This window comes from Gopherus evgoodei, chromosome 11 (assembly GCF_007399415.2).
Source record: "Gopherus evgoodei ecotype Sinaloan lineage chromosome 11, rGopEvg1_v1.p, whole genome shotgun sequence".
NCBI classification, from domain to species: Eukaryota; Metazoa; Chordata; order Testudines; family Testudinidae; genus Gopherus; species Gopherus evgoodei.
Window position 1 is genome coordinate 54,097,116 of NC_044332.1, and position 70,777 is coordinate 54,167,892.

Genomic DNA, 70,777 nt, shown 5'->3' on the forward strand with positions numbered 1-70,777 from the left:
CTCACCTCTTCCCTTCCTGCACCTTCCTGCCCCATTCCTCTCCCACCCCCACCTCTTCCCGTCCCTGATCCTTCCCCTCCCCGCCCAATGCCTCCTGCACCCCACTGAACAGCTGATCACTGGCAAGTGGGAGGCACAGAAAGGGAAGAGGAGGAGCTTGTCAGCAAAGCCTGTAGTGTGTGTGTGGGGGAGCTGACTGCCAGTGGGCGCTGAGCATCTATTTTTTATCTGTTGATTCTGCAGCCCCATAGCTCCCATGGAGTCGCTGACTTGGCTTCCTTCGTACTCTAGAGAGACGAGCAGAACCAGGGCTATGGCTGATCTATGGGGCACTAGGTGAGTGGCAGAGGCTTCAGGTGCTGAGAGTTTGCCTGACACCTCAGGGACACAGCATGAGGTGGTGTCCCAGGGATCTGTTTGAAAGGAGCAGAACAGGATTTACTTGGGGTGGGGAGAGAATTGAGAGTGTCTCAGGGAGTTGCCCAGAGGTGTTGCCCAGGTGAGAGACTGGCCAAAACACAAACCTCACTGTGAGCAGGATTCAAACCCTTACAGGGAAACTCTATTAGATTTTAGCGCCCACATATTAACCACTCAGCCATCACAACTGAGAGTGACAAACTGCCCCAATGCCAGAGAAACTGGTAAAGAATCCCAATGCCCAGGCTTGAAGTCGTCTGAACTACAGAATTCCCACGACAAACCTGGCTCCCAAAGCACAGGGGGGATTTGAGGTTTGTTCTCTTTGCTTAGCCATGTGCAGTCCCACAGAGAGCGCGTTTAAAAGTCTCCCCTCCCACAGAGCGGGAATGGGAAATGATTCTAAACTTGAAGCCTGATGTAGGGTGACCAGACGTCCCGATTTTATCGGGACTGTCCTGATATTTGCTTGTTTGTCCCATGTCCCGACCGATGTTTGGTCCGGCCCTGGACAAACAAATAACTTTGACCTCTTCTCTGGCACACAGGCATAGTCTGGAGGGATACTTGCCCCACCCAAACTCCGCCCCCTCATTCCCCCATTGGATCCCTCCCCAAATCCTCGCCCTGGCCCTGCCTCTTCCCCAAGCATGTGGCATTCTTCCTCCCTCCCAGGTTTGCACACGGGCCATGGCCATGGCCGGGAGCGCAGCACGGAAGCTGCTCCAACCCTGCAGCCTGCGGGGCAGTGCAGTGGGGCTGGGGGCAGCATGAAGCAGGCAGGGCCCAGGTGGGCAGGGGGCGGAGACACACGTGGGGTGGACATGCTCCTGCCGGGAGCTGCCTGGTTCACCCCTTGCGCAGGAGCTGCAGGAGGGCCCCGGGTCATGGCTCAGCTGCAGAGCTCGGAGCCCAGGCTGGGTCCAGGAGTGAGGGAATGGGGGAGCTGGGGGTGCAGCGGGGGTTGGAGCCGAGAGTTGGTTGGAGATGGGGCTGTGCCACTGCCGCTTGGTGGCGGAGGGGCCCTCCGGCTTATTTTTTTGCTCCGCCCCCCGCATCCCGATATTTCATTTTTGACATCTGGTCACCCTAGCCTGATATGAAGGAGGATGTCTGGACCAAGGGGCCAGGGACTGGCCTTTGCTAGAGAAACCACTATCAAGTTTTAGCCAATTAGGACAAGTCAGCAAATAAGAACAACCTCAGATATCAGTAACTGCTACAGGTTGCAAATTCCTACATGCAGCAGTTTCTGGCACTACACCTGCACAGCTCTGCTCCCCGGCTCTTCTCGGGCTCCTGCTCTCTCCTTAGCTCTGCCCCACTCTCGCCCAGGCAGTTCCAGCTCACATGGAGGATTGGACCCCCGGCCTGGTGACTCTCTCATTACACTGCCTGGCCTGTCAGTGCAGCTAACTTGGAGCTTTGGCCTCTCCCCATTGTCCCTGGGGACTGTCAGTTTCAGGGTCCCGATTTCCCATTCATCCTTCCCCCTTTTATTGGTGCTGGGAACTAGCCAACCAACCCCCCCACCACACACACACACTAAGTTTTAGTAAAGGGCGAAGAGCCCCCTTACACAAGCCAGCCCCATGAGGTTCACCGATGTGCAGAGAAGGCAGCACAAGCTGGTCCCATGGTGTAATGGGCAGCACTCAGGACTCTGAATCCTGTAATCTGAGTTCAAATCTCAGTGGGATCTTGTGTTGGCTTGAGGTCATAGGCGGCAGGTTATATACATTTGTGGTGCTCGGGCTCCAGGAATATTCAGTGTTGGGGGCCCTGCTCCAGCAATATTTGGAGCTGGGTCTCTTCCCCTGGCCTTGGCCCTGGCCCCTGCCTGCCACCCCTCCCCCTGCTGTGCTGTGTTCCTGCCTGACAAAAAGCAGCGTGTGCCTGTCCCCTGCCTGCTCCTGCTGCTGGAGTAAAGGGATTTGGCAGAACTGCTGTCTGCTGCCCCAGGGTCCTAGTGCCCGCCATCTACTAATGGCAAGGCAGGCTGCCCTGAGCCTCTCGAATGCCCCCATCCCTCTGCCCCAGTCTTGAGCCCCCTCCTGCATCATGAACCCCTCAGCCCCACAGCTCTCATCCCTGCACTCCCTCCTATCCCCAAACTCCCTCCCAGAGGGTGCACCTCTCACCCCTTTGTACAACCCCGCCCCCTGCCCCAGCCTGGAGCCAGCACCCAAATTCCATCCCAAAGCCTGCACCCCTCCTTCACCCTAATCCCCAGCCCAGGATCAGCACCCCAGACCTCCCCCCAAACCCCTTTGCAGAGCCTTAGGCAGGTGGGGGTGGATTTTGGGGGGCAGAGTTGGGGGGCGGGTTCTGGGCTCCAACAAAATTTCTACAAACTTGCCACCCATGCTTGTGGTAAAGCCCCAGAGCTCAACTTCCCTGTCTCCAGCTGTGTAAGAATGAATCTTTCCCCTCCTGCTGGGTGACACATCTCCTAGAGCCAGGTCTTTGGCTGGGTTGACCACAATGGGTTAGGGCTCTAGGACTTGCTACCCTGATAGTTGGGATTCTTCCTGCTGCACCTGATGTTCACAAGCTTGGCCTTTCTGCTTCCTACCACACTTTTCCTCTAGCTCACATGGCACTTGAAGAAAAGAGTGCCAGGATAGCGATTAATAGTCAGGGCTTGGCAGGAGGGAGGAAGAGTCTCAGGCTGGAGCCCCACACACCTTCCCTCCGCCGGGCACCTAGAGCAGAGGCAGCCCAGCTCTGTCCACTGGATACTTCGGCAGAGTAGGTGAGTTCACGTAAATACAGTCTGGTCCCAAAAGCCTCCTCCCAACCCTGGTCATCAGTAGCTGTCAGGGGAGAGCTCATTCACACCTCGCTTACAAATCATCATTTGAAATTCTAAGGTTGGCCAACACTGCCGAAGCCAATGCACCGACATTGTCAGCAAACACAACAGCTGGGTGAGGAAACCCGTCTTTGTCCAGACTTTCCAAACCTATTTTACTTTCTCAGGTACAAGTAGTTTTCATACGTTGTATCTGCTTTTAAAGTGTGTGTTAACGTTTCAATTTCCATTCAAATTTGCAACCAATGACCACATTGGCAGCGCTGCATGTTACTACCTGACCACTGAGGGAGTGGGTGTTGGGGAAATTCGGGGAACGGGGTGCACAGCCCCCTGACTGGGGGGCATATAGGGAATGCCCAGTTTCATTGAATTGAGTCTCCTACTGCAGCGCCTGAGTAGGTTATATCAGAGAGGAGCTGCAGTGTCTAGGCAGTGGGATGCCTGTGCCTTTAAGAGCCCAGCCCTGGGAAGCCCATGCTGAGAGGTGCTGCCTGTGAGAGGGGAAATAAAAAAGCCCTCTGCTCCCCCCACCCATGTTTGCAAACACTGGAGTCTCAGCCCACCGGGATAACTGTTACCCCTCTGCCCCTGCCTGTGCCAGGATTTAACCCTCTGGCAGCGCCTACCTCTGGGCTTAACTCCGGCTCCTCCCCCCCTCCCTGACTTTGCCCTTCAGTCCCTCTCCTAACTCTGCCTCCAGCTGCTTGACCCCCTGACCAGTCAATTTTCACCCCCTGCTCAGACCCTGGCCACTCCTTCCTTTGATTTGCCCCCCTTTGCCACTTTTTAATCCCTGTAAAAAGTAGGGGGTGCTGAGTCCCATTCTCTGGAGGGAGGGCTGGGAGCCTGACCCCTGCCTGCCCAGTGCTCAAAGTGCCCCATGATCTTGTGGATGTTTGCTGAGTGCTGCAGGGTCACCCGAAGGTGGAGAGAGACGCAGTTAGGAGGTGATGCAGCCAAAGGTGCCTCACCCAACACTGAGATGCAGCCACCTCTGGGGTGAGTTACACAAGTCAGCAAATGAATTTGGAACAAGAAACGCACTGAAAGGACCGAGGCAGCTGCAGGAGGTGGAGAAAACCAGAAAAAGCAGTATCCCTGGATCCCAGCCCTGCCCCTCCCCCACTCTACCCCCTAATCTCCACTCCCCTCCCACATTTGAGGGGAGAACCCAGGAGTCCTGGTCCCCAGCCTTGCCCACTCCCATATTTTGATATGGCTTCATCCAACAGCTGCCCCCACAATTGCAGAGCAGTGCCATGGGGCACACCAGGGCCTGCCTGTTTGCACAGGATGAGCAATGCCAGTGCCCCAGGATGGGGAGAGACGATGCTAAGGGAGAAGCAGGCATCAGACAGCTCCCATGACAGAGAAAGAAACGCTAGGGGGTGCTATGCTGCAAGGAGTGAAGGGGTTTGGCAGGGAATGGGAGGATCTTCCCTCACACCAGGTGTGTCTGTCTCCCTCCCAATTCCTCCCCAGCCCTACCTCAGCCCAGGCTAATCCCATCCCAGCTACCAGGGTTAAATTTGGCCTGGATTCCCCAGCTGCTGTGGGTGGGGCGTGGGGCTGGGAAGAATGAGCCTCTACTCCCCCTTCCCCAGACACAGTTGCATGGGCACAGACCAAAGGAGCCTGCAGCACTGCTGCCTAGAGGAAACTGAGGAACCAGACACATCATGGCTCTCCTCATCCTCATCCTCTTTTCCATATACAACCTGGCCAGGGGAAGGTGGGGGTAAACTCAGGGAAGTTGCATAGTTAACCTGTGGAACTCCTTGCAAGAGCATGTTGTGAAGGCCAAGACTATAACAGGGTTCAAAAAAGAACTAGATAAGTTTATGGTGGATAGATCCATCAAGGGCTATTAGCCAGAGTGGGCAGGGATGATGCATGTAGCCTCTGTTTGCCAGAAGCTGGGAATGGGCAACAGGGGATGGATCACTTGATGAGTCCCTGCTCTGTTCATTCCCTCTGGGGCACCTGGCACTGGCCACTGTCAGAAGACAGGAGGATACTGGACTAGATTGACTTTGCATCTGAAGCAATCTGGCAGTTCTTATGTCTCCCTTGGAGCCGCAGTGACACCCAGTGACCAGCAGGGGTGGCATAAGACTCTTCTCCTTTAGTGCGGGACTGAGATGGACTAGACAAAAAAATTGGGGGGCTGTGCCCCCCATCACCTGGCCCCAACCTTCATGGAGGCCATGACTCTGCTCCTTCTCAGTTAAAGGCCAGGCTCATCTCCTCTCCCCCGGGCTAGGGTTTACAGCAATACAAACTTTATTAAAATACAATAGTAAACAGGGCTTACTTTAAATATTATAAATCTGTCCAAATTTCAGTACTGAATCCAAAGTTCTCTTAAAGATTCCGTCAGTAACCAAAACCTAAATGGAAACCAAAAACAAGGCTTAATTTAAAACCCAAACATTAAGAAAAACTTTGTTTGTAAAAATAAAAACTAACATATGCTGTAAATTAATAATTTCAACATTTTATCAAAAAAGTGTGCTGCAGCAGAATGATAAAATAACATCAAATAAATAAGCATGACCACTAAAACCTCCTATAAAGGAATTGAATCCTTGAATACTGGTCAAATCTGTATAAAATATGCAGAACTATGTCAAAACTGGTGTTGCAGGACAGCCATTCGATCCAGAAAATGTCAATTAAAAGCTCCAGTCCAACTAAAAAAACCAAAACAACCCAATAAACCAAAATGGTCACAGCCTGAAACAAACCTACACAGAAGCAAAATTAAACCTGTACCAACACAGGAACAAACGATGTAAATTTCTAATTCTAACTTCTTGTTTCTCCCAGGAGGAAGGTGTTTTGCACCCCAGTAACCAGGCTGTCACTGCAGCTTTCCTTTCACTAAATAAGATTTTACCAAATATAAATTGCCCTCCAATTTCTCTAAGAGAAATTGAAATTGTATCTTTGCACTAATAGCCCAAGTGTGCAAGTCCATCCCCTCAGAGCAGCCCCACACCCTGAGGCCAGGGGAGAATCCCAACTGGTTTGTGCATTTGTAACCCTGGGGCCTGAAGCTGATGAGAGAAAGGGAAGTGAGCCATCTTGGAGCTTTCCGATACCACCTGCGGGGAGCACAGGGATTTGACTGAGTGACATCCTGGCTAATTTTCACCTTGTTCTCCACCAGCAGGATCCGCTGGAGAGCTCGGGAGTGACTTGACCATGGCAGCACCCTATTTACATATTAAAAGCTGGCATTTTGGGGCCAATGGGGTGAAATGTGAGTACTTTTGGGGTTGGGACCCACATGAGAAGGGATGTGGATAAACTGGAGAGAGTCCAGCAGAGGGCAATAAAAATGATTAGGGGACTGAGACACATGACTTACGAGAACCTACAGGCCATATCCTGTATGTTAAGCTAAGGCAAAGTTAGCATATCTATATTGTGACCTTTTACTCAGAGAGGAAAATCGACCTTTATCATGTTACTTAAATAGATAAGTACCCATGCCTGTCCAAGACCTTTACCTAGACCAATCGACAATGGAGAATGGCATAGGGTTTTTTTCAGTGTTGTACCCACAGATTTAACAGGTACACTACAAGGTAACTTATGTGCATATGTACATGTCATCAACAAGCACAAACATACTAGCCTATGAAGTAAACTTATCCTAATGTTTTGTGGGTGAGGAATGAAATTTGGGCATAGGAGGAAGGATTTCCTGCCCTTGTGCCCTATAAAAGAGGTAACCCACCTCGCTAGAGCACTTTGCTCTATCATTCTGACTTACTTCCTCCACTCTCTCTCTATGTACTATCAGCAGGCTGTACTTGTTCTTAAACTTTAAGTTTCAAGGGAACTAGGCTAAGTTCGGTTTCCCTACGTTTTTAGTCTTTGTTTATTAGGTTTTGATTTTAAGTTTAACATATTCAAGTAAACCCTAAGTAACACTAGCTTTTTCTAAGCACTTCATCTTTCACTTAAGAATTGAGAAACCTGAACTGCAAGGCTGGTCCTGTGTCTCTTACCACCAGGTTATCAAGGAAGGCTGTGAGTATATTAACCAAAACTTTGTTGCATATAATGCCATATGTATCTTTTGAATAGCAGTAATGCAACTGTAACTTTGTAACTCAATTAAATTAAATAAAATGTAAGCTAATCAATTAAATTTTCATCAAATTATCCAAATTAATATTATTAGTACACCCTAAATCAGGGTACATGGGACAGAGAGTTGGAGTGCAGAGGGATGAAGGCACTGGCTCTAGGGGTGCAGACTCTGGGGTGGGGTTAGAATGAGACATTCAGGGTGCAGTAGAGGACTCAGAGTTAGGATAGAGAATTGGGCTGTATGCTCAGGAATGAGGCCAGGAAAGAGAAAATTGAGATGCAAGAGAGAAATCAAGCTAGAGCAAAAAGCAGAAAAGTGTGTGATTTGAGCTGCAGAGAAAAAAAAAAACCCTCTCCCTGTCCCTTCTCACCCAAGCATCTAAGAACCACATAAGAGACATCTCACCCACACTGCAACAACAATTCAAGTTGACCTAGATTGAGAAAGAAAATCTTCTCTTTTGCAGCACTAGCAGACCTGGACTGAGTCATGAACATCTTCATCTCTTCCCCTGATCTCCTCCAATCTGGTGTTCCTGGCCTGGGACACAGGAGGGGCTCCTCTCTTCTCCATTTGGGACATGGCGGGATGAGAGAAGTGACAGGGCTTTATGGGAAATAATTATTTGCCTGAATCATGTGCAAGCCCTAGTCCTTGTTAACCCAAACAAACCGTTTATCCTGCATGCTGATGCCAGTTTGGAGAGTCTGGGAGCAGTCCCGTACCAGGAAGTGGAAGGAAATGTAAATCTGTAGGCTTTGCCAGCTGAGGACTGTCTGATAGCGAAACTCACTATCCCATCCACCAGCAGCAGTTCTTGGTCTTGAAATGGGCCATCACTGAGAAATTTCGAGACTACTTGTGTTGTGCTCAGTTTCAGGTGTGGACAGAGAACAATCCACTGACTTATGTGTTAACAAGGGCTAAGCTGGATGCTACAAGGCAGAGATGGGTGGCTACTTTTGCTAGCCATAACTTTGCATTCAATACCAATGAGTTGGTATAATAGGGAATGTGATTTATCAGGACCACCAATTCTTGGCTGGGGGGAGAATGTAAGCAGGGTCGCTATGAACCCTACCCTGCCATCTGTTGGTGATCTGTTGTAAAGGCCTTTTGAGGCTGATGTCATTTGCATGGTTCCACCCACCCCAGATTGCATGATGGGAGTGCCTGTCCAAAGGGTCATTTTGGCTGCTGTGGGATCCCCAGTCTCTTTCTTATTAGGGCAGGGGTAATAAAGTGCAGTTATTCCAGTGATATAAATCAAGGTCAGTAGAACAGTACTTAGCAGTTCATGATTTCGGAACTCACCCGAACCTACATAAATCTTGTTAGGCAAGGGACCTAGGTTCCAAAGCATAGTGAAATGTGAGAGATTGAAAAAGGATGTTTGTATTTACTAGTACAGATTTTTTGTGAAATCTGTGAATGTAAGTTTTAGATCTTATGCATCTGTCTAGTTTAAAAATAAAGGTTTTATAGTTCTAATACATATTTGCATCTATACCACAGATAAAAAGTCATCAATGACTAAATGTTCTTTTTAGACGTGCATAAACTGTTGGGCTGGTATCTCATTTCTACACTAAAAGTTGTAAACAACTCCATAGATGGATTAAATGCGCCTTAGGGCTCAAACGGCAAGGAAATTTTGCAGATTGCACACTGAAAGATCAGCTGAGGGACACAAATTTTGTGACACACGAACTACTTCTACCACCAAATTCTTAGTCACAGGTCAGCAGGAGAGTTTATGCAAATTCTGGACTCTGGGACCAGAGCTGGGGTTGACAGAGGAGGGGGAATTTTTGTGGCACATGCACCTTCTCTGCAACACCAGCCTTTGCTACCTCACTCCATAACACCACACACACAGCAGACTTTTACCTCTCAGGAACCAAAACATACTCTGAAAGAGATTGAGTGGCATAAGCTTAAGGCAAACGACTGCAGCACTAACAACGACTCAAAGAGATTCAAAAACGTCTCTGTCTTTACACACCAGGGACAGCAGGAAAAAAACCTGCAAGCAAGCACGAACCAGCAAGAACCAAACAAACATCCATCCCCACCTCCCACAAACTTTGGGTCTTTGGAACCCAGACCCCTTAATGGGTGAGTACTTTTCAGGCGAGGGAGAAGCTCTCAGGCCTCAAATGCCAGGTACAGTTACTCTCTCCTTGATCCAGAACGAACAGGAAAATACACTGCATTACTCCTGCCCCAATTACAAAGAGACTGGGGATCCCACAGTAGCTGAAATGACCGTTTGGACAAGCACTCCCATCATGCAATCTGGAGTGGGTGGAACCATGCAAATGACAGCAGCCTCAAAAGGCCTTTACAACAGATCACCAAAAGATGGCAGGCTAGAGTTCATAGCGACCCTGCTTAACCTACGGTGGGAAGGAGCAGAAAAGAGCATCGGGGCTGCAGAATAGCGCTTGCATAGGCTTTCTTTGCCCTGGTTTGCTGTAAGAGTTAACAGTGAGAGATTGGTAGTCACAGGTCAGCATAATCTCCGCAAATGGAAGGGCACTGTTCCCGGAGAAGGGTCCTGGAGAGGGTTTTCCTCGTTGGTGCAGGCCATCCACCTCCCCGAAAGGCGGGAGCTAGGTCGACGGAAGAATTCTTCCCACCAAGGCGTGAACTGACGTAGCTGTGCCAATTTACGTTCCCCGTGCAGACCAGGCCCGAGGGTTGGAGCGTCCCAAAGAGTTAAGTCAAAAGAGCTCCGTCCATCAGGGGTGCGCAAAAGGGAACCCCGCTCCTGGGCGACACGGCCATGCCACCCTAACCCCCAGTGTAGCTAAGGGCATTCGTGGAGGCGGTGGGCCTAAAGCGATGGAAAGACCTCCTCCAGCACAGGGTTGTGACAGCCTGGTCATCGTAGCACAGACAGGGAGGCCACCAAGAGACAGGAACAGACAGCAAAAGCCAAAGCGGCCCCAGGGCAGGGGGTGAGGCTGCCTGGTGGACGAGGGGACCGGGCAGGACAGGTCTTTTGGACAGGCCATCCTCCCGTCAAAGGAGGAAGAGCCCAAGAAGGAGGGCTGGGCAAGAAGCTACAAGCAGGGAAAGAAGCGGAGCAGGCGGGGGGGCAGCTCCCCTTAGAGCAAAAGAAAGGATTGGTCCAAGCCCCCCGCCCCCACAAAAGCAGACTAGAGAGCAGATCAGCTGCAAAAGACCAGGGAAGGTCAAGAAAGCACAGAGCCTTGGGAGCCACAAGTAAAGTTTCAGAACTGAGCTTAGCTTTCTCTCTCTTGGCCCCATTATCAGCAGCAATAACAAAGGTGCTAAGAGCTACAGAACCTGCAGAAGAGAGCAGTCACAAAGACAGGACAACAAAACTGCTTTGTCAAAACCAACGAAGCACCTAACTACCGGCTGGACCAAACATCCTCAGCCAACTGAACAGCACTCCCTAAACCATCTCATTTTCCTGTCTTTTCAACCAATCACCAGGAGAGAGCACAGACGCAGTCCCCCACTACCACAAATTATGCAGTGGAGTTCCCCACATTTAGGGAAATCGCAGGAGTTAACACACCCACAGTGCAATAGATGAGCCTCCCCCCGGGAAAACCACCCCCATGATCATGGTATCTCCCCTGCCAGATAAGTATGAGATCCTACTGCCCAGCTGCCACCTGCCCTTGCTCTCCCCAGACTTATAGGACACGGGGCGGACCGCCGCGCCCCGAGCCCCCGGCCTCGCCCACACCGGCCCCCACTGCCGACAGCTGCCCCGCCGCGTCCCCGAGGCCCCTCCCTTCTCCATGCCGAGCTCGCGGGGCCAAAGGCGGGCCCTGCCGGGCAGCCTGTCTCTGCTCCCACAATGCTCTGCTCGCACACAGATCTGCATCCACGCTCACGTGGCTCTGCCCCTCCGCTCGGGCCCCTCCCCCTGCCTGCCCGGGCCAGGGCTCTTGCGTGCCCTGGAGTTGAAGCCGGGTCCCGTCCCAGGCCTCCAGGCTATCAGAGAGACGACATGGACCAGCTGCTGCTGGGGAAAGAGTGCAGCTTGCATTTTGCTGCTCTCTCTCCCCACCGGAAGTTGGTCCAATACAAGAACGACCTCCCCTGCCTTGTCTCACCTCAGTTTTTCCTCAGTGCAGAAGGTCGGGTGTTGTCAGCCACTCTCCAGAAACTGGAAGGCCACTCCATCCCTTTTGTTACCTGCCAAGTGAGGCTGAGTGCACTGGCAGGCAGCGCCGTCGGAAGAAGTGGAAGATTGGACAAATGACCAGGGAGGAGTATAAAACTATTGCTCGGGCAGGCAGGAGCGAAATCAGGAAGGGCAACTCAGGCTTGGAGTTGCAGCTAGCAAGAGATGTTAAGAGTAACAAGAAGAAGGGTTTCTTCAGGTATGTTAGCAAGAAGAAGAAAGTCAAGGAAACTGTGGGCCCCTTACTGAATGAGAGAGGCAACCTAGTGACAGAGGATGTGGAAAAAGCTAAGGTACTCAATGCTTTCCCCCACCCCGCCCCCGTCTTCATGAACAAAATCAGCTCCCAGACTGCTGCACTGGGCAGCACAGCATGGAGAGGAGGTGACCAGCCCCCTGTGGAGAAAGAAGTGGTTTGAGACTATTTAGAAAAGCTGGAGGAGCACGAATCCATGGGGCTGGATGCGCTGCATCCGAGGGTGCTAAAGGAGTTGGCGGGTGTAATTGCAGGGCCATTGGCTATTATCTTTGAAAACTCATGGTGATCGGGGGAGGTCCCGGATGACTGGAAAAAGGCTAATGTAGTGCCCATTGTTAAAAAAGGGAAGAAAGAAGGAGGATGCGGGGAACTACAGGCCAGTCAGCCTCACCTCAGTCCCTGGAAAAATCATGGAGCAGGTCCTCGAGGAATCAATTCTGAAGCACTCAGAGGAGAGGCAAGTGATCAGCAGCAGTCAGCATGGATTCAGCAAGGGCAAGTCACGCCTGACTAACCGAATTGCCTTCTGTGAGGAGATAACTGGGTCTGGGGATGAGGGGAAAGCAATGGACGTGTTATTCCTTGATTTTATCAAAGCTTTTGACACAATCATCTCCCACAGTATTCTTGTCGGCAAGTTCAAGAAGTATGGGCTGGATGAATGGACTATAAGGTGGAGAGAAAGCTGGCTAGGTCGTCGGGTAGTGATCGATGGCTCCACGTCTAATTGGCAGCCGATATCAAGCGGCGTGCCCCAGGGGTCGGTCCTGGGGCCGGTTGTGTTCAATATGTTCATTAATGTTCTGGAGGATGGCGTGGACTGCCCTCTCAGCAAGTTTGCAGATGACACTAAACTGGGAGGAGCGGTCGATACGCTGGAGGGTAGGGATAGGATACAGAGGGACCTAGACAAATTAGAGGATTGGGCCAAAAGACACCTGATGAGGTTCAACAAGGACAAGTGCCCAGTCCTACACTTAGGACGGAAGAATCCCACGCACTGCTCCAGACTAGGAACCAAATGGCTAGGCAGCAGTTCTGCAGAAAAGGACCCAGGGGTTACAGTGGACGAGAAGCTGCCTATGAGTCGACAGTGTGCCCTTGTTGCCAAGAAGGCTAACGGCATTTTGGACTGCATACGTAGGGGCATTGCCAGCAGATGGAGGGACGTGATCGTTCCCTTCTATTCGACATTGGTGAGGCCTCATCTGGAGTACCGTGTCCAGTTTTGGCCCTCACACTACAAGAAGGATGTGGAAAAACTGAAAAGAGTCCAGCCTAGGGCAAGAAAAATGATTGCGGGTGTGTGTGTGCGGGGGCTGGAAGACATGACTTATGAGGAGAGGCTGAGGGAACTGGGATTGTTTAGTCTGCAGAAGAGAAGAATGAGGGGGGATTGATCGCTGCTTCCAACTACCTGAAAGGGGGTTCCAAAGAGGATGGATCTAAACTGTTCTCAGTGGTACCAGATGACAGAACAAGGAGCAATGGTCCCAAGTTGTGGTTGGGAAGGTGGCGGTTGGATATTAGGAAAACCCTTTTTCACGAGGAGGGTGGTGAAGCATTGGAAGGGGTTCCCTATTCCAATGGAGGTGGTGGAATCTCCTTCCTTAGAGGTTTTCAAGGTCAGGCTTGACAAAGCCCTGGCCGGGATGATTTAGTTGGAGATTGGGTTGGACTAGATGACCTCCTGAGGTCCCTTCCAACCCTGAGGCCTGGTCCACACTACAGCGTTAAATCGATTTAAACCGCGTTAAATCGATTTAACGTTGTCCCCGTCCACACTACAAGGCACTTTAAATTGATTTTAAGGGCTCTTAAAATCGATTTCTGTACTCCTCCCCAATGAGAGGAGTAACCCTAAAATCGATATTACTATATCAATTTAGGGTTAGTGTGGACGGAAAGCAAAGTTATTGGTCTCATTCTTTTACTGTAGCTACCCAGAGTGCACCGCTCTGGAAATCGATGGTAGCCTAGGACCATGGACGCACACCACCGAATTAATGTGCCCTAGTGTGGACGCGTAAAACCGGTTTTATAAAACTGGTTTTAATAATTTCGATTGTATGCTGTACTGTAGACATAGCCTAGGGCCACGTCCACACTACAGAGTAAAATTGAAATTAATAAAATCTATTTTATAAAACAGATTTTATAAAATCGATTTTACGAGTCCACACTAGGGCACATTACTTTGATGGTGTGCGTCAATGGTCCCAGGCTACCATCGATTTCTGGAGCGGTGCACTCTAGGTAGCTCAGTAAATGAATGGGACCAATAACTTCGATTTCCGTCCACACTAACCCTAAATCGATATAGTAATATCGATCTTAGGGTTACTCCTCTCGTTGAGCAGGAGTACAGAAATCGATTTTAAGACCCCTTAAAATCGATTTTAAGTTCCTTTTAGTGTGGACAGGTACAGCGTTTTTAATCTTTTCCACAATCTAGTTTAAGCAGGGTCGCTATGAACTCTACCCTGCCATCTGTTGGTGATCTGTTGTAAAGGCGTTTTGAGGCTGTTGTCATTTGCATGGTTCCACCCACCCCGGATTGCATGATGGGAGTGCTTGTCCAAAGGGTCATTTCAGCTGCTGTGGGATCCCCAGTCTCTTTGTTATTGGGGCAGGAGTAATGCAGCAGGCTTGTGGGAGGCTGGCATGGATGTTTGTTTGGGTCTTGCTGGCCCATGCTTGTGTCTGCTGGTTTGGTTCCTGCCATCCCTGGTGTGTAAAGACAAAGGTGTTTTTGAATCTCTTTGAGCTGTTGTTAGTGGTGCAGTCATTTGCCTTAAGCTTATGCCATTCGATCTCTTTCAGGGTGCGTTTTGGTTCTGAGAGGTAAAAGGCTGCTCTGTGTGTGGTGTTATGGAATGAGGTAGCAAAGGTTGATTGCAGAGGTGGTGCATGTGCCACAAAAGTTGTGGGGGCCTGCCCTGCCCCCCCAGCTCTGGTCCTAGAGGCCAGAATTTGCGTAAACCCACCCGCTGACCTGTGACTAAGAATTTCGCCCTGCTAACTCTTCCAGCAAAACAGGCCAAAGAAAGTGTATGCAAGCGCTGTACCGCAGCCCCCGTGCTCTTTTCGGTTCCTTCCCACAGAACTTTCACTGCATACCAGTCCAGTTCCTTGCTGTTGCTTGTCTAAGAGCTGCATGCATATGCTAGACCGTACCCTGTGCTGATTCCCGACTTTTGTGCTCCATACAGCCTTGCCCATGCGTGTCTCTGTGGCGCAATAGGTTAGCATGTTTGGCTGTTAACCAAAAGGATGGTGGTTTGAGCCCACCCGTGGATGGTGATGAGCCTGTGCTACTTCCTTGCTTCCCTGAGGCCTGCAGGGAGCCTCTAAAGTCCCATTTTGCTGCCTCTTGGCCTCAGTGCTTTCAGCTGGTGGCCCAAAGAGCGTGCTGGATGCCATTCAGAAACCCGTCTCCCAGCAGCCGTGCCGGAGGCTCAGGCTTAATCCTCGAGGCCGAGCACAAAAACTTTCAGCCGGGAACATTTTGCTCCCTTCCCGCCTCCGCCAAAGCAGCAAGGGAGAAGGGGACGAGACACGCCTGCTCAAAGACGCCTCGCTCCCACTTCCCTGTAGGCTGTGCAAAGCTCTTGGCCTGCCTCATGCCTCGTCAGGAAAGAGCAGCCATGCTGCCCAAGCCTGAGTCACGTGCGCAGCCTGGCCTGCCCCGGCTGACGGCGCGCAGAGCCACGCGAGTCAATGGCAGGTCGAGTCGGTAGCCTCGGCTCTTTCCCCTGACAGCCACACAGCACTGCCTAGCGCCCCGAGAGCCTCCCTCGTGTTCTGCCGCAGCCCGCCGGGGTGGGTGGGAAAAGGGGACCAGGAAGCACTGCAGCCTTATTCTGGGACAGGAGGCCCTTCCACAACCAGACCCCCCTCTTGCCTTCAGCCCAGGCAGCCAGACTGTGCCAGGGAGCTCTCTGGCAGGCCACCACCTCAGCCACCTCTTGCCGCTCTGCTGGTCACCGCCTCGCTGGAAGGCCCAGAGGGAAAAGAAATGAAGGCACACATAGCAGAGGATGGTTTTGATCCTCTGGGTTATGAGCCCAGCATGCTTCCGCTACACCACTCTGCTGGCTCTTTGCAGTCTTGCCACCCAGCCGGCACTATCCAGATCAGTGCCTTACGTGCTCTCGTGCTGGTAGGTGGATGCACAGGCTGCTAGGCAGCTGCCCTGGTCACAGGATTTTACAGCATCTACAGGGTAAAAGGGATCTCTTTGGGGTTTGGACCCCACTGGGAGCTGGGTAGCTGAGTGCCGGAGACGGGAGCACTTCTTAAACTGTTTTCAGTTAAGCCTTCAGCTGGTGGGGGACGAGGTTCAGCCTTGGATCCGTGTCTGCAGCAGGCAAGCGCCTCTGGCTCAATCGGCCCCCCTCGCTGTCTTAGCAGACTAAAACCCGGAGCAAACGCACACGCCTTGCAAAGGAAGAGGAGCCGGGATCTCGAACAAATGTCAACATTTTATTAAGATGACGTTCAAAGAAAAAAAAAGGGTACGGTACAGCGTTTAGGCGCAGAAGTTTCTGGTGATCAGGGAACAACGTACAGATTACCCAGGGGGTGCGAAGTTCGGTTTAAGATCGGGTGGCATAAGGAATACATAATCTGCAATAGCCCCGACTGGGGGTAAAAGGTTAACGTACAGACACTGAGTTAGGAGGGTGTGTTGTCCATGTGAGGGCTAAGTTCAGGTGTGGAGTATAACGAGTGGATACGACGATGAGGATGGATTGACCCGCATTTGGTGAGTTTGAACGTTCAGTGTTTTTTAATCTTTGCCACAATCTAGTTTAAGCAGGGTCGCTATGAACTCTACCCTGCCATCTGTTGGTGATCTGTTGTAAAGGCCTTTTGAGGCTGCTGTCATTTGCATGGTTCCACCCACCCCGGATTGCATGATGGGAGTGCTTGTCCAAAGGGTCATTTCAGCTGCTGTGGGATCCCCAGTCTCTTTGTTATTGGGGCAGGAGTAATGCAGTGTATTTTGCTGTTCGTTTTGGATCAAGGAGAGAGTAACTGTACCTGGCATTTGAGGCCTGAGAGCTTCACCCTCGCCTGAAAAGTACTCATCATTAAGGGGTCTGGGTTCCAAATGCCCAAAGCTTGTAGGAGGCTGGAATGGATGTTTGTTTGTTTGGGTCTTGCTGGTTTCTGCTTCTGTCTGCTGGTTTGGTTCCTGGTGTATAAAGACAGAGATGTTTTTGAATGTCTTTGAGCTGTTGTTAGTGGTGCAATCAATTGTCTTAAGCTGATGCTATTGGATCTTTTTCAGGGTGCGTTTTGGTTCTGAGAGCTAAAAGGCTGCTGTGTGTGTGGTGTTATGGGGTGAGGGAGCAAAGGTTGATTGCAGAGGTGGTGCATGTGCCACAAAAGTTGTGGGGGCCTGCCCTGCCCCCCCCAGCTCTGGTCCTAGAGGCCAGAGTTTGCGTAAACCCACCTGCTGACTTGTCACTAAGAATCTGGTTTCAGAGTGTGTCACAAAAGCTGTGTCCCACAGCTTAACTCCCAGAATCCAATCTGCAAAAATTTCTTGCTGTCTGAGTGGGGGGAGTCTTTTCCCCAACTATGGAGTTGTTTTCAACTTTCCATGTAGAAATGAAACCACAGCCTAGCTGTTTAGGAATACCTAACAACTGCATTTAGTCACTAACCCTTTTATCTATGCCTAGCTCTAAACATGGATTAGAAGTATAAAAAAACCTCTATTTTTAAACTGGAGAGACACAAAGAAGAAAAAAAATGCATTTAGAGGTTTCACAAGAAATCTGTAGCACTAAATAAAAACTTTCCTTTTCAATCTTTCTCATTTCCCTATGCTTTGGAACCCATGTCCCTTGCCTAACGAGTTTTATGTAGGGTCGAGTGAGTCCCGAAATCATGAACTGCTAAGTTCCTTTCTACTGTCTTTGATTCATATCACCAGAATAACTGCACTTTATTATCCCTGCCCTAATAAGAAAGAGACTGGGGATCCCACAGCAGCCAAAATGACCCTTTAGACAAGCACCTCCATCATGCAATGTGGGGTGGGTGTGACCATGCACATCAGCAACAAAAGGCCTTTACAACAGATCACCAACAGATGTCAGGGTAGAGTTCATTCTCACCCTGCTTACATCCTCCCCCCAGCCAAGAATTGGTGGTCCTGATAAATCACATTCCCTATTATACCAACTCATTGGTATTGAATGCCAAGTTATGGCTAGCAAAAGTAGCCACCCACCTCTGCCTTGTAGCATCCAGCTTAGCCCTTGTTAACACATAAGTCAATGGATTGTTCTCTGTCCACACCTGAAACTGAGCACCACACAAGTAGTCTCGAAATTTCTCAGTGATGACCCATTTCAAGACCAAGAACTGCAGCTGGTGGATGGGATAGCGAGTTTCGCTATCAATCAGACAGTCCTCAGCTGGCAAAGCCTACAGATTTACATTTCCTTCTACTTCCTGATACGGGACTGCTCCCAGACCTTCCACACTGGCATCAGCATGCAGGATAAGTGGTTTGTTTGGGTGAATAAGGACTAGGACTTGCACATGAATCAGGCAAATAATGATTTCCTGTAAAGCCCTGTCACTTCTCTCATCCCGCCATGTCCCAAATGGAGAAGAGAGGAGTCCCTCCCATGTCCCAGGCCAGGAACACAGGGGGTGGGGAGAATGAGGTGTTCATGACTCAGTCCAAGTTTGCTAGTGCTGCAGAGAAGAAGAGTTTCTTTCTCAGTCTAGATCAACTGGAATTGTTGTTGCAGTGAGGGAAAGATGTTTGGTAATTGGCTGAACCTTAACCAGTGGGTGGGGTATTCACTCAGGCCAGGGCTTTATAAAGCTGCGCACAAGCAACCAGGGAGCTTAGCGAACAGGAGCTGCTAATAGGGAGTTTGGAAGGGGAGTTTGGAAGGGGGGGTCCCTTGTCAGTCTCATCTGTGACCCATTGGTCCCCTGAACCCATAACCTGAGCCACATCGAAAACCGTTCTGTTTACAGCAGAGAGGAGCGGATAGGGAGTTGTAGACAGGAATTTGAGAGCGTTTGACAGAGGGAGGCTTACAATGGTGAGGAGGACCTGCAACACCTGTGCCAGCACTGCTTCTGTCTCCTCCACCTGCGCCTGTAGCCAGACAGATCACCAAAGCATGGATGCTTTTACCCAGATTCTGATGTGGGCTTGCAAAGACTGTAATTTGCAATTTCCACTTACTGATATCCAGGCTGGGGGTGGCATCCAATGTGAAAGGTGCCTACTGGTGGAATCTCTCAGGCAGCAGGTGGGAGAGCTACAGGAGGAGGTGGCCAGGCTGAGGAACATCTATGTCCATGAGCAATTCCTGGACAGTATCCATGTGGAGACAGCTGATGGTGCTGTCCCAGGTGACAGGACTACTGACACTCCAGTGAAGGAGGAAATGCCTCAGGGTGTATCTGACACACCAGTGGAGGAGGAGGCTCAGGGTGGACACAGCCAGCTGGTTACTTCTAGCAGCAGGCAGTGCTCCACCGCTGCTGCGAACCCTCCTGTTGTGGTAAAAGATAACCATTATGCTCTTCTTGATACAGGAGAGAAGAAATCACCCCCAACAGTTAAGGGGGTGAAGCCTCGTACCCCTAAGGCTGGGAGGTCTGCTGCCACCACTGATAAGAAACATAGGGTAGTGGTGGTTGGAGACTCTCTGCTGAGGGGGACGGAGACACCCATCTGTCGCCCTGACCGTTCATCCCGGGAGGTATGCTGCCTGCCAGGGGCCCGTATCCGAGATGTTACAGAGGCTTTGTCGAGAATTATCCGGCCTTCTGAATACTATCCCATGCTACTCATCCATGTGGGCACAAATGATACTGCGAGGTGTGACGCTGAGCAGATCAAGAGTGACTACAGGGCTCTGGGAGTACGGGTTAAGGAGTTTGGAGCGCAGGTGGTATTCTCTTCGATTCTTCCTGTTGAAGGTAGGGGTCCGGGCAGAAACAGATGCATCGTGGAGGTGAATGCCTGGCTGCGAAGATGGTGTCGCCAGGAGGGCTTTGGCTTCCTCGACCACGGGATGCTATTTGAGGAAGGACTGCTAGGAACAGATGGCGTTCACCTTTCGAAGCGGGGAAAGGCCTTATTTGCGCACAGACTGGCTAACCTAGTAAGGAGGGCTTTAAACTAGGTTCGACGGGGACAGGTGAGCAAAGCCCACAGGTAAGTGGGGAACAAGACCTGGGAGATGGGTTGGAAACAGGAGGGAGCACGGGCTATAATGGCAGAGAGGAAGGAGAGTCAGGGCAAAGCTGGGAGGCAAGATCAAACCAGTATCTTAGATGCCTTTATACAAATGCAAGAAGTATGGGTAATAAGCAGGAAGAACTGGAAGTGCTAATAAATAAATACAACTATGACATTATTGGCATTACTGAAACTTGGTGGGATAATACACACGACTGGAATGTTGGTGTGGATGGGTATAGTTTGCTCAGGAAGGATAGACAGGGGAAAAAGGGAGGAGGTGTTGCCTTATATATTAAAAATGTACACACTTGGACTGAGGTGGAGATGGACATAGGAGACGGAAGGGTGGAGAGTCTCTGGGTTAGGCTAAAAGGGGTAAAAAACACAGGTGATGTCGTGCTGGGAGTCTACTACAGGCCACCTAATCAGGCGGAAGAGGTGGATGAGGCTTTTTTCAAACAACTAACAAAATCATCCAAAGCCCAAGATTTGGTGGTGATGGGGGACTTCAACTATCCAGATATATGTTGGGAAAATAACAACGCGGGGCACAGACTATCCAATAAGTTCCTGGACTGCATTGCAGACAACTTTTTATTTCAGAAAGTTGAAAAAGCTACTGGGGGGAAGCTGTTCTAGACTTGATTTTAACCAATAGGGAGGAACTTGTTGAGAATTTAAAAGTAGAAGGAAGCTTGGGTGAAAGTGATCATGAAATCATAGAATTTGCAATTCTAAGGAAGGGTAGAAGGAGTACAGCAGAATAGAGACAATGGATTTCAGGAAGGCGGATTTTGGTAAGCTCAGAGAGCTGATAGGCAAGGTCCCATGGGAATTAAGACTGAGGGGAAAAACAACTGAGGAAAGTTGGCAGTTTTTCAAAGGGACGCTATTAAGGGCCCAAAAGCAAGTTATTCTGATGGTTAGGAAAGATAGAAAATGTGGCAAAAGACCACCTTGGCTTACCCTTGAGATCTTGCGTGACCTACAAAATAAAAAGGCGGCATATAAAAAATGGAAACTAGGTCAGATCACGAAGGATGAATATAGGCAAATAACACAGGAATGCAGAGGCAAGATTAGAAAAGCAAAGGCACAAAATGAACTCAAACTAGCTATGGGAATAAAGGGAAACAAGAAGACTTTTTATCAATACATTAGAAGCAAGAGGAAGACTAAGGACAGGGTAGGCCCACTGCTCAATGAGGAGGGGGTAACAGTAACGGGAGACTTGGAAATGGCAGAGATGCTTAATGACTTCTTTGTTTCAGTCTTCACTGAGAAGTCTGAAGGAATGTCTAGTATAGTGAATGCTTACGGGAAGAGGGTAGGTTTAGAAGAGAAAATAAGGAAAGAGCAAGTAAAAAATCACTTAAAAAAGTTAGATGCCTGCAAGTCACCAGGGCCTGATGAAATGCATCCTAGAATACTCAAGGAGTTAATAGAGGAGGTATCTGAGCCTCTAGCTATTATCTTTGGGAAATCATGGGAGACGGGGGAGATTCCAGAAGACTGGAAGGGGGCAAATATAGTGCCCATCTATAAAAAGGGAAATAAAAACAACTCAGGAAACTACAGACCAGTTAGTTTAACTTCTGTGCCAGGGAAGATAATGGAGCAGGTAATCAAAGAAATCATCTGCAAACACTTGGAAGGTGGTAAGGTGATAGGGAATAGCCAGCATGGATTTGTAAAGAACAAATCATGTCAAACTAATCTGATAGCGTTCTTTGATAGGATAACGAGCCTTGTGGATAAGGGAGAAGCGGTGGATGTGATATACCTAGACTTTAGTAAGGCATTTGATACAGTTTCGCATGATATTCTTATAGATAAGCTAGGAAAGTACAATTTAGATGGGGCTACTATAAGGTGGGTGCATAACTGGCTGGATAACCGTACTCAGAGAGTAGTTGTTAATGGCTCCCAATCCTGCTGGAAAGGTATAACAAGTGGGGTTCCGCAGGGGTCTGTTTTGGGACCGGTTCTGTTCAATATCTTCATCAACGATTTAGATGTTGGCATAGAAAGTACGCTTATTATGTTTGCGGACGATACCAAACTGGGAGGGATTGCAACTGCTCTGGAGGACAGGGTCAAAATTCAAAATGATCTGGACAAATTGGAGAAATGGTCTGAGGTAAACAGGATGAAGTTCAATAAAGATAAATGCAAAGTGCTCCACTTAGGAAGGAACAATCAGTTTCACACATACAGAATGGGAAGAGACTGTCTAGGAAGGAGTATGGCAGAAAGAGATCTAGGGGTCATAGTGGACCACAAGCTTAATATGAGTGAACAGTGTGATACTGTTGCAAAAAAAGCAAACATGATTCTGGGATGCATTAACAGGTGTATTGTAAACAAGACACGAGAAGTCATTCTTCCGCTTTACTCTGCGCTGGTTAGGCCTCAACTGGAGTATTGTGTCCAGTTCTGGGCACCGCATTTCAAGAAAGATGTGGAGAAATTGGAGAGGGTCCAGAGAAGAGCAACAAGAATGATTAAAGGTCTTGAGAACATGACCTATGAAGGAAGGCTGAAGGAATTGGATTTGTTTAGTTTGGAAAAGAGAAGACTGAGAGGGGACCTGATAGCAGTTTTCAGGTATCTAAAAGGGTGTCATCAGGAGGAGGGAGAAAACTTGTTCACCTTAGCCTCCAATGATAGAACAAGAAACAATGGGCTTAAACTGCAGCAAGGGAGATTTAGGTTGGACATTAGGAAAAAGTTCCTAACTGTCAGGGTAGTTAAACACTGGAATAGATTGCCTAGGGAAGTTGTGGAATCTCCATCGCTGGAGATATTTAAGAGTAGGTTAGATAAATGTCTATCAGGGATGGTCTAGACAGTATTTGGTCCTGCCATGAGGGCAGGGGACTGGACTCGATGACCTCTCGAGGTCCATTCCAGTCCTAGAGTCTATGAGGGCGAGTGGGCCTGGCTGGGGGCTGCCTGGCAGTGCTTGGAGCCAGGATTCTGGCACAAGCTGATCAGGGAGCATGGTTAGTAGCAGCCCCCAGACACCCCCCAGTACCTGGAGCCCAAAGCCCACAGCCAGGGGCCCCAGACACCCCCACAGTCTGGGTCCCGCCAGATCTTCCCTGGCACCAAGTCCCCAGAGCCCCTGGCCAGGGACCCAGATACCCCCCCGAGCCCCCACCAGCCGCAGTGAGAGCTGGATACTGGTGAAATGGAGAGACAATGGGGCACCACCGGGGACGGGAACAGGGAACTTCTCAGGGATCTGGGGGCGGTTGGGAACCCTGGGTGTTGCTCGTTGCTCCCTAGAGAGAAAGGGGGCAGGACGGGAGGGGCCTCCACGGGGGGGAGGGGGCAGCGGTAAATCCGAGGGGATCGACCCGCCCCTTTCTCTCCCCGCTCTTCGGGGGTCACCGGCTCTTCCCCCCCCGGCCACGTCCAGGCTGCACCCACACTTGCCACCCGCCCCTTTCCCAGGTCCCCCCAAGGAAACTCCGGACCGCTTTCACCCACCCCGCCCCACGCAGAGACGCGCTCCAGCTCCGCCTCCCTCGCTGACATCACTTCCGGTCCAGGGAGAGCCCGGAACTACATCTCCCAGACTGCTCCGGGAGCGCGTCCGCCCTCTCCAGCCCAGCTAAGGGAGGGGGGTCAGCAACTGAAACTGCGCATGCTCCATGCGAGCCCCGCTGGGGGACGGACAATAAAGCTGCTGCTGCCACTTCAGTGTTAGCTGGTGAGTGAGAGACCCGGGGGGGGGGGAGCGGGAAAGTGACTCTAGGCCCCGGGGAACCTGGGAGAAGCCTCGGAGCTGCCTCGGCCCCAGGAGCTACAGCAGGATCCGCCCCGGCCCCGCTGCGATGGGGGGGGCCCTGTGGCGGGGTGTCGGGTGGGGAGGGGAGAAGCCAGAGTTGGGGGGAGGGGGAAGGTCGATGGGACCCGGGGCGGGGGGAGTTGAACTGTCTCTGGGCAGCCAGGAAATTCCCGGGGGCGGGGGAAGTGGCGGGCGGAGGAAATTAATTGGCTCCTGTCCCTGTTTGCGCCTCTCGCCCCTGGTACAAATTCTCTTTGGTTCTGCCCCATTTCTCTCTCCGCATCTCACAGGGGTGTAAAATCCGGGGAGATTCCCCCCTCCCCCCCCCAATGTTCCGCTCTCTCACTCCCTCTGTTTCCTCCTGGTCTCTCCATGATTCTCAAATGTCCGTTTAAAATCTCTCCGAGGTGGAGGATTTTCCCTCCCATTTTATCTGCAGCGATTTGTCCTTGTGTAGGTGGGAAATTGTTGTGCTGGGTCATTCCCCAGAACGTGGCTGCCCCTGGCGTGGGGATGCGATGAGATGCCCGTTCCCTGCCAGGGCGGGGATGCGAAGAGCAGGTGTCCCCCATGGGACTGCCCGGACCCTGGTTTCCCGATCCCAGTTACTGCCCCCTAACTACCAGCACAGATGTCCCCAGCCACCAGTTTCCATTCACCCGCCCATCCCCCACTGCTGCCCCCTTTCCTCATCCAGGGATCTTCCAGCTCCCCCACCCACCTTTGCCCTCTTAAAGCAGCTCCTCAAAGGGCTCCCTGCTGCCCCTGTGAATGGTGGGGGTGGCAGGAACCATCACTTTCTGTATATGTATTGGATTAGTCATATACAATCCAGTCCAACAGTTCCCCTTTTCCCTCTAGTTATTTAACAGCAATATAAAATCCCCTCAGATCTTGGTAAAAGCAGCAAAGAATCCTGTGGCACCTTATAGGCTAACAGACGTTTTGGAGCATGAGCTTTCGTGGGTGAATACCCACTTCCTCAGATGCATGTCAGACTAACACGGCTACCCTCTGATACTTCAGATCTTGGTGGTGGTCATAGAATCATAGGGTTCAAAGGGACCTCAGGAGGTATCTAGTCCAACCCCCTGCTCGAAGCAGGACCAATCCTCAACTAAATCCTCCAACAGATTTTTACCGCAGATCTCTAAATGGCCCCTTCAAGGATTGAGCTCACAACCCCAGGTTTAGCAGGCCAGTGCTCAAACCACTAAGCTATCCCTCCTCCCTCTCTCATGTTATCAATTGCATAGTTTCTGACACGTATTCTCTGCAAATCTCAAAGATTGATAAAAAATATCCTAAGCCCCACATTTTCTCTAATTGTCTATTTCTAATTGACTGTGGCCTGAGATTTTTCCCTGTCTCTCTAATTATAAAATACTAAGAAAATCTCAAAGTTATACCTTTTCGCAGATTCCTGAACACGGATATAAAATGTTGGTAAATGTTGCCCATTTTCTCTCTATTCAGTTATTAAATATTGATATGAAACATTCAGATTTTACTTCATCTCAACAACTGATATAAAATCCCTCTGATGTTTCACTTTCTTCTCTAAGCATATTTAATACCCATCAAATCCAGAGGCCTCCCCCTGTTTGGGGGATCAGTGGTTCCCAGCTGGTAACAGGAGAGTTGGCTGGACCCTTTTCTCCAGCTGGCACTGGGTGAGGAGGTCACTGTGAGTGCAGCATGGGTCCAGAAGTACCCCATGACAAATGGTCTCTGTGAGGGGTTGCTTCCCGCAGTGCTAAGATGTAGCTAGTAACAGGGCATGGACCTTTCTTGCCCTGCAGGCCTTCCATTCTCCTGTTAAAGAAGCACCCCCCCCAGGGCTCCCTCTGCTTGTGTGACTGTCCAGCAGGGGGCAGTGATAACTTTCTATCCACTTAGCAGACACAGTGAGGTAACACTGTTGCTGGGGTAGGGGATGGGGTGTTTGTGTGGGGAAATTGCAGCTGAAGGGGCATTGTGGGTGGGGGAGGCCTCTGGGTGACTGGGCAGGGGGTACCCTAATCAAATTGGTGGGTTCTGGAGGTTTGGGGAGGGAAGTTCTGATGTGCCCACCCTGAGGCTATGGGTCCTGGAGGTGGGTATCGCTGGGGACTTGTTGGTGCAGAACAGTGAGGGTGGGCATCTCCTGGGGAGGCAGGGCAGGAGGTTAGAGGGAGCCTGGTGCTGTGCCAGGGGCTATGTCATGCCCAATGCACAGGACTGGGTGGCGGAGTCCCAGGCGCTAGGTCGGGATGCCAGGCAAGCAGAGTGAGGGGTCCCATTGTAAAGCATCAGGGGGTCCCAGGCAAACGGCATGGCAGGTCCTGCTGGAGGACAGGTGGGGGTCCTAGGCAGGCAGTAGGGGAATCCTGGGCAGGCAGTGAGGGACTGAATTCCCAGTGAGGGGTCCCCTGAGGGGGGGTGGTCCCTGGCTGTTGGGGGCTCTTGGTGGAGGGAACCCTTTAGGATTCCCAGCCTGCCAGTGATGTCTGGTGGGGGTTCTTTGGCCAGTGGGGTGCTGAGAGGTATCTGGAGTCCCTGTTGAGGGATTTTAGGGGTTGAGTCGCAGAGAATATCTGGTGGGACCCTGACTGCGGGGTCTGTGTACAGGGGGTGTCTGGGGGCCCCTGGATGGAGGCTCTGGGGTCTGCTGCTAACCATACTCCTTCTCTCTGATCAGCTTGTGCCAGAATCCTGGCTCCAAGCACTGCCCAGCCTTCCCCAGCCACGCCCAGTCGTCATGATAACTTTCTATCCACTTATCAAACATCTTGAGAACTCCAGGACCTTCCAGTTTCATTAGGAAAATTTGTGCCCTGAGTCTTTATACTAGATCTGATGGGTGAGGCAGGTGGGAAGGGGGCTAGAAATGCCACACAGTGGTCTCTTCCAGAGCATTCTGGACTCATTCTTTCTGAAATCTGCTTTCATTGAGACCATTGTTAATCCAGAGTCAGTGCATGGAAAGACAAGGAGTGACTCCAAATGCACAGTGGGGCAAACAAGATTAGCAATTCTCCCTGTGAGGAGGCTCTCTCATTAGCTGCTCTCCCCAGAGAGCTAAAGGAGGGAAGCTGCTCAAACGCTCTGTCCTTCTCTGCTCAGGATATTGGGGTTCAGCTTCCTAGGTCAGACGCTGCAGCCTCCATTGTGATCTGAGAGACCAGGCTTAGCAGCTGCTGCTCCCCCAGCGGGGTTCTGTACTGGGATGTGACCTTAATTAAAGCTGCTTCTCTGCCCAGCCCAGGTGATGGCTTTTTCCAGTTTGTACTAGCCCCTTGGGGCAGCCCTGGGCCCTGTTAATACAAATTCTACCATAGACTCCAGGTAACTGAAAGACCTCAGGGAACGTGCTGGGGACTAGCAAGAAAGTGACTCTATACAAACAGCCTCTCCTCCCATTATCAATTGCCAAGAGAAAATCCAGGCATGAGAGAGCAAAGCCCCCATGAATGGGACTTTCCCAGCCAGAGGGTCATGGAGAGAGGACAGGGGAAAGAGAGACTGAAAGGGGCAGTGGGAGAAATGAGTAGGGGGAGAAATTTCCAGCTCTTTAGTCCACCCAGACACAGGTATTGCAGCATCGCTGGGCAGAACCACTTTCCAGTGAACAAGAAAAGGCTCAGACAGAGGAAAAGCCGATTCCTGACTCCATATTCTCCCTGCTTGGGTGTGACTGCCTGGGGTCAATGTCCGAGGGAATCCCTCACAGTGACTCCTTTGGTTCTGCTCTTTTCTAGCCTTGTGTTCAGAGACTTTGTTATGGGATGAGGGGAGGGAAAAGGGAGGTTAAAAATGTGTCTGTGGACTTAGCCTGGCAGGAGGGGCCAGGTTTACACTCCAGTAAAGAGATCAAGCATGTTCCCAGCACGGCAGAGTCTAGAATGTCTGTCTGGAGGGAAAGGGCTTGGGGGAATTCGTGATGTGAAATTAACTAAAGCCGATTCTGAAACCTCCACAACTGCCCTTCTCACCCTGCCAGGGCTGCAGAATGATGTCCATGTTTTTCTCCAGCTCATCCCATCTTCCCATGACACAGGGAAGAAAAATGGCTGCAGTGGAGCCAGCCCAGGTAGGGATTATTTTTTTGAGGAGGGGTTGGTGGGTTCGTACAGGAGGGAGAGGGACAGCAAATACACCGGAGATAGGAAGGTTTGCACAGTCTGGTTTGGAAGTTGGATCGGGGCACGAAATGCACAGGGTGGAGAAAGGGAGGGCAGGGGGTGACAAACCTGGTGGGAGTTGTTTAATAAGTGGCCTAGATTCTAGGAACAGACCCATAAGGTTCGGAGGTGGAAATGCTCTAGTTTGTGAAGCAGAAAATAACCCAGCTGCATGGGGCTGGGAAAACTGACCAGACTCATAGTGCTGGAGCCTGACCCGACTAACCAGTGGCTGCTGTGAGATATGAAGGAGATACCCACCAGTGAGGGTGAGGGGAGATTCCCCTCCCTTCATATCCAGCTCCTCACAATGAGGAGGCTGTTGGGTTTCCTACCAGGGATCTCTCCCTGGTCCCTGCTAGGGCCTCCCTCTCCTCTATCAATCTGTGGCTAGTAGGTATGTGATGGATCTGCTGGGAGAGATAAGGGACTCTCTCTTTGTTCCCTCACTCTGATGTTTCCTGGATGCTCTGAGCAGGGTAGGGGTGGGACTTTGTTCATTGCAATCCACCTAGGGCTTCCCTTTGATGGTCTCCTCTCCCCACAAATAGTGGGGCTGTGAATGGGGCAGCAGGTATTGAGTGTTGGACTCTTGCTCTTTCAGGGGCCGGTAACCTTCGAGGAGGTGGCTGTGTATTTCACCAGGGAAGAGTGGGCTGTGCTGGCCCCCACTCAGAGAGCCCTCTACTGGGATGTCATGCAGGAGAACTATGAGAATGTGACCTCACTGGGTAAGGGTTACTGTCCTCTCGGTTCTTGGAAGTGGAAATGGAGAGTTAAGGTTTACACCAGCCCCACAATGCCACTTCTACTCTGCCCAGTTTCAGCATCACCTCAATATGCCAGTGAAACGCACGCTACCAGAGACCCTCCCCTGCTGCAGAATGCTTTGGGAACAGAGCACAGGAGCCGTATTGCACAGTGTCAAATATCTCCTGTTTGCTCAAGTAAAACTGAGGGTTAAGTGCAGCATAATTAGCAGAAGCTTCCTAGGGGTCACCAGATGAAATGAATAGGCAGCAGGTTTAAAGAAAATAAAAAGAATTTCTTCTTCAGGCAGCGCACAGTCAACTTGTGGAACTCCTTATCTGAGGAGGTTGTGAAGGCTAGGACTATAACAGCGTTTAAAAGAGAACTGGATAAATTCTTGGTGGTTAAGTTCATCAATGGCTATTAGCCAGGATGGGTAAGGAATGGTGTCCCTAGCTTCTGTTTGTCAGAGGATGGAGGTGGATGGCAGGAGAGAGATCACTTGATCATTGCCTGTTAGGTTCACTCCCTCTGGGGCACCTTGCACTGGCCACTGTCGATAGACAGGATACTGGGCTAGATGGACCTTTGGATCTGACCTAGTACGGCTGTTCTTATTTTATGTATGTATGTGTGCATTTGGTGCAAGGAGCTCCTGGCCCTCAGAGACCGTGTGGAGGCTTTGGAGGCCAGGGTGTTGGAACTGGGGGAGCTAAGGAAGGCAGAGAAGTATGTTGATGAGGCTTTTTGGGACACATTAGAATTGTCCAAACTCCGGTCAGACTGAGGAGGATGATAGGCCCAGGGAATGAGAGCAGTCAACAGGAGCAGAGGGAAAGCTTCTCATAGTTGAAACCCTCCTTCCAGATAGTATTGGGGTAACCTCTTGCACTGAGGTTACTTCACCAGGGGAGGGAACTCCAGTCATTAAGAAAAGGCAGCTGTTATTGGGAGATTTGATCATTAGAAACAAGGATATCTGGGTTTGTGATGACCGGGAGAACTGTATGGTGACTTGCCTGCCTGGTGCGAAGGTTGCGAATTTCTCAAGGCATCTAGATAGATTTATGTGTAGTGCTGGGGAGGAGCAAGTGGTCATGGTACATGTAGATACCAATGACATAGGGAAGGGTAGGTGAGACATCCTGGAGACCAAATTTGGTCTGCTAGGAAAGAGACTGAAATCCAGGACGTTTATGGTGGCATTCTCAGAAATGCTCCCAGTTCCACACACAAGGCCAGGTAGGCAGGCAGAACTTCAGAGTCTCAATGCGTGGATGAGATGATGGTGTAGAGAGATGGGGTTTAGATTTATTAGGAACTGGGGAAACTTTGGGGATGGGGGAGCCTATACAGGACGGATGGGCTCCACCTAAACCAAAGTGGATCCAGACTGCTGGCACTTAACATTAAAAAGGTTGCAGAGGAGTGTTTAAACTAAGAGATGGGGGAAAGCCAGTGGCTGCAGAAGAGCACGTGGATCAGACAGAGACTTCTCTTAGAATCTAACACATCAGAAAAGGGCAGACAAATAAGCAGTGACAAGTTTTTAAAGTGCTTGTACACAAATGCTAGAAGGGTAAATAATAAGAAGGGGGGAATTAGAGTGCCTCGTGTTAAAAGAGGATATTGACATAATAGGCATCACAGAAACCTGGTGGAGTGAGGACAATCAATGGCACACAATCATTTTAGGGTACAAAATATATCGGAAGGACAGAGTAGGTCATACTAGGCAGGTGGGGAGGGGAGTGTCACTGTATGTCAAAGAAAATGTAGACTCAGATGAAGTAAAAATCTTAAATGAAATCGCATGTTCCATAGAATCTCTCTGGATAGTAATTCGATGCTCTAATAAGAATATAACAATAGGGATCTATTATCGACCACCTGTCAAAGACAGTGATAGTGAGGATGAAATGCGAAGGGAGATTAGAGAGGCTCTCAAAATAAAGAACTCCATTATAGTGGGGGATTTCAATTATCCCCATATTGACTGGGTCCATGTCGGCTCAGGACAAAATGCAGAGAGAAAATTTCTCGATACTTGAAATGACTGTTTCTTGGAGCAGCTGGTACAAGAACCCGCAAGGGGAGAAGCAACTCTCCGTTTAGTTCTGAGTGGAGTGCAGGATCTTGTCCAAGAGGTAACTATAACACCGCTTGGAAATAGTGATCATAATCTAACAAAATTTAACATTCCTGTGGTGGGAAGAACAGCTCAACACTGTGGCATTTAATTTCAGAAAGGAGAACTATGCAAAAATGAGAGGGTTAGTTAAACAGAAATTAAAAGGTACAGTGACTAGAGTGAAATCCCTGCAAGCTGCATGGATGCTTTTCAAAGACACAATATGAGAGGCCCAACTTACATATATACCCCAAATTAAAAAACACAGCAAAAGAACTAAAAAGAGCCACTGTGGCTTGGCTTAACAATATAAAAGAAGCAGTGAGAGATAAAAAGGCATCTTTTAAAAAGTGGAAGTCAACTCCTAGTGAGGTGTATATAGAAGGAAGCGTAAGTACTGCCAAATTAAGTGTAAAAATGTAATAAGAAAAACCAAAAAGGAGTTTGAGGAACAGCTAGCCAAAACCTCAGAAGGTAATAACAAAATGTGTTTTAAGTACATCAAAAACAGGAAGCTTGTTAAACAACCAGTGGGGCCCTTGCATGATTGAGATACAAAAGGAGCCCTTAAAGACTATAAAGTCATTACGGAGAAGCTAAATGCATTCTTTGCTTCAGTCTTCATGGCTGAGGATGTTAGGGAGATTCCCAAACCATTTGTGGGTGACAAATCTGAGGAATTGCCACAGATTGAAGTGTCGCTAGGGGAGGTTTTGGAACGAATTGATAAACTGAACTGTAAGAAGTCACCGGAACCAGATGGTATTTACCCAAAAGTTCTGAAGGAACTCAAATGTGAAATTGAGGAACTATTAGCTATGGTTTGTAACCTGTCCTTTAAATCAGCTTCTGTACCCAATGACTAGAAGATTGCTAATGTAACGCCAATATTTCAAAAGGGCTCTAGAGGTGATCCTGGCAATTACAGACCGGTAAGTCTAACATCTGTGCCAGGCAAATTAGTTGAAACAATAGTAAAGAATAAAATTGTCACGCACATAGAAGAATACAAATTGTTAGGCAAAAGTCAACATGGTTTCTGTGAAGGGAAATCATGTCTTACTAGTCTATTAGACTTCTTTGAAGGTGTCAACAAACATGTGGACAAGGGGGATCCAGTGGACGTAGTGTACTTGTTTCCAGAAAGCCTTTGACAAGGTCTCTCACAAAAGGCTCTTAGATAAATTAAGATATCATGGGATAAGAGGGAAGATCTTTTCATGGATTGAGAATTAGTTAAAAGACAGGGAACAAAGAGTAGGAATAAATGGTAAATTTTCAGAATGAAGAGGAGTAACTAGTGGTGTTCCCCAAAGGTCAGTCCTCGGACCAATCCTATTCAACTTATTCATAAATGATCTGGAGAAAGGGGTAAACAGTGAGTTGGCAAAGTTTGCAGATGATACTAAACTGCTCAAGATAGTTAAGACCAAAGCAGACTGTGAAGAACTTCAAAAAGATCTCACAAAACTAAGTGATTGGGCAACAAAATGGCAAATGAAATTTAATGTGGATAAATGTCAAGTAATGCACGTTGGAAAAAATAACCCCAAATATATATGCAATATGAGGGGGGCTAATTTAGCAACAGCTAATCAGGAAAAAGATCTTTTTGTCATTGTGGATAGTTCTCTAAAGACATCCAGCAGTATGCAGCGGAAGTCAAAAAAGCAAACAGGATATTAGGAATTATTTAAAAAGGGATAGACAATAATACAGAGACTATATTATTGCCCTTATATAAATCAATGGATATGACTAATTTAGACCCCATCATTTTATATGTATATTTGGAATTATGTTTTCCAATAGGCTGCACTATGTGCTACCCTGACATCTAGTACTGCTGACATCCTGCATTCAGTAATATCCCTGCCCTTCCTGTTCCCTTTCTCCACTGAGCCCCACGCTTATATTTCCAGCTTCCCTGGGACTCTCTCTCTTTGTCTCTGGACCTGTCTGTCAGCAAGAAGCAGAGCCAGAGAGACTTGCCCTCTGTCTGGAGACTTTGATTTCTGGGACATGGATTTAGTTTCTCTGTGTTTTAGGAGACTTTGAAATTGAGTGTATGTGACAATAAGCACAGTACAATCTGGAGTGTTGAACAGCTGTGTCCCCTCAGTTCCCCAAGCTGGGGTGCTTTTTACACTGCTTTACTGTGAGAACAGCCACTCCTGGGCAGTTAACACACAGTCTCCAACATGTAACTCGCTCCCAGCTACATAGTATTGAGTGCTGCTAGTCAGCAAGTCCCGAATGACAGTACCCCACAGAAGAACCCCAGAAAATTCTCTGCTCACAGACATCCCCCAGAAATGTGCATCTTGTCCTGTCCAGCACACTACTGAACAATGGGAGCTCATATGAAATCTGTTATTTCATCAATGGAAAATGACATGCACCAGTGTTGTTATTCCAAATGGAGTTTCCAACACACTTTAATTCAACCATACTGGTTAGATAAAAAAAATAAACCAAGATTGTTAACTACTGAAAAAAAAAGATTTTCAGTGACTGCAAGTAATGAGGCATGAAAGTCAGAATTGTTTACAAAAGAAATGCAAGATAAAACACAAACTAATGTTTAACTTATCAAGCTAAATTGGATTTAAAACAAATGTTTCTCTCCCCATCTGCTGAGACAGGCTGGCTTTCCTTTCAGCCAGGAATCCCTCTAACCTGCCCCTGCTGCCAGCATTCAGTTCTTCAGGAGTTATGAGCAGAGGGAAAGGGGAGAGAGAGTCTCATGCATTTTCCTCACCTTTTTTTATAATTTAGTCCTTTGTACTAGAAACAAATTCCGTTCTCAGCTGAGTCATGGTGACAGGCTGTCGTAGATATGAGCTTCAAGTGGTCCCTGTGATGGAATGTAAATGTCTTCTTCACACCTTCCCCCTCCTGGAGAATGGCTATTTGACCAGCTGTTTGCCTTGCTGTCTCTGAGGAACTTAGGGTTAGGGTTGCAACTTCTTCAGTAATATCATACCGTAAAATCTCATAACTTGACATACAATGTTGCTACACATTTGAAAAGATATAATCTACGGAATATCCTCCTTAAAATGTTACCTCACAAGCCATACAGTGATAAATGAAGGGGAGGGGAGGAATCTCCTTTTTATAAATACCCAGCCAGCCAGATTGCTGTAAAATCCTTGTTGGTGTGACTTCTCTGCTTGTTTTACCTGTAAAGGGTTAACAAGCGCACAGGTAAAAGAAAAGGAGTGGGCACCTGACCAAAAGAGCCAATGGAAAGACTAGAACTTTTTTAAATGGGACAGTAACTTTCCCTTTGTCTGTTGTTCTCTGGAGAAGGGAGGCAACATGGAGGCAACACGGCAATGCTGTGTATGGCTTGAAGCAGATTTGAAAATTCGTCTTCTATACCTAGAAGAAATGATTTGGACAGGGAATGTTTAGACAGACACAATCAGGTTTATATTTTTTATTTTGACTTTTGGAGCTCCTCTGTGCTATCCCAGATGCTTTTGTTTGCTTCTAAGCTTTAAGCTGAACCCCCAAGAAAGCTATTTTGGGTGCTTACAAAAATTATTTCTTTTAAAATCTAGCAAAAGCTCAAGTTCCAGATGTATTGTTTTCCTTTTCAATTTTAATAACATTTACCTTTTTTAAGAACAGGATTGGATTTTTGGTGTCCTAAGAGGTGTGTGCATGTTGCTTGATTATCTGATAGCCACAGCTAATTTCCTTTGTTTTCTTTCTCAGCTCTTTCCTGGAGGGGAGGTGAAAGGGCTTGAGGGTACCCCAGATTGAAGAATTCTCAAGTGCTCCTTCCTGAGTCCAAGGGTTTGGGGTTTTTTTGCATTTGGGTGGTGGCAGCATTTACCAAGCCAAGGTCAGAAAAAAGCTGTAACTTTGGGGGTTTAATACAAGCCTAGAGTTGCACACATTAATTTTTAGAATCCTGGCGGGCCCCCACTTTCTGCACTCAGAGTGACAGAGTGGAGATTCAGCCCTGACACATACTATGAACAAAATTGATACTAATTTTCTAGAAGAGTGAACATAGGGCCACAGACATGCACAGTGTTTGTCTGTGTGTTCCCAACATATCTGTGGTTATTTCAGTCCCTCACTAGCAAGGTGTTTAGCATCTTCAAATACTTGGGGAACTGGTCCTGGGAATTCACTGGTTTATTAAATGACACTGTATGGAATTGAGAGACACTTTATATTATTATTATTTTATTATAAGTACCAATATGATGAAATTGCAATGAATCGTGCTACATATGCCATGTAAGGTGTCAAAGAAAATGTTATGATTTTCCAAGTTTGATAATCTTGTTTCTATCTTTATATTATGAGTTATAGATATGTAGGGTATATCTGTATTCCAGACTTGTGTAGTGTTTCTGAGTGACACCACCAGACATACTGGCATCAGTGCTGCCCAACCTGTTCGATGGCCCATCCGGGGTCATCAGCTGTACAATGAACCCAAGGGGATACACCTATTGAGTCAGCAAGACATGCAGGGGTATGCCTGTGTACTGAGACCTCCAAGGCTTTTCCATGCCAGGGTGCTGTGAAGCTTGTGTTTGGGACACAGGAAGCAGAAGCCACATGGCAAAAGGAATATAAAGGGCAGCTGCATCATCTCCATTTTGTCTTCAATCCCTCTTCATACCTGTGGAGCAACTTCTCTTCAAACTGAACCCTGGAACAAAGGACTGAATGACGTGGATGTGTACCAGAGAGCCTTTCAAGCCAGAAACTCACCAATACTGCTAAGAACCAGATATATAGATTTCTGAATGTATCTGACTGTTTTCCCATTTTAACAACTTCCTTTTTCTTTCCTTCTTTTATAATAAACCTTTTAGATGCTTTCTTGCTTATAAACCTTTAGTTTAGATGTTAAGGATTAGCTGGCATCAAAGTATTCTGGGTAAGATCCGAATCTATACAGAGCTGGTAATGTGGCTGACTCTGGGGTCAGAAGAACACTTTGTTTATGTGAGTAGAGTTTTTAAATAACCTCTCACTGTGCCGGATCTAGGTGCTGATTGGAAGTCAGAGAACTGGAATGCAGTAAAGGGGGCCGTGTGATGTCTTTTTTTCAGTTTCTCGATAACCAGTGTGGGGGTCAGAAGCACAGTTGGTGACTGATCGGTGAATTTAAGTTCTGTGTTAACCACCAGTTTTGGGAGCATCTGCTCTCCCTTTTTCAGCCTGCCCTGATCTTGGAATTTTCAGTGTGGACTGCCCCAGGCACACTGGGTCACACTAAGCACTGAAGTTAAATTAATAGTGTTTTTTATGACACAATCATATGACATCAACTGAACTCCTTTGTTTTCTTTCATCTGAGCAGGGTTTCCAGTTTCCAAACCTCATATAATCTCCCAGGTGGAACAAGGGGAAGAGCCATGGGTCCCAGACCTCCAGGGTTCAGAGGAAAGAGAGATCCTGAGAGTTCCCTGCACAGGTGAGGAAAGATTAAACCAACTCAGAATCTGTAAGTGCCTGAAGGAAACATCTCAGTTCCTCTACAATGCCCTTGGAAGGTTTCTCAGTACATTATTGTCCCTAGCAGAGGTCATATCCTCAGGGTAAATATAGCTCATGGCTTCCTGTAGACCCTAGCAGACACCAGGCAGTAGGTTCCTCCCTTCTCCCTGTGAATTTGGATGGGACATGAGGGCCGAATTGATCCCCTCTTCTCTCCTGTTTAGGGGAAGCGTTTGGAGGAGTTCAGTTCTTGTTTTTATTTGACCTCTCTCAAGTATTTGTTTTGGTTTGGCCTTCCCCTCTCTATCCCTGTTTTGAGGTTTCTGCTTCTTATTACAGCGGGTCATGCAATGGTATGTGAGAAAGAGGAGCAGAATTCTCAGCAGGAAAATGTTGAGCAAGTGGATAAACACAAAGAATTATCGCAAAGATTGAAAAGGAATGTGTCCAGGAGTCATGAGCAGGGAAAATCCTGTGAGATTCAGCACAGACCAGAAAGAGAGCAAGGAAACCAGCCAGGGGAGAAAATGGGTAAATTTATTTCCAGTCGGGGAACTCAGAAGATTGTCAAGGAAACCGCAACACAGCAGGAAATCCTCCTAGGAAAGAGAAAAAATACATGCGCTGAGTGTGGGAAAACCTTCACTTGCAGCTCAGACCTTTCTGTTCATCAGAGAATCCACACAGGGGAGAGGCCGTATGAATGCCGTGAGTGTGGAAAAAGCTTCTCTCAGAGCTCAGCCCTTTCTCAACATCTGATAATCCACACAGGGGAGAGGCCTTATGAATGCTGTGAGTGTGGAAAAAGCTTCTCTAGCAACTCAGCCCTTTCTCACCATCAGATAATCCACACAGGGGAGAGGCCCTTTGAATGCAATGAGTGTGGGAAAACATTCACTTTCAGATCAAATCTTGTTCATCATAAGAGAATCCACACAGGGAAGAGGCCCTATATGTGCAGTGAGTGTGGGAAAAGCTTTATTACCAGCTCAGCCCTTTCTAAACATCAGAGAATCCACACAGGGGAGAGGCCCTATGAATGTCGTGAGTGTGGGAAAAGCTTCACTCACAGGTCTCACCTTACTGGGCATAAGAGAATCCACACTGGGGAGAGGCCCTATGAATGCCATGAGTGTGGGAAAAGTTTCTCTAGCAGCTCAGCCCTTTCTCACCATCAGAGAATCCACACAGGGGAGAGGCCCTATGAATGCCGTGAGTGTGGGAAAAGTTTTATTACCAGCTCAGACCTTTCCCAACATCAGAGAATCCACACAGGGGAGAGGCCCTATAAATGCCATGAGTGTGGGAAAAGCTTCACTCGCATCTCTCACCTTACTGGGCATCAGAGGATCCACACGGGGAGAGGCCCTATAAATGCTGTGAGTGTGGGAAAACCTTCATTCACCGCCAGCAGCTTATTAGCTATCAGAGAATCCACACAGGTATGAGACCCAATGGAAGCAGTGAGTGTGGGAAAACCTTGTCTTGCCACTGAGCCCATGTGAGCCATCAGAGAATCTGCAAGGGGGATCAACACCATAAAAACCCTCTAGGACTATCAATACTTTAATACTTTCCTGATTCCCACATAGTAACTTTTAAAAGCTGTTTGTAGCACCAATATCCCTCAGCTTGTCCAGATGAGTGAGTGGCCCATTTTTGCATTTTGCAGTTTGACCTCTTTGAGGTGGACTCATTTGTCCTTTCTATCAATTCCATTCTCCCGTGAGTAATTCTAATGTGCCCTTCCTATCAGGAACCAGGGAGCATCACATTTATACCATTCCTCCTATTGCAAAGTTATTGTTAGAGTCACCAGTGATACAGATTGTGTCATTGCCAATTGTTCTCATGTTGTGCTGAAGAGCAGTTATAATGAGAACTTTTCATATTGCATTTAAATGAAGAGGAGCAGGGGCAGGAATAAAGTGTCATTTCAGCCTCTGTGATACTGGAAGGAGATATAAAAAGCGACAGAGTCCTGTGGCACCTTATAGACTAAAATACGAATTGGAGCATAAGCAAGATACAAAAACCTGTAGAAGAACACTTCAATCTCCCTGGAGACACAATAGCAGACTTAAAAGTAGCCATCCTGCCGCAAAAATACTTCAGGGCCAGACTTCAAAGAGAAACTGCTGAGCTTCAGTTCATTTGCAAATTTGACACCATCAGCTCAGGATTAAACAAAGACTGTGAATGGCTAGCCAACTACAAAAGCAGTTTCTCTTCCCTTGGTGTTCACACCTCAACTGCTAGAAGAGAGCCCCATCCTCCCTGATTTAACTAACCTTGTTATCTATATCCTGATTCTTCCTTGCATATTTATATCCGCCTCTGGAAATTTCCACTACATCCATCTGATGAAGTGGGGATTCACCCACAAAAGCTTATGCACCAATATGTCTGTTAGTCTACAAAGTGCCACAGGACTCTTTGTCACGTTTTACAGATCCAGACTAACACAGCTACCCCTCTGCTACTTGGAAGGAGATGGGGTGACTCAGAGATTCCCTCCTTCCCCATCATGGCAGAACTGTTACCTTTTGTCTGAGCCAGGCAGAGTTTATCGTCATCACATTCTACCCCTCCACTTCTCAGTGTCATGTGATGAAGAGTTCTCAGTTGTCTGTGCTTGGAGATGATGCTTTAACTTATTTAATCCTATATCAGAGTTGCTATGACTGGAGATGAAAGTATCAAAGACCGAGAAGGGGAATTCAAATGGATCCTAAATGCAGTGTGATCATTTCAAGTTTAAATCCCAGGTTCCATCTGTTGGTAAAGCCCATTCTGGCAAGATGGCTGCTTTTTCCCCCATTATGGGAATGCTAGGATACTAAGCATGTTGTAAATAACATAACTATTGAGACAGTGCTCAATGAAATATGTTTGAATGGATCAGAGGAGAATGTGATGGGAGAATCTCTTGTCCTGATTCTAAATAATTAGATGTAACCTGCTCTGGAATTTCAATTTACACTTTCATTGTCATGTATTCTCTCTCTCTGTGATTTGGGTTTCTATCTTTCTAGATGGCTATGTGGTCACACAGTTAGATATTAGTTCAGCTCAGATTTATTGGAAGATTTAAGACAAATGACCATTTGCTAAAGTCATCATTTCTCACTTCAGCTTTGCTTTTTCCCCATCCTTCCATGATGGTACGGAGAAAGTTCAAGTGCAGTTCTGTCAATAGGAGAGAACTCTCCAATTTACTGGCCATGCTAACAAAGACACAGCAGTGATTTAAAGTCTCCACTTGGAAATGGTGAACAACAGCAAACCCCCGACTAACTGAAGGAAGTGCATATGACCATAGTGTAGTTCAATTGTTTAGATCAATATTGTCTCAGATGGCTATGTTGGCAGGCCAAGGCCTCCTGCTGATGTAGCGCTATCTACACAGGATTAGAGATGTGTAACTACGTTGCTCAGCTGTGTCGATTTTTCACACCTCTGAGCAATAATTATACCGATAAATGTCTTTCGTGTAGACCAGACAGTTTTCTCTTGTGTTTTCTGCATTTGTATCACTTCTCCCCTACTTCCTACTACTTGGAAAGATTTAAAGTGTGAAAAGAGAGGTATTTTTCCTCATGATGCTAACATTCCCACATAGGAAACCCCTTCCACCAACACGCATGGCAGAAGAACCAGAAACATATGAACTCACAGAAGTGTTGGGACAAAGCACAACTTGAGCCAAGGTTCAGTTGTTGGCAATGGGGATTAAAAGAAAACTAACATATGTGACCAGAATTTGTGAGCTTTGAATATATTAGTGTTACTAGTGAAAATGAAATGATAGGTGATGTTATTGGTTAAAGAGTAAGAGACTAATTGTTTGATAATCTGAATTATTTTGGAAAACTGAAAGTTGTCTTGTTTTTTTTTCTTTTTTTAGTTGTACAGGAAATGATGGTTAATCTTCAAAAGTTAATTTGATTTAATTTACCCTCTGTAGTGTAAGGAGTTCTGGTAGAAAACCTCACTCCAAAGGTTGGGGTGGGAGAATAGGTGTTAGAAAGAGTGTATAAGTGAATATTGGGTCTGTATAGATTTTTTGTGTGTGTGTTTCAAATAGAGCATATTTTGCTTAGCTTCAAAGTCAATTTCTATTAAAAGGAAAACTGCTCAAGGAGACATGTTGTATAAGTTTTTACCCACTTACACTGTAAGCGGCACTGACTTCCCCACTTCTCTAATTTGCAAAGGAAAGGCCTGACATCTGTCATAGGATGTATTCAGCAGGTAGGAACGCTGCAGTTGTCAACCACGAATACCAAGGAAAAGGCTGAAGTCCATTGCCTTTCATATCTAAAAGCCATCTAGAGGCTAGTCTACACTGAAAAGCTATGTTGACGTGGCCACATTTCTCAGGGGCGTGAAAAATCCAATCCACTGAGAGAAGTAGTTAATGTGACCTAAGCCCCAATGTAGACAGTGTTATGTTTTCAGAAGAATATTTCCAGTGTTTGAAGGGTAGACACAACCTTAGACAGACTGATCCCCTCTGGGAAGAAAGTCATGACATCAATTGCAATTTTGACCCATCTCCCTGTATGTGAGAAAGCTGCTAGTATGGAGGGCTGAGCCAGCTGTCCGATCACCTGGTTCAACTGAGGGAAAAGCTCTTAGTGCCCATCAATCCAAAGACTGAGAGAAACGTTGAGTTCCAGCCATTGCCATTTTAATATTTTATTGTTCCTTTCTCTGTTTTGTGTTGGCCTTTCTGTTCTATCAGAGTGTGACTGTATAGCTCAGTGCATGTGTGATAAATGCTCTTTGGTGCCACTTGGCAGAGAGCTCAAAGTAATTCACGAGAAACTCCTGCCTCAGATCTGACAAACTCACACCTAATGCTCTGATTTTTAAGATATTTATCCAGGAAGCATAGCAGTGAGATCTCTACTGAAAGCTTGTAAATTATTATTGCTCCTGATCACTGCAAGAGGTGTGTATGAGTCCTATTGAAGGAGTCATGTAAGTATATGGAAAATTATGCCCATATGGTATTGTCATGAAAGTGAGTCACCCCAATCAAAGGTCTTGTTGGGAATGGCCCATTCAAGTGGGAGGGAATTGTCACCTGTCCATTGCTAACCAGTTATGCGATGTGTTACTGCATTGTCAACCTTTGTACCAGCCCAGAAAAGCCAATGGAAAACTATCAAAGACAAATTATAGACATTGAAATCCTGTGGAAGTGTAAACGACAATATGACAATGAGGAAATGGTTCTTTCTGTGAATATACACAAAAGACTGATTCATTTTATAACAGGGTGGAACGAAACACTCTGGGTACATTCACTAAGGAGATCACTTATAACCAGTGATGCTTCAAGAAAGGCAGGGCCCTGGCTCCTAGGGACTAGCAGTCTATTCAGTGATTGTCACCTCAGACTTCAATCTACTTAGGTAGGAAAGGTAACTATTAAAAAGTGTAGGTTGCATTTTGTGATTTTGCTTTGTTGGTAACAGTTGGTTTCCATCATTCACATTTGTTTGTTTAAATCTCTGTCCCTTGTTAAAGAAATTTCCCTTTGTTCAATAACTGTGCTCAAGTGCTATGTGTGATCCAGTAGCAGTGGGCTACAGTAAAACTGGTAACCTGGGATGTACCATTGCTTCAGGTTTCTGAGCCCTGGTCTACTCTAGGGGAGGGAATCAATCTAAGTTACGCAACTTGAGCTACATGAATAACATAGCTGAAGTCGATGTACTTAGATCGACTTACTGTGGTGTCTTCATTGCGGTGAGTCGACTGCTGCAGCTCCCCAGTAGACTCTGCCTGCACCGCTCACCGAGCTGGAGTATAGTGGTCGACAGAAGAGTACTCGAGGATCGATATATTGCATCTACACTAGACGTGATATATCGACCCCCCGCTGGATCGATCGCTGCCCGCCGATTCGGCAGCTAGTATAGACATACCCCGAGTATCTGGTGATTGGAGCTGGACCCCAGAGGGGGCACATTGAAGGAATTCGGGGGTTAAGGTGCCTTTATTGTCAACTGTCAAGGCTGCTGTAGCTCGGAGGAGGGTGCTTGACTGCCTGACAGGCTGGTGAGTTTGGTCACTAACATTCAGCCAAATGCAAAGTCCCTCTTTCTCATGGCAGGTGGCCACAAGGAGACTCATGGCCCTCAGCATCCTGAGAAGGGTCACAGTGTGCATCTATGTTGATCCACACAGGGAATGCTCCCTATAGCATAAAACTCTGTCCTATGAAGTTATGGAACATATGCTCTTTGCTCTGTGAAAGCACATAAAGAATCCAAGCGCTGCAGGGTAGGGTTTGGATCCAGAGTGACCTAGACAAATTGGAGGATTGGGCCAAAAGAAATCTGATGAAGTTCAACAAGGACAAGTGCAGATTCCTACACTTAGGATGGAAGAGTCCCATGCACCGCTACAGGCTGGGGATAGACTGGCTAAGTGGCAGTTCTGCAGAAAAGGACATGGGGATTACAGTGGACAAGAAGCTGGATATGAGTCAATAATGTGCCCTTGTTGCCAGGAAGGTTAACGGCATATTGGGCAGCATTAGTAGGAATGTTGCCAGCAGATCGAGGGAAGTGATTTTTCCCATCTGTTTGGCACTGATGTGGCCACATCTGGAGTACTGCATCCAGTTTTGGGCCCCCTGCTACAGAAAAGATGTGGACAAATTGGAGAGTGTTCAGCAGAGGGCAACAAAAATTATTAGGAGACCTAGGCATATAATGTATGAAGAGAGGGTGAGGGAGCTGGAGTTATTCAGTCTGCAGAAGAGAAGAGAGGGGGGATTTGATAGCAGACTTCAACTACCTGAAGGTGGGTTCCAAAGAGAATGGAGCTCAGCTGTTCTCAGTGGTGGCAGATGACAGAACAAGGAGCAATGGTCTCAAGTTGCAGGGGGGAGGTCTAGGTTGGATATTAGGAAAAACTTTTTCACTAGGAGGGTGGTGAAGCACTGGAATGGGTTCCCTAGGGAGGTGGTACAATCTCCATCCTTAGAGGTTTGTAAGGACCAGCTTGACAGAGCCCTAGCTGGGATGATTTAGTTGGGGATTGGTCCTGCTTTGAGTAGGGGGTTGGACTAGATACCTCCTGAGGTTTCTTTCAACCCTAATCTTCTATGATTCTAAGTAGCTGCCAGTGTCTCTTTGTGTTCACATCTGTAAAGACACTAGGAGTGGGCGACGGGATGGATCACTTCACGATTACATGTTCTGTTAATTCCTTCTAAAGCATCTGGCTTTGACCACTCTTGGGAGATAGGATACTTGGCCGGCTGGACCATTGGTCTGATTCAGTACGGTTGTTCTTATGTTTTATGGACAGAAATGAGGCTCTTACAAAGCAGAAAGAGGGGGAGGGGCTCTAAATTTAAATCAATGTTGGAGAGAAATGTGTTCAAACACAGTGAGACTCGATGTACGGAAGAAATAACACGTGATCTCCATCTCCTTCCCCAAAGCCTTAGGTGGGGATTAGTTGCCAACAGCTGCGGCTGCTGCTTTGAGGGGAGAATATAAGCTGTCTGCCTGTGGGTGCAGCCCACCAGCTGGTTCTCTTGGGGCAGACGGTGAGTTGCTGGACAGTAATGGTGCATCAGCTGGAGTATGAAATATGAACAGGGATCCAAAGACTCTACATTGGCCTCCAGTGGGGGTTGAGGATTCTGAGGCAGTGGAATTTCAGAGTCATCAAGATTCAACGCTGCTTGGGGGTGGAGAGGAGGGGGATGACTCTACTGGATTTTTAGTGCATCCCCTTAACTACTCACCCATGACTACCTGGCTTTGTCATTGCTCTGTAATTCTCCTGTTGCTCATTCCCAGCTTCTGGAAAACAATGGCTAGGGACACCATCCCTGCCCATCCTGGCTAATAGCCATTGATGAACCTATCCTCTATGCACTTCTCTAGTTCTTTTTTGAACTCTGTTCTAGTCCTAACTTTCACAACATCTTCTGGTAAAGATTTCCCCAGGTTAAGTGTGCGTTGTTTGAAGAAATACTTCGTTTCAAACCTGTAGCCTATTCATTTCATTGGTGACTCCTCCTAGTTCTTGTGTTATGAAAAGGAGTAAATAACACTCCCTTCCTTGGTCCTTTGAAAGATGATATGTGAGCCCCCACCTCCCTGCCCCACCTCACAGGTCTAGGGAACAACAGGGATATAACAACAAGGCAAACAAGAAGGTTCAAAGGCAATGCACGTGGGAGAAGTATCTGCTGTTTCATTCTTTACATTCCTGTTCCATTGCATGACCATTTCCTTTCCCTCCTTTCTGTTAAAAGCTTTTGTGTCTTGCACAGAAACATTATTTCTACAGGAGACACCCAGGAGTGGGGGCTGCATTTCTGTGCCAAACAGTCACTAGAAGGAGGCAGACAAAGGCCTTTAAGATGAGGTGTCCATCACTGTTGAAATATCATCTCCCTCCTTCAGCTCACTGGCAGCCTGAATTTCTTCCTTTTCTTACCAGAGTCTTGTCTGGACACAGCACTATCCTGCCCCTCTGTATGTAGTAGGCAAAAACCACAAACCTTGTCTTTAAAACAAGCTGTCCCTTTCCTTCTTAGGGAAGATTTTTCTATGATTGAAGTTGAGCTTCAGTTCCACTCTCCTAGAGTCAGGTTGGGTGTGGGACCAGCTCCCAATGAGATCTGTTTTCACCTTTGTCCCCTAACTCTGCTCCCAGCTGTCAGGCAGCTTCCAGCTCATCCACCCTGCTTACTAGCTTCTCCATGGTCACGTGTAACCCCCTTTGCCAGCACACTTAGCCTGCAGGAAAGCTCCTGCCAGCTGTGTTGGTGGTATAGTGGTGAGCATAGTTGCCTTCCAAACAGTTGATCAGGCTTCAATTCCCAGCCAATGCAATAATGGCTTTTCTCTTTTGTTGGTTTCTTCTCTGGAAGTGGTTTAATTTCAGTCACATTGTGTTATAATCACATTATCAATAGAATGAAACAATAAATGTGTCAAAGCCCAGCAGGTCACACAAGAGGGAAGAATACAAGGAGCTGAAATGTGTCATCTGAGAAGACAGAACACTTGGAACCCTGCATCTCACATCCCCTGGCCTTCCGTGTTATGATTCCAGCTGTGTGCAATGTTTGTATCATATTCCTGCATGATGAGGAAATAAAGTTTTGAGTCAGTTTTTGCTCCTACAGATTCCTTTACTGTTACAATTATATTGATATGAACCAAAGGGAAGCAAAACAACAACAAAAAAGCCCCACCCAAATTGCAATACAGTTAGGGAAAGAGAAGATCAAGAGTAAGCCAAACATTTCAAAATAAAAATTAATACTAAAATGGGAGCTGGGGTAGAGAGACCAGGTATGTGGAGACCCTTTTGATATTTGAAACCTACAACTCCTCAGCTTTCTGAACACCTGTGATGAGCAAGTTCGAGTTGCGACATCTTCAATCATTTATTATCTCTCTGTTCTCTGTCTCTTTCTTCTCCCCCCATTATTCTTCTCCAATGTCTCTGCCTTTCTCCTCTTCTTCCTCTCACCTTGTCCGTTCCAAGGAACTCACACTCTACAGCATTTAGGAAAAGCCAGAGTTTCATAGATTCATAAACTCTAGGACTGGAAGGGACCTTGAGAGGTCATCGAGTCCAGTCCCTTACCCTCATGGCAGGACCAAATACTGTCTAGACCATCCCTGATAGATATTTAAATATTTTACTGGCCGCAGCCACAAAGTGAGAAAACTTATGCTTCTGGTTCAGAGTCAGTGCACACACATCAGAATCAATGGGCTTTTAATTCCTTAGGTTTTGCCACCATATGCTGCTTCCATTTCATTTCAATCTTTTCCCAAGATTTCTCATTCTGCACAGCAACATTACACCCTTGGGAGAGAGTGGATCAGAGGCTGCATTAATTTAACCTACAAAATCCAAAGAAATAGAAACGTAGATTAGATTAGAATAGCAATGTACTCTCCAGGTTCCTCCAGCCCAGGGGTTGGCAACCTTTCAGAAGTGGTGTGCCAAGTCTTCATTTATTCACTCTAATGTAAGGTATCGCATGCCAGTAATACATTTTAATGTTTTCTTGGAAGGTCTCTCTCTATAAATCTGTATATTATATAACTAAAGTAGTGCATTGTAAAATAAACAAGGTTTTCAAAATGTTTAAGAAGCTTCATTTAAAATTAAATTAAAATGTTGATCTTACGCTGCTGGCCCGCTCAGCCTGCTGCTGGTTTGGGGTTCTGTTCACCTAGGCCAGCAGTGGGCTGAGTGGGGCCTGTGGTCAGGACCCCAGCTGGGAAGGGTCTCTCAGCCAGAACCCCAGACCGGCAGTGGGCTGTGCAGGGCTGGCAGTCAGGACCCCATACTCAGCCCACTGCCGCTCAGGGGTTCCATCCGCTGGCTCCTGCCAGCCGGGATCCCGGCTGCCGGACCCGCTCAGCCCACTGCCAGTCTGGGGTCCCGGCCCTCCCCACATACAGTGGGTATCTACCTTCTCCCTGGTTCTGGCCTATTCTCTTCCTCTCTCTGCACTGAGCTGAGAGTGGGAGTGGACCGAGCACAGGGCTGGGGGTGAAGGGTCTGGCCAGGAGCTAGAATGAGGGAGGGGGATCAGGTTGGGGCAGGAGGTTTGAGTGTGGGGACACTTACCTGGGGAGCTCCCATTTGGCATGAGGGGTGCAGGTGGGAATGTGTGCAGAGGGTGTAGGAGCTCCCGTTTGGTGCTCAAGGTGGGGGTGGGGATGTGTGGGGTGCATGGGATGTGGGGAGGCTGGAGGGGAAAGAGTCAGGGCTAGGGGCATGTGAAGGGGTGCAGGTGTCAGAGTAGGGGGGCTGGGTATCTGTGGGGGTGCCAGAGTCAGGGCAGGGATCATTGGGGGGTGGAGGGGTGAAGGAGTCAACAGAGGGTGGTACAGGGCTCAGGGCAGGGGCCTGGGTGGGGTGTGGAGATGCAAGGCTCAGGGCAGGGGCCCGGGGTTGTGGGAGGGGGTCAGGGCTCCTGGCAGAGGGCTAGGTGACTACCCCCCTGAACCCACATCCCCCCCTCTCCTTGTCCCAACTACCCCCTCCTGGGACCCCACTCCCTATCTAAGTCTCCCTGCCCCATGTCCCTTGACTACCCCCCTAGAACCCTACCCCCTACCCATCCCCTGACTGCCCCAACCCTTATCCACACCCCTACACCCAGACAGAACCTCCCGGACTCCCGTGCCTATCTAACCGCTCCCTGCCCCCTGACAGGACCCCCAGAACTCTGGACCCATACACCCCGCCCACTCTCTGCCTGCCACAACCACTCTCCACACCTCTACCTCCTGACAGCCCCCCTAGAACTCCCGACTCATCTAACCCCCCCATCTCCTTGTTCCCTGACCTCCCCAGAGACCCCTAACTGTGCCCCCAGGACCCTCCTTGTTCCCTGTTCCCTGACTGCCCTGTCTCCTATCCACACCCCACACCCCTAAGAGACCACGGGACTCCCACTGAGCCACATCCCCAAACAGGCCTTCTTTGCTGACTGTTACACTCAGAGCCTGCGTCTTTCCAATGCATCCAGTGGCTTATAAGCTTCATGGGAAACCCTTTCCCCCTAGTCATGCTCTCGTGCAGGTTGCTGGTTCTTAGGGGTCACTTTGCAGCAGGGCCAGATTTGATGTGTGGTGCAGAGAGAGTGTGTGTGCCCTGGAGTCAAAGTTAGCTAAAAAAAAAAAAAAAAAAACACAAGGGAAAAACTGCTGGCTGGGAGCTAAATATGCAGGACAATGGGTTGGGATTCTTCTACGCTCAGATTTTTTATGTAACTGGCAGTTTCCCAAATGATGGTCTGTTCTTTCCCTCAAAATGCCGGCTAAGCCTCTCCTTTTTAATTTAAAGCTCCATGAAAGGAAAAAAATAACGAGGAAGAAAGCATAGAAGCTACGGATGTAGTTGAGAAAGGACTTGGAATGATAAAAGGCCAAAGGAAGGAAAACAGCAATGTTTCTGCCAGGGACCTTTTGCATGTTAGGCAAATGTGATAACCACTGCACTACAGAAACTAGCTGCTGTCAGTTTTGAGGCCCTTTTCTAAGGTTTTCTCAGTAGCCACTACACCAGCTTATTTCCCTTTGAAGAACAGAGAAACCAAAGGGCATCAAGAACTTATGTTTTTTGGATGAGCCAAGAAAAGGGAGTAGCATTGTCCCCCTTGGGTAGCCCCTGTTCAATTCCAGGTCTGAAAACAAAACTCTTCTGCCAGAATATCCAAAAAATGTGTTTCACTTCACTTCATAAGTACAGTTGTGTGGCAATTAAATTATGACCCTTAAGTTTCATAAAAGCAAAGAACGCTAAACAAAAAAGTGTGGGAAATACGGATGTATTTGAGAAAATGGCTTGGAATGAGGTTAACTGTAAAGAAATAAGAAGTGATGGAATGGATTAGACAGAATCTGTCTGGGCAAAAATCGCACTGGGAAAGAGAGCTAATAGAGCCTCCCCTGAGATACTGCTTGGGGTGTGTTACAGACCACCGGGATCTGATTTGGATATGGATAGAGAGCTCTTTAATGTTTTTAATGAAGTAAACACTAATGGGAATTGTGTGATCATGGGAGACTTTAACTTCCCAGATATAGACTGGAGGACAAGTGCTAGTAATAATAATAGGACTCAGATTTTTCTGGATGTGATAGCTGATGGATTTCTTCACCAAGTAGTTGAAGAACCAACAAGAGGGGATGCCATTTTAGATTTGGTTTTGGTGAGTAGTGAGGACCTCATAGAAGAAATGGTTGTAGGGGACAACCTTGGTTCAAGTGATCATGAGATAATTTAGTTCAAACTAGATGGAAGGATAAACAAAAATAGATCTGGGACTAGGGTTTTTGACTTCTCAAGGGCTAACTTTAAAGAATTAAGGAAATTAGCTAGGGAAGTGGATTGGACTGAAAAACTTGTGGATCTAAATGCAGAGGAGGCCTGGAATTACTTTAAGTCAAAGCTGCAGAGACTATCAGAAGCCTGCATCCCAAGAAAGGGGAAAAAAACCATAGGCAGGAGTTGTAGACCAAGCTGGATGAGCAAGCATCTCAGAGAGGTGATTAAGAAAAAGCAGAAAGCCTACAAGGAATGGAAGATGGGTGGGATTAGCAAGGAAAGCTACCTGAGTGAGGTGAGAACATGTAGGGATAAAGTGAGAAAAGTTAACAGCCATGTAGAGTTGGACCTTGCAAAAGGAATTAAAACCAATAGTAAAAGGTTCTATAGCCATATAAATAAGAAGAAAACAAAGAAAGAAGAAGTGGGACCACTAAACACTGAGGATGGAATAAAGGTTAAGGATAAACTAGGCATGGCCCAATATCTAAATAAATACTTTGCCTCAGTCTTTAATAAGGCTAATGAGGAGTTTAGGGATAATGGAAGGATGGCAAATGGGAACCAGAATATGGAGGTAGATATTACCACATCTGAGGTAGAAGCCAAACTTGAACAGCTTAATGGGACAAAATCGGAGGGCCCAGATAATCTTCATCCAAGAATATTAAAGGAACTGGCAAGTGAAATTGCAAGCCCATTAGCAAGAATTTTTAATGAATCGGTAAACTTAGGGGTTGTACCGTATGACTGGAGAATTGCTAACATAGTTCCTATCTTTAAGAAAGGGGAAAAAAGTGATCCAAGTAACTATAGGCCTGTTAGTTTGACATCTGTAGTATGTAAGGTCTTGGAAAAAATTTTGAAGGAGAAAGTAGTTAAGGACATTGAGGTTAATGGTAATTGGGACAAATTACAACATGGTTTTACAAAAGGTAGATAGTGCCAAATCAACCTGATCTCCTTCTTTGAGAAGGTGACATTATTTAGACAAAGGAAATGCAGTAGATCTAATTTACCTCAATTTCAGTAAGACATTTGACACGGTTCCACATGGGGAATTATTAGTTAAATTGGAAAAGATGGGGATGAATTTGAAAATTGAAACGTGGATATGAAACTGGTTAAAGGGGAGACTACAATGGGTCATACTGAAGGGTGAACTGTCAGGCTGGAAGGAGGTTACTAGTGGAGTTCCTTGAGGATCAGTTTTGGGACCAATCTTATTTAACCTTTTTTATTACTGACCTTGGCACAAAAAGCAGGAATGTGCTAATAAAGTTTGTGGATGACACAAAGCTGGGGGTATTGCTAACACGGAGAAGGACTGGGATATCATACAGGAAGATCTGGATGACCTTGTAAACTGGAGTAATAGTAATAGGATGAAATTTAATAGTGAAAAGTGCAAGGTCATGCATTTAGGGATTAATAATAAGAATTTTAGTTATAAATTGGGGACACATCAGTTGGAAGCAATAGAGGAGGAGAAGGACCTTGGAGTATTGATTGATCACAGGATGACTATGAGCCGCCAATGTGATATGGCCGTTAAAAAAGCTAATGCAGTTTAAGGATGCATCAGGCGAGGTATTTCCAGCAAAGATAAGGAGGTGTTAGTACCGTTATATAAGGCACTGGTGAGACCTCATCTGGAATACTGTGTGCAGTTCTGGTCTCCCATGTTTAAGAAGGATGAATTCAAACTGGAACAGGTTCAGAGACGGGCTACTAGGATGATCCGAGGAATGGAAAACCTGTCTTACGAAAGGAGACTCAAAGAGCTTGGCTTGTTTAGCCTAACCAAAAGAAGGTTGAGGGGGAATATGCTTGCTCTTTATAAATATATCAGAGGGATTAATATTAGGCAGGGAGAGGAATTATTTAAGTTTAGTGCCAATGTAGACACAAGAACAAATGGGTATAAACTGGACACTAGGAAGTTTAGACTTGAAATTAGATGAAGGTTTCTAACCATTAGAGGAGTGAAGTTCTGGAACAGCCTTCCAAGGGGAGTAGTGGGGGCAAAAGTCATATCAGGCTTTAAGACTAAGCTTGATAAATTTATGGAACGGATGGTATGATGGGATAGCTTAATTTTGGCAATTGATCTTCGATTATCAGCAGGTAAGTATGCCCAGTGGTCTGTGATGGGATGTTGGATGGGATGGGATCTGAGTTACTGCAGAGAATTCTTTCTTGAGTGCTGGCTGGTGAGTCTTTCCCACATGCTCAGGGTTTAGCTGATCGCCATATTTGGGGTCGGAAAGGAATTTTCCTCCAGGGCAGATTGGCAGAGGCCCTGGAGGTTTTTCGCCTTCCTCTGCAGCATGGGGCATGGGTCACTTGCTGGTGGATTCTCTGCAGCTTGAGGTCTTCAAACCACAATTTGAAGACTTCAATAACTCAGACATAGGTTAGGAGTTTGTTATTGAAGTGGATGGGTAGGATTCTGTGGCCTGCTTTGTGCAGGAGGTCAGACTAGATGATCATATTGGTCCCTTCTGAGCCTAAAGTCTATGAAGACAAAAATTGATCAGTCGAGATAACAGGCCCTGTTTCCCCCTGGTTTGGAACTTCTCTCACAACTACTGGAATAGAAAAGCTAAGCAAATGGAGTTCTATTGTTCCAAAGGAGATTGAAGTGAGGCTATTTTCTCCAGATGGTCATGTCAGGAGTGGGATTTGAAACCATGTCTCTATGCAGAGACCAGAACACCAAAAGGACTGGAAAAAAGAGTCTTAAAACTAGCACTTTAGATCAGTCCACCATCCTCCTGCTACAAAGACTATGACTTATGAATCCTACTTTTTGTTAATAGTTGATGAACTCTTTAGGGAGGTCGAGATGGCACATCTCTTTCAACTCCTAGAGACCTTCTACAGCACAGCTGATTTTTAGACACACTCACCCAGACCTAAAGTTACACGTTTCCTGGAGCTCCATGAGTTCTGTGGTGTTGTAATCTCCCTGCTCGTGTTTTAAGTGAACAAAAGATGGGTGCTGGCATTCTGAGACAGTAATGGTGAACCTCAAAATCATGCTCTGTGTGCCAGACAGTTAAGCAACCAGCATCTACAACCTCTACCATGATAGCATCCTGTCTGGGAACAAATCACTGCTCAATAGCTGGGGTGTGAAATCCTCATTTCTGTGTTGTTCTATCACTGTAGTCCCCACTTTCCTATTGCTTGTCTGCATAATCTCTGTCTGGTTCTGTGACTGTTTCTGTCTGCTGTATAATTAAATTGTTAGGTGTAAACTAAGGTAAATTAAGGTGGTGGGGTATAATTGGTTAGAAAATCATGTTCCAATGTGTTAGGATTGGTTAGTTACATTTCAGTAAAATGCTTGTTTAAGGCATAACTAAGCAGAACATGAGTTTTACTGTATCAGAGGGTAGCAGTGTTAGTCTGGATCTGTAAAAGCAGCAAAGAATCCTGTGGCACCTTATAGACTAACAGACGCTTTGGAGCATGAGCTTTCGTGGGTGAATACCCACTTCCTCAGATGCAACATGCATCTAAGGAAGTGGGTATTCACCCACGAAAGCTCATGCTCCAAAACGTCTGTTAGTCTATAAGGTGCCACAGGATTCTTTGCTGCTTTTACATGAGTTTTACTGTATAGTCTACAGTCAATCAGGAAGTAAGGGGGGGAATGGGAATTGGGGGTTGGGAAATTGGAATTATGTTTTGCTAAGGGGGGTGAATAGGAATAGGAACAGAGAATGGGAACAGGGACACAGGCAAGCCTCTGTGGTGTCAAAGCTGGGAAGGGGGTTCCTGAGGAAGGAAATTGGAATCATTGCTTGCTGGAAGTTTACCCCAATAAACATTGAATTGTTTGCACCTTTGAACTTTGGGTATTGCTGCTCTCTGGTCACAGGAGAAGAACCAGGGAATGGGAGGGTGTCATAGCTATAAAGGGAAGGGAACCGCCTCCTTTTTGCAATACTATAAAATTCCTCATGGCCAGAGACACCAAAATCCTTTTACCTGTAAAGGGTTAAGAAGCTCAGGAATTCTGGCTGACATCTGACCTAAAGGACCAATAAGGGGACAAGATACTTTCAAATCTTGGTGGGGGGGAAGTCTTTTGTTTGTGCTCTTTGTTTTCGGGGTTGTTCGCTCTTGGGATTAAGAGGGACCAGACATCAATCCAGGCTCTCCAAATCTTTCTGAACCAGTCTCTCACATTTCAAACTTGTAAGTAACAGCCAGGCAAGGGGGGTTAGGTTTATTTTTGTTTTCTCAACTTGTAAATGTTCCTTTTTACTGAGTGGATTTTACCTCTGTTTGCTGTAACTTTGAACCTAAGGCCAGAGGGGGTTCATCTGGGCTCTATGAATCTGATTACCCTGTAAAGTTATTTTCCATCCTCATTTTACAGAGATGATTTTTACCTTTCTTTCTTTAATTAAAAGCCTTCTTTGTAGGAACCTGATTGTTTTTTCCTTGTTTTAAGATCCAAGGGGATTGGATCTGGACTCACCAGGAACTCGTGAGGGAAAGGAGGTGGGATGGTTAAATTCTCCTTGTGTTAAGATCAGGGCCGGCTCCAGGCACCAGCTGAGCAAGCTGGTGCTTGGGGCGGCAGATTCTACGGGGCAGCTTCTCCCCAAACCTAGGGCAACACAGACGCTTTTTTTGTTGTTGTTGTTGTTCGCTGCTCCAGCCACCCTGTAGGGGGTGGCAGTGCAGAGGAGGGGAGCGCCCTGCAGCAAACTCGGCAGGGCAGCCTGTGTGCTTCCCTCCCTGCTGACCGGAGCAGAATGGAGCCCTCCCACCAGGTGGAGTGGCAGTCGGGGCCGCGTGGTGAGTGCCCTGCTGAAGCACTGGCCGTCCCCCTTCTCCTCCCCCTGCTCCCTCCCCTTCCCCCCACTAGACCCAGTGCGCAGTCTGCAGCACAGGGATTCCCTTGGCTCCAGCCACCCTGTGGAGTTTATTGTTTTGTTTTTCCCCTGCTTTGCCATCTGAGCCATTGTTTTCCCCCCAGCACCCCCCCGCTCCAGCCGTGCCTTTTTTGTGTTGTTCCCCCCTGCTTTGCTGCTCCAGCCACACTATGTCCTCCCACCCCGCTTTGCTGCTCCAGCCACACTGTGTTCTCCCTCGCTTTGCTGCTCAAGCTGCGCTGTGTCCTCCCAACCCGCTTTGATGCTCCAGCCGCACCATGTCCCCCTCCACTTTGCTGCTCCAGCTGCATTGTTTTTGTCCCCCCCACTTTGCCGCTTGAGCCTTGCCATGTTCTCTCCCCCAACTTCGCCGATCCACCAGTGCCATGTTCTCCCCGCCCCCCACTTTGCTACTGCAGCTGCGCCATGTTCCCCCCACAGATTTGCCACTCCAGCTGCGCTGTTTTTCCCCCTGCTTTGCTGCTCCAGTGGCCCCACCTCCTTTTTTTTTTTTTTTTTTTTGCTTCGGGCGACAAAAAAGCCAGAGCCGGCCCTAGTTAAGATCCAAGGGGTTGGGCGGTGTTCACCAGGGACCTGGTGAGGAAGTCTCTCACGATTATCCAGAAAAGGGAGCTAGTTTGAGAGAGGTGACAGCAAGACCAGACCTAAGCTGGTAGTTAAGCTTAGAAGTGTTCATGCAGGGCCCCACATCTGGACCCTAAAGTTCAGAGTGGGGAAGGAACCTTGACAGAGGGTGATGGAATAAACCCTCTAACAAATATGTCTTTCAGGGTGTGAAAAACCCCAGAACCAGTATAATTAAGCTGAACTAAGCAGTGGTTAGATAGCACTAAATGAAAGGTAAGATTGTTCTGTCAACATAGCTATTACAGGGATGGAAAATGCCTCCAGTCACTGTAGCAGCTGTCTACTCTGCAGTGCTACAGCAGTATTTTAAGCATAAACAGCCTCAGGGTGAGACCAGATCTGGCTCGATGGATGCTCAGGCACTAAGACAACAGCAGTTACAATACACTAATGCTTCCACAGATGGCAGCATTCAAAGCTGCGTGAGGAGACTCCAATGGATTTCTAGTCCATCACCTTAACCACTTGGCCACAACTACTTGATGTACAGCTGCTTCACTACACTATGATTCTGTTCTCACAGAATTGTCACTTCAAATGGCTCAGACCAGCTTCCCCAGCACACTCACGGCTGTGCATTAGTGTAAGTGTGTCCAGGGCAGAACAGCGAGAATTCCTGCCCATTTCCCTTCCAGCTGGAGCATGATGAGAGTGTGTTTGTGGCTAATGACATTGCTATAGATTGTTGTTCATTCCCCACACTGACAATTCAGACAGTCCCTTTCCTATTCGAATCTCCATCTTATCATTCCAATAGCCGGGGTCAGGATTTCTCTGGGGCACTGAAATGTTTCAGGGGTTGGTGTGTGAGCTCAGCCTTGCATTCCATCCCTGATGTTTCATGGACTAACAACAGCAGCAGAAAGAAAAAGATGAGCCAATATCTCACTGTTAGAGGTGAAAGTGGCCACATCCCCTCTGTCTGACCATTGCCATTGCAGGAGAGAAGGGTTCACTGGAATCGAATGCTCTGGCTCAGACAAGAGACACAGGGAGGTTTTGCTGTTCATGGATCTGTGCAAAGGAAATTGTGTCTCTGTGTGAAATTGAGGAGGGAAATGAAACGTCCACATGGTGGCCCAATGCCCTCAGGAATGTGAGTGAAGGACTCTGGCTGAGAAATTATTTAACAGGAATTTGTATTAATGTATTGCCCTGATTAAAAGCTATTGCTAAAAGGCAGCCACTGTTGCTAGTACTTGAACCTGCATGGAAACATCCGAGTGGGTGTCAAGTCCATTACCTTAATGAGGGGTAGTTGCAGGTTTGGCACTTCCATTTAGGCAGTCTAGGCAATCACCTAGGGTGCCAGGATTATTTTGCCTGGGGGGACGGCAGGCAGCTCCGGTGGTTCTGCTGCAGGCATTCCTGTGGACGGTTCGCTGCTCCCACGGCTCAGGTGGATTCCCCTCAGGCACGCTTGCGGCAGCTCCGCCAGAGCCACGGACCAGTGGACCCTCCGCAGGAATGCCTGCGGCAGGTCCACCGGAGCCACGAGACCAGCACGCGGGGCGGTGAAATGGCCACGCACCTAGGGCGCTAAAAACACTAGCGCCGGTCCTGGGTAGTTGATTATTTTATCAAGATCCAAATTTCTTGGTCAAGGTCTAGTCAATGTCTAGATGCCAGAGAAAATAATACACTGATGATAATAAGAAGAATATAGAAAGATTTTGCAGTCACTATGGGCATAACTATGGTGATTGTTTCGTGTTTCACTCTTTATATCTGACACCACCACTGCCTTTCCCTTTAGTCTTGTAGTTTACCAAGGGTAAAACTAAATATCTCTTCAGATACAAGGGAGTGTTTGTGTTCATTCCTGCGAGCTGCACAGGGTTTTGATGTTGCTGCTTTCAATCCTCCGGCTCTGCTGGGGTAAATAACATTTCAGGGTGTCACTGAACTGAAGGAGGGAGATCACTTTTTGAGAGGTTATGCCTCTTCTTAAAGGTGCTTGGCTGGCAGCCCTGGTTCCCAGGTGTCTCCTGAGGGAAGAAAGTTTCTGTGCAAAATACTAAAACTTTTAACAGAGAAGAGGGAAAGGCGATGGCCACATGATGGGGCCAGTATGTACCACAACATGGTTCTTTTACGTGGGATGACTCTGAACACTGACTGATCTCCACTCCCTTGGATTTGAAGATATGTTTAGTTGTGCACTTAGAAATCTATACGGCTGAAGCAATTTTATGGATGGTAACACTACGACTGAAGGGTTATTTAATGTTGTAGAAATGGTTAAAAACACTTAGCTTAAACTTGAACTGCCTGTTATTAAAGACTGGTTTCCCCATGTCAGTTCCATAAGCTCTGCTAGAAACATCCTGGGTTCTCTCCTGCCTTGGTGGGAACTAAAGGCAATCGTCCCCTGCTGCCCTTGACTCCAGGCTGTTTTTTCTGGGGAGGGGATGTGGAATTGATCTGTTTGCTGTTGAGAAGGGAGCCGGGCCAGTTATCAGGGAATGAGAACTCCCAGCATCTTCCCAGCCCAGGCTGCTGCCCTGTCCCAGCCTCTGTTCCCCTGGGGTCCCTGCATGTTTGACTCTAGAGCAGGCCGGGAGCAGCAGCTGAGGCAGAGGACAGCCTGGGCCAGGCAGATGCTAGGAGCAGAGCACCAGAGGCCTCTACTGGCTCCCTCCTCAGCAGCAAACAATCAGTCCTCACCCACACCCTGGGACAGCAGCCTGGAGCCAAGGGCAGTAACCAGTGGGGGTTTCTCTTTTTCCTCTTCCTGGGGTGAGCAGGGACCTGGGGGTGTATCTAGCAGAGCAGTTGGAACCAGCTTTTAATAACAGGCAGCTCAAGTTCAGACTAATTTTTTAAAACTGTTAAATGATGGGGAAATTGGCCCCTCTTTCAAGTTTCAGTGTTGTAACTTCTACATCTAGGGCAGGGTGGCCAACCTGAGCCAATATAACTGCCAAACGTGCATCTTTGTATGCAACTATTAAGTCAATTGTAAATCTTCCCATCATTATCATTATCCCTTTGAAATCATGATGGTGATGAACACTTGGCTGTATATCCCAATGTGCCCTGGACATCTACTGGTTGCATGAGCCAATCCAACCATTCAGCACTTGCAGATGGGTACCTCTGTATTATGCCTGAGTCTTGTATAGCTATGAAAGGCTGGTAGATGCTGATATTTTCCCCTCTTTTTAACCAGCACTAATACCAACTGTCATAAATAGATAGTTTAGGGTTAATGTCTCTTTTACCTGTAAAGGGTTAAGAAGCTCAGTAAACCTGGCTGACATCTGACCAGAGGACCAATCGGGGGACAAGATACTTTCAAATTTCTGTGGAGGGAAGTCTTTCTTTGTGCTTTTTGTTTTGGGGATTGTTTGCTTTTTGGAAAAAGAGGGTCCAGATGCACATCCAGACTCCCCAAATCTATCTGAATCAGTCTTTCATGTTTCAAAATTGTAAGTATAGCCAGGCAAGGCGGATTAGTCTTATGTTTGTTTTCTTTCAACTTGTGAATGTTTTTTTCCTTTTGCTGGAAGGATTTTTACCTCTGTTTGCTGTAACTTTGAATCTCAGGCTAAGGGGGAGGGGAGTCCCTCTAGGCTAAATGAATCTGAATACCCTGTAAAACATTTTCCATCCTGATTTTACAGAGATAATTTTTACTTTTTTCTTTCTTAATTAAAAGCTTTCTTTTTTAAGAACCTGATTGATTATTTCCCTTGTTTTAAGACCTAAGAGGATTGGGTCTGAACTCACCAGGAATTGGTGGGGGGGAAAGGAGGGGGAAGGTTAATTCCTCTTTGTTTTAAGATCCAAGGAGTTTGGATCAGTGAAGCTTCCCAAGGCAACTCAGGGAGGGGAAAGTCTTCGCGGGGGGAAGGAGAGGGAATGGTTTATTTCTCCTTGTTTTAAGACCCAAGGGGTCTGGGTCTTGGGTTCCCCAGGGAAGGTTTTGGGGGAACAGGAAGTGTGCCAAACACTATGTTTTGGCTGGTGGCAGCATACCAAATTTAAGCTGGTAATTAAGCTTAAAAGTGATCATGCAGGTCCCCACTTTTTGAAGGCTAAAGTTCAAAGTGGGGGAAAAACCTTGACACCAGACCAGGCCAGGGCTGGGAAGAGAGAGAGAACAGAAGGTTTCCCCTATTGTTTCCTGCTCTCTTTTTCTTGACTAGTTTCTCCTCTGCACCAACGTGCTCTTTTGTTATGTTTGAGCCTGGCTAGTTCAGTTGGCAGCCCATCAGGTTCTTAATCTAAGGGTCCAGAGTTCAAGTCCCTGGTCAGGTATAAACCACTCCCCAAGATCTTCAAAGTTTGTCTTTCTGGAGTCCTCTTTGATATTACTTTTTCTCTTCAGGATTTTCCCTTTCTTAAGAAGGGCCTTAATCTGTGTGGGATTGAACGGGCAACTTCCTGACCTCCTCTATGTACTTGCAGGCTGGAGCAATAAAGGCCTCTTGGCATTTAGAATGTTCCTTCCCTGCACGCGCGCTCGCGCGCAAACACACACACACACATACACACACACAGAATATCCCTAAGGAATGAGAATCATCTGCTGGCTTCCCCTGTCCTGCTGGATCCCCAAACGAGGATGCTCTTCAGCCCAAACCCATATCTTCTCTATTCCCAGTGCCCCTCAATCCCAACCCGCAGTCCCTCCTATGTACACTGCTCCTCAATCCCAACCCACAGCCCCCTCCTATGCTCACTGCTCCTCAGTCCCAACCAGAGCCTACTCCTCTTCACCCTTCTCCTCTGTCCCAACCCACAGCCCCTTCCTATTCTCAGTGCACCTCAATCCCAAGCCACAGCCCTCTCCTATTCCCAGTGCCCCTTAGTCCCAACTCACAGGCCCCTCCTATTCCCAGTGCCCCTCAATCCCAACCCATGGCTCCTTCCTTCCCTCCAGCAGCAAGTGCTTCAGACTTCCTCAGGAAGATTTTCTTGGAAGGTTTCGTGTATGAGTCTGCATGTGGATTTTACAGTATGTTGGAAATATGTCAGATTGCTTGCTGAAATGATCACTTTTGGCTGGTGTTGGATTCCCAGTCTCCATGTTACAGGGGCAGGAGAAATAAAGGGTTGTTATCCTTGTTATGTGAATCAAGGGCAGCAAAATTGTGCTGGGCAGACCCCGATTGAGGGACTCACCCTCAATTCAATAGCACTTGCTAGGCAGGGGACATGGGTTCCAAGACCAAGTGGTCTGGGTCCTAATACTAACATTTAGGAGTCAGATCAACTTTACGACAGAGTGACTGTGCGGGGATGAGTGAGTCCCTAGACAACATAGTGAGCACGGTGCCTTCTTATTTTTCCCCTTTCCCACCCAGGATGGCAGGTGAACTGTACAGAGGCACCTCTGGGCTTGCATTGATTAAGGACAACAGCTGTGAGTGGGGTGCAGAGAGGGGATGGCTGATGTTAAAGGACTTTTGGTTGATGGACTTATGAACTGTAGGGGGAAGGATATTGCCCAGCTTATTTGGGGGTGGGTCTTTCCCTTGCGGTTTATTTTTATGTGTTGGGGCTGCTGACATGACTTCTGCTAACCCTGGGCTTACATTGCAATGTAGACATACCCCGAGAGTGCATCTATACTGTGACAAAATCCCTGTGGCCCGGGTGGCCTGGATGATCTGATTTGGGCTCCTGGGGCTCAGGCTGGAGCCCAGGCTCGGAGACCCTTGCCCCTCATGGGGTCTCGGAGGCTGGGCTCAAGCCCAAGTGTCTACATTGTAATTTTATATCCCTGCAGCACAAGCCCCACAAGCCTGAATCAACTGACCCAGGGTTTGAGAATAGTGACTTGGGTGTGTTTATGACTATGTAGACATAATGCTAGGCTATGTCCACACTGCAATGAAACACCCAGGGCTGCCCCATGCCAGCTCAGGCTCCCAGGGCTTGTGCCGTGGGGTGGTAAATTTGCAGTGTAGACATCTCGGCTCAGGCTGAATACTGGGCTCTGGACCTCACTAGGTTGGGAGGGAGTTTAGCAAGTGAAAAAGGTAAAATGGCACTGGAGTATTACCATGGACTCAATGGCATTTCTCCATTGGTCTGTCTGCTTTGGGGCAGGGACAAAAACACGTTCTGCTGCATTTGTTATTTCAAAGGGTGGTTTAGGATTTTCATTCTCACACACGGTGCACAAAGCAGGACTCAACCCTCGGTGTAAACTAAATGAGCTGCCAACAGATTTTCACAGTCACAATGAACCATTTGGTGTGAGAGCCCAGACCTGCCCCTGTCCCAGAGGGAGGGGATCATCTGTGACGGGCTGGAACACTGACCTATCAGCTCTTAACTCCCAAACGTTCAGTAACTGTTATCAGTGCCTGTGAGTGTAATTTAAAGCATAAAAAAAGCTATACTGGGCTGGACCAAAGGCCCACTTAACTCTGTGTTTTGTCCTCTGACAGTAGCCAATACCAAGTACTCCAAGAGTTACGCAACAAGGCACCACTGGGAGTTGAACCCAGAATCTCCTGTTTGTAAGCCATGGTGCCTACCTATAGTTAAAAGCACAGTGTCTACTCACACCTTACACCCTGCCAGCCCCACTGGGGCCTAACAAGCTTTGCATGTGTTTGGATTCTGCAAAGCAGAGAAGCAGGTGAACTTTTCCTTACAAGCTGTGTGTGTGTGTGTGTGTGTGTGAATATTTGGCCAGGTCTGCACTACAAAGTTATTTCAGAATCATTATATTGCTCAAGTGTGTGAAAAACACACAACGCTCCCTTGGTCGGCAGCTTTTGGCTGGTGTACACACTGCAATGCCACGTTTCGCGACAAAACTCCCATTTTGGTGACAAAATAAAACCACCTCGACGAGAGGTCTAGAGCTTTTTGCAGCAAACTTCAAGCAACAAATTGTCAGTGTAAATGCTGCTGGTCATTATAAACAGGAGATCCTGGATTCAACTCCCAGTGGTGGCTTTTGGGGCACCTGGTATTGGCTACTGTCAGAAGACAAAATTCAGAGCTAGATGGACCTATGGCTTAAATTACACTCACAGGCACTGATAATAGAGTTACTGAAAGTTTTGGTGTTAAGAGCTGATAGGTCAGTGGTCCAGTCCCCTCACTGCAGTTTTACCATATCCACTTGCTAAACTCCCTCCCAATCTCTAAAATTACAGTGCAGACATATGGGCTTGAGCACAATCTCTGAGGCCCCATGAGGGGTGAGGGTTTCTGAACCCAGGCTTCAGCGTGAATACAAATATCTACACCACAGTTTTTAGCCTCTCAGCTTTACGTCCAGGAGCCCAAGTCAGATGATCCAGGCCAGCCATGCTGCCATTTTTATCCCAGGAGAGATGGACTCTAAAGGTACATTCCCACTGCAATGGAAGCCCAGGAGTGGCACGCTGTGCTCAAAGCAGCACCTGGAAGCCCCATATTCACCACTCTCATATAATGATGATATGGTTTGTACAAAGTCTGCATTATGAGCAGGGGTGGCTTTAGGCACCAGCAAAGCAAGCACCTGCTTGGGGCAGCCCATTTGCAGGAGCAGCGTGGGAGCTGAGAACCAACAGGGGGCTCTAGGAGCTACAGTTCCTCGGTTAGCTCCCTGCCTATAGAGCCAGCCCTGGAGCAGGAAAGAACTACATTTCCCAGCATTCCCTTGGCAACTACAAACTGGGAAGGAAGGGAGGGAGCTATAGGCAGGGAGCTAACGAAGAAACTACAGCTCCCAGAGCCCCCTATTGGTTCTCAGCTCCCATGCCGCCCTTGCAAATAGGCTGCCCCAAGCAGGTGCTTGCTTTGCTGGTGCCTAGAGCCGCCCTACAGGGGATGACGCTCCAGCTCTCCAGCGGCAGGGCAGCCTGAACTGCAGTCCAGCCTGTGCAACTCAAGCTGCCATGAGCGCCATCTTGCTACTGAAGCCAGAATTGCAGTGTCAGTTCCAGCTCAGCCTGAAAGCCTCAGCTGACAGGGAACATCTTGGTTCAGGGCTGGCTCCTGGCTTTTTGCATGTCCCCCCACTCCAAAAAAAGGGGGGGGTAGGGGCTGGAGTGCCACCACCAAGCACATGCTTGGAGCACTGGTGCCTGATCCCAGCACTGGAAATGGAACCCAGGAGTCCTGGCTCCCAGCCTCCCTTCTTCTAACCACTAGACCCCACTCCCCCCCCTTTATGGGAGCCAGGATTCCTGGGTTCTAGCCCCATCTCTGGGAGCAGAGTGGGGTCTAGTGGTTAGAGCAGGAGGAGCCAAGACTCCTGGGTTCTACTCTCAGTGCTGCTGTGTGACCCTGGACCTCTGTTTCTCCTCCCACTTTTTGGGTATGGAGCCTGTAAACTCTCTGGGGCATGGCCTGTCTCTCGCTGTGTCTGGGCAGCGCCCGGGCCAACGGGGCCCTGATCTCAGCTGGGGCAGGGACTGTCTCTGTGTCTGTGCAGCCCCTTCCACAACAGAGGTTTGAGTCTGCCCCGCTCTCTGTAGGTGCTGCTATTGTACAGATAAATAGTCATGATACTAAAAGGCGTGGCAGGCCACTTAAAAGCTGAGTGCTTAGACAAGGGCTTGAAGCCTGGATCTTCAGATTAAAAGCCTGATGTTCTACCAACTGAGCTAGTTGAGACCATTTTCACCATTCACCACAAGAGAGCAGGTAGGCAAAAGAGAGGCAAAAAAAGGCCCAGGACCCCGTCCTCCTTTTCTGCACATCCACTGCCTGTCAGCAGGATTCCTCCTCCTCCTTCGTCCTGTGCCTCAGTGTGACTAAATCTCCACACCTAGACAGCTGGTCAATCCGCTGCACCCCAATCCCCCCATGCCTGAGCCTCCCTGCCAAGCCCTGCACCTGGCTCCATAGAATTAAGTCTCATGTGTCACTGGGAACTCTACTTCTTGTGCCCAGAAAGTCTCAGCCCCCCTCGGTAGATGACCTGAGAAACACAATGTCTGACTTTTCCAAAGAAGTGCTTGGAGGGGCTTTTTTTCGTGTTACCATGTGGTCTAATGGATAAGGTGCCTGAGTGTGGATCAGAACATTGAGGCTTCGAGTCCCTTCATGGTTGTGTTTCTGCAGTTTTACCATCGTGCTGAAAGTTCTGCTCCCTTCAGGGCTGGAACCTCTTCTTGGATGCTCAGGCCAATGCTCTGGCTTCAGCTAGAGCCCTGGGAAGGAGTTGGGGGCTGGGCATCACAAAGGCTGGGACATGAGACCCAGGTGCTTCCAGTCTAGCCTTTGCCCTTTCTGATTTGCCAAAGAAAATGGGCGGCTGCCCAGGCTACCGTGTGCGCCTGTCCCTGTGCTGGAGGGTACTTGCTACATAGCGTCTTTGGAGCCTGGGTGTTTCTCTGCTTCTCGCCAGCTCGAGAAAAGCCTCTTGGTGTAAAATCTCCTGCCTCACTGCAAAAGTGAGCACCTTGAGTGGCACCAGTCAGAGGCCCCACCATGGGGGCTGGCCCTGCTTTACTACCAACTTGTGATGATATCCACAGAGCATCAGCAGCTGTCCCACGTGCTGGTGACCTTCAGTGGGTGTTTGGCATGGCAGGGAGCAGCCTGGCTGGGTGTTTTTGTGCCTGTCTGAAGGCCACACATAGGCATGGTCCTGCCGTCCTCTAGCCCTGACCTCAGTTGCTCTGTGGCCTTTAAGCCTTCCCTTGGAGCCGTCAGCACCAGCTGCCTCTGCTCTAGGTGCCCAGAGGAGGAGAGGTGTGTGGGGTCACTTTTACAGATGCCCCTTCCCTGGTACTGCCATTGCTCAGCTGCACAGAGGAGTTTTCATCCCCAGTCCCTGCCTAGCAGCCCTCTGGCACCATTCCTGAGGGCTGCCCTGCCTCACTTTCTTCCTACCATGTTGGGAAAGACAGTTCTTATTATTAAAGGTCAGGTGGGCCAACTAGGGGCAGAAGCCTGTTCTCTGTTTTCCTACTGCAGAGCCCAAGCTCAGGAACTCACCTTGGGTGCAGGGACTGCTGTGCTCCCGGAAAACAAGCCACCCCTGCACAAACAGGGATGACAGAGCCTGCCAAAGCCCAGGATTGAATCAGGGACCCTTCGATTTTTTGTCTAAGGTTTTCCCAATTGAGCTACTTTGGCACCTGCGTGATAGCATTTTGGCCTGTTGCTTCTCTGTCTGGGATGTTTTTGTCAGCAGTTGCAGACAAAAAGGACAGGAAAACAAACAGCTGCTCTGCACCCCCACCGGAGGAACCCGGCACTGTTAGCTGTGGTGAGTAAGAAGTGTCTGTTGGCTGACAGGGCCTGTCCCCCAGGAGCTGGAACAGCAGCTGCCGCCTCCCCCTCGGCTCCAGGCTGTGGGAAATGCTCATTGCCTGGCTGCATGGGCGGATGCTGCTCCGTGCTCTGGAGAGCGTCTGTATTGCTCTGTCAACCCCCCGTCTTCACTGAGCCAGTCTGGTAAGGTCCCAAGTACCCCCTCTGGCCTGGCAGCTGAGAGTCTGTGCAGACACCAACCCCCCTGCCAGCCCCAGAGCCAGCAGCAGCGCCAGCCCTGCCAGCACCACAGGGTCACTCAATGCACTTCCTGTGGGGAAATGGCTCCTTGGCATCCAGCTGCTAGAGTGAGAGCCAGGAGAGAGCAGTGTCTGGCTCACCTTGGGGGAGAGAAGAGACCTGATGAGTGCGGATCTCCCTCAGTCTCCCCCGCAATGCTGGTCAGTTTTATTGTCACTGTAATAGTCAGTGCTTCCCTTCAGGGCCGGCCCTAGAGGGGTCTGGAACAAATTCCCCCCTTCCCTCCTCAGGCTCTGCCCCCACTCCACCCCTTCCCCCAAGTCCCCACCCATCCCATCTCACCTCTTCCCTTCCTGCACCTTCCTGTCCCAGTCCTCTCCCACCCCCACCTCTTCTTGTCCCTGCTCCTTCCCCTCCCCACCCAGTGCCTCCTGCACCCCACTGAACAGCTGATCACTGGCAAGTGGGTGGCACTGAAAGGGAAGAGGAGGAGATTGTCAGCAAGGCCTGTAGTGTGTGTGTGTGGAGGGGGAGCTGGCTGCCAGTGGGCGCTGAGCACCTATTTTTTCTCTGTTGGTTCTGCAGCCCCATAGCTCCCATGGAGTCGCTGACTTGGCTTCCTTCGTACTCTAGAGAGAGGAGCAGAACCAGGGCCATGGCTGATCTATGGGGCACCAGGTGAGTGCCAGAGGCTTCAGGTGCTGAGAGTTTGCCTGACCCCTCAGGGACACAGTGTGAGGTGGTGCCCCAGGGATCTCTATGAAAGGAGCAGAACAGGATTTACTTGAGGTGGGGAGAGAATTGAGAGTGTCTCAGGGGGTTGTACAGAGGTGTTGCCCGGGTGAGAGACTGGCTAAAACACAGGCCTCACTGAGAGCAGGATTCGCACCTGCACAGGGAAACTCTATTGGATTTCAACTCCCACATCTTAACCACTTGGCCATCACAGTTGTGAGTGAAAAAATGCCCCAATGCCAGAGAAACTGGTAAAGAATCACAATGCCCAGGTTTGAAGTCATCTGAACTACAGAATTCCCACCGCAAACCTGGCTCCCAAAGCATGGGGGCGATTTGAGGTTTGTTCTCTTTGCTTAGCCATGTGCAGTCGCACAGAGAGCACATGTAAAAGTCTTCCCTTCCACAGAGTGCGAATGGGAAATGATTCTCAACTTGAAGCCTGATGGAGGGTGACCAGATGTCCCGATTTTATCGGGACTGTCCCTATATTTGCTTGTTTGTCCCGCGTCCCGACCGATGTTTGGTCGGGACCCTGAACAAACAAATAACTTTGTCCTCTTCTCCAGCACACAGGCATAGTCTGGAGGGATACTTGCCCCCCCAACTCCGCCCCCTCATTCCCCCATTGGATCCCTCCCCAAATCCCGGCCCTGGCCCTGCCCCCGGCCCCACCCCCTCACTGCCCCATTGGATCCCTCCCCAAATCCTCGCCCTGGCCCTGCCTCTTCCCCAAGCGCGCGGCATTCTTCCTCCCTCCCAGGTTTGCACACGGGCCATGGCCATGGCCGGGAGCACAGCACGGAAGCTGCTCTAGCCCTGCAGCCTGTGGGGCAGCGCACTGGGGCTGGGGGCAGCGTGGAGAAGGCAGGGCCCAGGTGGGCTGGGGGCGGAGACACTAGTGGGGCGGACACGCTTCTGCCAGGAGCTGCCTGGTTCACCCCTTGCCCGGGAGCTGCAGGAGGGGCCCAGATCATGGCTCGGCTGCAGAGCTCGGAGCCCAGGCTGGGCCCAGGAGTGAGGGGATGGGGGAGCTGGGGGTGTAGTGGGGGTTGGAGCCAAGAGTTGGTTGGAAATGGGGCTGTGCCACTGCCGCTTGGCGGTGGGGGGGCCCTCCGGCTTTTTTTTTTTGCTCCGCCCCCCGCATCCTGATATTTCATCTTTGACATCTGGTCACCCTAGCCTGATATGAAGGAGGATGTCTGGACCAAGGGGCCAGGGACTGGCCTTTGCTAGAGAAACCACTGTCAAGTTTTAGCCAATTAGGACAAGTCAGCAAATAAGAACAACCTCAGGTATCAGTAACTGCTACAGGTTGCAAATTCCTACATGCAGCAGTTTCTGGCACTACACCTGCACAGCTCTGCTCCCCGGCTCTTCTCGGGCTCCTGCTCTCTCCTTAGCTCTGCCCCACTCTCACCCAGGCAGTTCCAGCTCACATGGAGGATGGGACCCCCTGGCCTGGTGACTCCCTCATTACACTGCCTGGCCTGTCAGTGCAGCTAACTTGGAGCTTTGGCCTCTCCCCATTGTCCCTGGGGACTGTCAGTCTCAGGGTCCTGATTTCCCATTGATCCTTCCCCCTTCTATTGGTGCTGGGAACTAGCCAACCCCCCCACCACACACACTAAGTTTTAGTAAAGGGCCAAGAGCCCCCTTACACAAGCCAGCCCCATGAGGGTCACCAATGTGCAGAGAAGGCAGCACAAGCTGGTCCCATGGTGTAATGGGCAGCACTCAGGACTCTGAATCCTCTAATCTGAGTTCAAATCTCAGTGGGACCTTGTGTTGGCTTGTGGTCATAGGCAGCAGGTTATATACATTTGTGGTGCTCGGGCTCCAGCAATATTTGGAGCTGGGTCTCTTCCCCTGGCCCTGGCCCCTGCCTGCCACTCCTCCCCCTGCATGTTCCCCCTCTGCTGCGCTGTGTCCCTGCCTGACAAAAAGCAGTGTGTGCCTGTCCCCTGCCTGCTCCTGCTGCTAGAGTAAGCAATTCTGGGCAGAACTGCTGTCTGCTGCCCCAGGGTCCTAATGCCCACCCCCGCTAATGGCAAGGCAGGCTGCCCTGAGCCCCAACCCTCATCCCTCTGCACCCTGATCCTCTGCCCCAGTCCTGAGTCCCCTCCAGCATGAACCTCCCAGCCCCAGCCAGAGCCCTCATCCCCCCGCACCCCAGCTTTGAGCCCCCTCCTGCATCATGAATCCCTCATCCTCAGCCCTGAACTCCTTCCTATCCCCAAACTCCCTCCCAGAGGCTGCACCCCTCCTCCTTCCCACCCCCAAACTCCCTCCAAGAGCCTGAACTTCTCACCCCTTCCTACAACCCCAGCCTGGAGCCTGCACCCAGCATCCAAACTCCATCCCAAAGCCTGCACCCTAATCCCCAGCCCAGGATCTGCTCCCCAGACCTCACCCCCAAACCCTGTCCCAGAGCCGTAGGCAGGTGGGGGTGGAGTTTGGGGGGCGGAGTTGGGGGGCAGGTTCTGGGCACCACCAAAATTTCTATAAACTTGCCACCCATGCTTGTGGTAAAGCCCCAGAGCTCAACTTCCCTGTCTCCAGCTGTGTAAGAGTGAATCTTTCCCCTCCTGCTGGGTGACTCACACCTCCTAGAGCCAGGTCTTTGGCTGGGATGGCCACAATGGGTTAGGGCTCTAGAACTTGCTACCCTGATAGTTGGGATTCTTGCTGCTGCACCTGATGTTCACAAGCTTGGCCCTTGTGCTTCCTACCACACTTTTCCTCTGGCCCACATGGCGCTTGAAGAAAGGAGTGCCAGGGCTGGGATTAATAGTCAGGGCTTGGCAGGAGGGAGGAAGAGTCCCAGGCTGGAGCCCCACACACCTTCCCTCCTCCGGGCACCTAGAGCAGAGGCAGCCCAGCTCTGTCCGCTGGATACCTCGGCAGAGTAGGTGAGTTCATGTAAATACAGTCTGGTCCCAAAGCCTCCTCCCAACACTGGTCATTGCTAGCTGCCAGGGGAGAGCTCATTCACACCTCGCTTACAAATCATCATTTGAAATTCTAAGGTTGGCCAACACTGCCGAAGCCAATGCACCGACATTGTCAGCAAACACAACAGCTGGGTGAGGAAACCTGACTTTGTCCAGACTTTCCAAACCTATTTTACTTTCTCAGGTACAAGTAGTTTTCATACGTTGTATCTGCTTTTAAAGTGTGTGTTAACGTTTCAATTTCCATTCAAATTTGCAACCAATGACAACATTGGCAGCGCTGCATGTAACTACCTGACCACTGAGGGAGAGGGTGTTGGGGAAATTCGGGGAAGGGGGTGCACAGCCCCCTGACTGGGGGGCGTATAGGGAATGCCCAGTTTCACTGAATTGAGTCTCCTACTGCAGCACCTCAGTAGGTTACATCAGAGAGGAGCTGCAGTGTCTAGGCAGTGGGATGCCTGTGCCTTTAAGAGCCCAGCCCTGGGAAGCCCATGCTGAGAGGTGCTGCCTGTGAGAGGGGAAATAAAAAAGCCCTCTGCTCCCCCACCATGTTTGCAAACACTGGAGTCTCAGCCCACCGGGATAACTGTTACCCCTCTGCCCCTGCCTGTGCCGGGGTTTAACCCTCTGGCAGCGCCTCCCTCTGGGCTTAACTCCGGCTCCTTCCCCCCTCCCTGACTTTACCCTTCAGTCCCTCTCCTAACTCTGCCTCCAGCTGCTTGACCCTCCGACCAGTCAATTTCCACCTCCTGCTCAGACCCTGGCCACCCCCTCCTCTGATTTGCCCCCCTTTGCCCCTTTTCAATCCCTGTAAAAAGTAGGGGGTGCTAGGTCCCATTCTCTGGAGGGAGGGCTGGGCACCTGGCCCCTGCCTGCCCAGTGCTCAAAGTGCCCCATGATCTTGTGCATGTTTGCTGAGAGCTGCAGGGTCACCCGAAGGGGGAGAGAGACGCGGTTAGGAGGTGATGCAGCCAAGGGTGCCTCACCCAACACTGAGATGCAGCCACCTCTGGGGTGAGTTACACAAGTCAGCAAATGAATTTGGAACAAGAAACGCACTGAAAGGACCGAGGCAGCTGCAGGAGGTGGAGAAAACCAGAAAAAGCAGTATCCCTGGATCCCAGCCCTGCCCCTCCCCCAATCTACCCCCTAACCTCCACTCCCCTCCCACATGTGAGGGGAGAACCCAGGAGTCCTGGTCCCCAGCCTTGCCCACTCCCATATTTTGATATGGCTCCATCCAACAGCTGCCCCCACAATTGCAGAGCAGTGCCATGGGGCACACCGGGGCCTGCCTGTTTGCACAGGATGGGCAATGCCAGTGCCCCAGGATGGGGAGAGACCATGCTAAGGGAGAAGCAGGCAGCAGACAGCTCCCATGACAGAGAAAGAAACGCTAGGGGGTGCTATGCTGCAAGGAGTGAAGGGGGTTGGCAGGGAATGGGAGGATCTTCCCTCACAGCAGGTGCGTCTGTCTCCCTCCCAATTCCTCCCCAGCCCTACCCCAGCCCAGGCTAATCCTGGCCCAGCTACCAGGGTTAAATTTGGCCTGGATTCCCCAGCTGCTGGGGGTGGGGCGTGGGGCTGGGAAGCCTGAGCCTCTACTTCCCCTTCCCCAGACACAGTTGCATGGGCACAGACCAAAAGAGCCTGCAGCACTGCTGCCTAGAGGAAACTGAGTCACCAGCCAGTGACAGACACATCATGGCTCTCCTCATCCTCATCCTCTTTTCCATATACAACCTGGCCAGGGGAGGGGGGTAAACTCAGGGCAGTTGCATAGTTAACCTGTGGAACTCCTTGCAAGAGGATGTTGTGAAGGCCAAGACTATAACAGGGTTCAAAAAAGAATTAAATAAGTTTATGGTGGATAGATCCATCAAGGGCTATTAGCCAGGGTGGGCAGGGATGGTGCCTGTAGCCTCTGTTTGCCAGAAGCTGGGAATGGGCAAT

At 48.7% G+C, this 70,777-nt stretch overlaps 1 protein-coding gene, 1 long non-coding RNA gene and 3 other non-coding genes across 5 annotated transcripts; 4 read left to right on the forward strand and 1 right to left on the reverse strand.

The window, feature by feature from the left end:
* Nucleotides 1–2,050: 2,050 nt before the first annotated feature.
* TRNAQ-CUG lies at nucleotides 2,051–2,122 on the forward strand. The gene has a single exon. It is a non-coding gene; the product is annotated as a tRNA-Gln (tRNA).
* An 8,686-nt stretch (nucleotides 2,123–10,808) lies between these two features.
* On the reverse strand, nucleotides 10,809–10,972 carry LOC115660087. The gene has a single exon (XR_004002737.1). It is a non-coding gene; the product is annotated as a U1 spliceosomal RNA (small nuclear RNA).
* Nucleotides 10,973–23,622: 12,650 nt separating this feature from the next.
* On the forward strand, nucleotides 23,623–28,610 carry LOC115659568. Its single transcript, XR_004002590.1, has 3 exons — nucleotides 23,623–23,724; nucleotides 27,785–27,874; nucleotides 28,570–28,610. It is a non-coding gene; the product is annotated as an uncharacterized LOC115659568 (long non-coding RNA).
* Nucleotides 28,611–36,260: 7,650 nt separating this feature from the next.
* On the forward strand, nucleotides 36,261–38,417 carry LOC115659567 (zinc finger protein 3-like). The gene is made up of 3 exons (XM_030579905.1): nucleotides 36,261–36,298; nucleotides 36,661–37,074; nucleotides 37,327–38,417. Exons 2-3 carry the CDS (start codon nucleotides 36,672–36,674, stop codon nucleotides 37,767–37,769), a joined length of 846 nt encoding a protein of 281 aa, XP_030435765.1. The 5' UTR covers nucleotides 36,261–36,298; nucleotides 36,661–36,671; the 3' UTR covers nucleotides 37,770–38,417.
* A 29,162-nt stretch (nucleotides 38,418–67,579) lies between these two features.
* Nucleotides 67,580–67,651, forward strand: TRNAQ-CUG. The gene has a single exon. It is a non-coding gene; the product is annotated as a tRNA-Gln (tRNA).
* The last annotated feature ends 3,126 nt before the right edge of the window (nucleotides 67,652–70,777 follow it).

Coding starts and splice junctions, on each gene's coding strand:
- LOC115659567 (XM_030579905.1), top strand. CDS start 36,672: ATGGTATGTGAGAAAGAGGAGCAGAATTCTCAGCAGGAAAATGTTGAG. Junction 37,075..37,326: donor GAGCTCAGCCCTTTCTCAAC/ATCTGATAATCC, acceptor CCCTTTCTAAAC/ATCAGAGAATCCACACAGGG.